Source organism: Alligator mississippiensis, chromosome 4, assembly GCF_030867095.1.
Source record: "Alligator mississippiensis isolate rAllMis1 chromosome 4, rAllMis1, whole genome shotgun sequence".
NCBI lineage: Eukaryota > Metazoa > Chordata > Crocodylia > Alligatoridae > Alligator > Alligator mississippiensis.
Genome location: NC_081827.1, coordinates 100,129,329 through 100,182,035, shown reverse-complemented (window position 1 = coordinate 100,182,035; position 52,707 = coordinate 100,129,329). Strand labels below are relative to the sequence as shown.

Below are 52,707 nucleotides of genomic sequence, written 5' to 3'. Positions count from 1 at the left end.
GGCCACCACCATTGGCGGCTTCTGCAGGTGCCCCCCCCCAGATTCAGGAGGCACCAGTTGCACGTGCGCGTGCGTGCATGCGTGTGTGTGTGTGTGTGTGTGTGTGACCATCCTGCACCTGGGTGGGGTTGCAGACTTGGAAGGAATCATCCACCATTAGCAGGGGATGTTATGATTCCAACACCCATTTCCTCAGGTGCCTGAAGGCTGACTTGCATGTTTTACTGAGACAGTGTTGGAGGTTTTCAGGACCTGGCTAGACACAGCTTTGGCTGGAATGATCTGTTTGGGGATGGTCCTGCTTTGAGCAGCGGTTGGACTAGATGACCTCCTGAGGTCCCTGCCAACCCTAACTTTCTATGATTCTATGCACACACAGCATTCATGCTTTGTAGCTGTAGGTCTTATGATGGCCAGAAGGGGCTAGCTGTCAAGGGTGTATGCCCACTGGGGACAAAACAGGCCTTAAACAGGATTTGAGTGCACCTAAACGAGGACTCTCTTTGGAGGGGTGGGGGCTGATACGGAGGAGATTCTGGGAGTTAATAGACTACTAATAATGCCAGCTTACATTTATAGCTCCTTTTATCCCAACGAGCTCACAAAGCATGTAAGGGAATCGTGTCACTGAAATGCAGCCACCTGCAGGGTGGAAAAGGGCAGCAGATTCACAGCGCCTGGCAGCACCAAACAATAACTCAGGAGAGTAAAGGAAGACAAATGTAATTTCTGAATAGGAATGCATGGACTGTGCTTACCATATTAGACCTGGGTCACGACACTGAGGTTCGCAGCCCTACCCACCAATCCTGCTGTACCTCCAGGGTCAGGGAGGTCTCTGAGGCACTCAGCAGGGCATGCAAAATCTCATGCTTCTTGGTACGGTCACAACTGTCAGGGTCATTTGGGCTGTCGACATCACAACCACAACCATGTGTGTGGCATCCAGTAGTTTTAGAAAACGGGCAGAGAGCTGGGTCCTGCCAAGTCAAGGCACTCTCTCTGATCCTTGAGCCCTCAGTGATGCCAGAGCCCATTTAAAATAGGGGAGAGATGATTGACCTATGAGTTCAATAAGAGATGGACAATGCCAAAGGTATTTTGTTTTCTTACTGAGAGAAACAGGTGCATGTGTGTGTGTGTGTGTGTGTGTGTGTGTGTGTGCATGTGCACACATGCCACCCCTAGCACTCTGCTAAGGACTAGGTCTGAGGGACAGGCTCACCAACACTGCTGCTTCCCTAAGGTCTGGTCCATCCTACAATGTTTTCTGAACTTAACTATGTCAACAAGGTGGAAGGAAAAACCATTCCCCCTAGCTGATGTTCCTAGACTGGCAAAACTCCCAATAGTCTGGATGCAGCTAAGCTGGCAGGAAAGGGCTTCTGGTAGCGTAGCTAGTGTTGTCTGAAGAGATGGTACAGCTACGGCAGCAGAAAATCCCTTTCTGCTACCAAACATGGTGTCTCCACTAGGGGCCTCTGCCAATAACAATACAGGTACAGCTATGGTGGCATCAACCCCATGATGTGTAGACCATCAGTCCTAAGACAGCTGGTCTACTAACTAGCTTGTAGCAAAGAAGTAGCAGCCAAGAAAAAATATAATGGGAGTATTGTGTGTCAAGCAGACGCAACTCTCCATGCAAGACAAAGAGCAGGAGAGGAAAGTCACTCCTGCTTGGAATAACAGCCATTCAGCACAGTAGTATTTCCTAGCATATAAAACCATGGCAGCTCTGTACCAAACAGGCATTGCTTTCCAGTAGCTTTTTATTGCCCTAGATCAAGGTTGTCCAACTTCTAAGTGGCCAGAGGCCAAACACCCCATGGGCCACACAAGCAGGGGGCCACATGCCCACAAGCCACACCAGGGTGAGCCACAGCCCCTGCCAGGCCATATACCATGTGGGTGCCCCGCCCCACCCCACCCCACCCACAGTGTACCATGCATCCATGCCCCACCTCCCCACCACTCTACCCCACACCCACATGGGCTTTACCTCCCCAGCTGCTGTACCACGTGGCCCCAGTTTCCCCCTCCTCTCCTCCAGCTGCCCTGTGCCATGCTGCACTGTTCTGGTCCCTGGGATAGAGGCAAGCAGTGAAAGTCATAGGAGGGAGGGGAAGTCTGGAGGCTCCAGCTGCTGTTGCAGCCAGAGCAACAGGAGAAGTGGCAGCTGGGCAGGAGCCCAGGAGCAGCAACTTAACCCCACACAGGCTACATATGGCCCATGGGCTGCCAGCTGAACAAGCCTGCCCTAGACAGTCTCTGAAGGAGGACTTTAGCAGGCAATTATACCATACAAACAAAGAGGCCACATGGTTTAAGCAAAGCCTGAAAACCAGGAAAATCTCAGCTCTCCTGCCACTGACAGTGATTCCCCTCTGCAAGGGTGGGAAAATAGCTTCTACGCCTGATTCCCCAACCATAAAAATGGGGCAGGAATGTCCTGCCTATCTCACAGGGCTGTAGTGGGGGGCCTGGACCTGACCAATTGTAGTGGAAGCTGTGTTGAGCCCTTGGAAAATCAAACTCTAGTTGTCCTTGTATGGCCCTCATCATCCCCTGGGAACTTAAAGCTTTGAAGATAAAAGGGTACCATAGAAAGGCTACAGGCAATGCTCTTGTCTCCTGGGTGTCACCTTCCTCTGAAATTATTTGAAATTCCCTTTCATCCCTCCCTGTCACAAAAATACCCTGCCAGGCTAGCCAGGCACTGCTATACTTTTGCAGAGGTGTTGGTTCTGCCCTAAAACCAGCTTGTATTCCTAACTAAGCTCTCAAACCCAGGCAGCTGACTAATGAGGGAGGGAGCAAGAGCTTGCCAGGGGAGCATTACAAGAGCAAAGCGTGCTTAGCAGAGCCAGATAATGATGTAAGAAGGAGAGTGGAGAGCCGGTACATGGGTCTGGTGGTTGGAAGCTGCCAGGGAAAAGGGAGAATTGGTCAGGAAGGGTGATGTGAGATTCACAGGGCTGTGGAGCTGTCCCTGACGAGAAGAGGTGGAGTTGGCATCACGTGGATCATTTAGCAAACTGGGCACAGTCCCAGAGAACATGGTATTACTAGCTGCCTACCCCCACTTGTCTCTCCAGATGCCATGGGTACATGCCCTGTGAGTTTAGAAGGAAGTACTGAAGGGACTTACAGCCACTAAGCTGGCAGGCCATCATTCAGTGACCTCTTAAGTGTCCAATAGATCCAACTCCTCTGTCCTTTCCTTGGACCAGAACTTGCAGCAGAGAAGAGAGGAGGGAACCTGGGGCCAATGCAGAAGCTAAGACCTTGTTGGAAAACCAACTAGTTCCAGGGCTTGGAGCAGAGTAAAGGTTAGAAGAGCAGGGAGGAGCATGAACCAAGGACCTAGGGCAGGGCTGGAGTTTGAAGGCCATCATTAACCCAAGAACTCCCAAAAAGCACTGCATCAAACTGTCACCCACGGCTACAGGGAACAGTGTCAGAAACTCTAAGAACACCCAATAACAGAAGGCAGCAACCTTTCACCAGCAGAGAGTTGGATTAACACAGCTTGGGCCTAAGGTGGGCCAGAGGGGGCAGTTAGATATTCCACCACTAGACAGCTCATTTTTCTGCAAAACTTAGGCAGGATATATACATTTTCATGCTAACATCAGTTTCTGGTGTGTTTGGTGGGCAGAATAAAATCTCCTCGCAGGTCAGATCTAGCCTGCAGGTTGTAGGTTGCCAATCCTTACTGTATAACATGGCACAGGGAAAAGGCAGGGAGACAAGGGCACTGCCAATGCCCTGCCACCACAACAACAGGAAAGTAGCTAGTTAATATATACATAGAACATCCCAAGGAAATTACAACGCCCCATGCTACAGAGAGAAGCACATGCCCCGCAGCCCACGCCAACCTGACCTAGAGGAGAAATTCCTTCTTGACCCGATATGTGGTGATCAGTGTGATCCTGAGCAGAGAAGCAAAATTCTCCAGGCTCTGGGTTTCCAGTATAGGCAGAAATACAAGTACACCTCAGTCAAACTTCCCCAGACTTAGCCAAGGCCAATAGCCAAGTACTTAAGAGGAAGAGGCACTAGGGGGATAACGCTGAGAGCACCGACTACTTATCATACCAGGACGGCAATAATATCAGGCAGGCCAAATGAATAGGAAGCCTTGGTGCAATCTCTAAGACAAGCAGAAACTGGATGTCTGAGGCACATGACAGAGATGCCAAGGATGGCTCATCAGCTGGGAGAGAGGGAGGGGGGAAAAAAAGGAGAAGTTTATGAAGTAGAAATAACCAGTTTAAAAAAGCCACAAGAAGCTACAGCTCATGAGCTGGAAAGAGGGAGAGCAAAAAATGTCTGTTCCCAAGTCATCAAATCACTGAAGTCCAAAGGGCTGGATCCTGCAAGGTGCTGACAGCTTTCTGCAAAGGACCCAGCATCCTCAGCATCCACTGGCTCCCACAGAATCTGAAGGCACTCAGCGCCCATCCAGATCTGGGCCTAAATGATGGCTTAGGACTGCAGGAGGGGACATCAAGTGGAAACCATATGCCACTACAAAATTAATGAGAGCAAAGTCCCTGCCATTGCCTATGGAACGGAGCAGCACAACTCAAACCAGATGGAAACTGAACATAAAGGCTGCTAAAAACAGGGAGCTGAAATCCCCAAATGACTGGCTTAGTGCTGGGGAACGGACTTCTTAAGAGGGAACTGTAAACATAAAAGAGAACTAATAAAAACTCAGGCCAATGCAGCACATGCACATGTGAAACAGCAGCACTAAAAGACTACATGGATTCTTACAGCAAGCCATGGGGGAAAGAACAGAGCCTGTGCTGCACACACCAGGGGAGCCCTCCAGAAACAACCACCTCATTAGAGCACCTCAGAGGGAGACCTTGACGGCATGCAGCAACCTCTGCATTCACTGAAAGTGGTGCAGGGAGGTGTGAATTACATCCCCACTGCTCTCCTGGGAACAGCCTTGGCCTCTCTCTGGGCTTCTGCCAGGGCAGGACAGCTTTCAAATCCATCAGCTGGAGCACTGCCCAAGAGCCTATTGCCATTTGCTTCTTGGGTGTTGCTGTTCCGTGGCAGCCCTCTGGTAGAAAGGGAAGCGAAGATGCTTTGGGGCATGGACAGATGCCACATTTATCCCAGTGTAAGTTACACTGGGATCCAGAGAAAACAGCCCATGGAGTCTTCTGAAATGCCTGCTTACACTAGGTTACTATTCCAGTGCCTCACTGACAGGTGATGGGGCAGTAGGTAATGGCCTGTTTGCACTGAAATCAGACAGACAACACCTATTTCAGTGCATTTGGACTAGGGATATTTCCCAGGGTAACCTTTCCCCCAGATTCAGGGAACTTACCTGGTCCACCCTTGTTTACACCAGTGCAAATGCTGATTACACTGATTTAAATATGTCACCTGTCCATGCCCTTGTATTCCTCCCCCCAGTACACTTTCTGCCACGTCACTCTTGCACTGGTAGAAACTATCCTATGCCCTTGGCAGGATCTGGCCTTGCAGCTACAAGTGCTTCTTATGAGAAAGAAGCCACTACAAGCCGTCTGAACGCTGAGGCGGATGCTTTGCTTCTACTGCATTCAAGCTCTTAAAAGGAAAACACTCATTCCCAAGAAGGGGAGGGGAGGGAAGAGTACAAAGAGTATTACAAGTTAAATGCCTGAGCACAGACTGAGCCAGACAAATTTTATCAAATCCCAAGTGGAGCAGCCTAAAACATATTGCTGTTCACCTGGGAACAAACTCGCAAGCCTGGAGATCTGATAAAAGCAGTGAAGGGAAGGGTGACACTAAACACAAGACAGTTCCCATCACTGCAGAGATAGCTTATCTCTACTGTCAAGATAGGACATGCATCACTGTCTCATGTACAACAGCGAGCAAGAGTGAGTGGAGACCTGTTCTCTAGCGTAGCACATTATTACAACATAATCCCTGAGGGACAGCTCTATTACCTACTACATCTCATTAGTACCAGGGTGAGAATATTCCTTAAACAGCTCTGAGACACCATATGGAGACACACCTCCCTGCGGTTCCAGCCACATAATAACTAAAACTCTCAGCCATTTCAGCTGGACACAGAGCCAAATAGCAGCCTACGACCTTGCTGCAGTAACAGAATATGGTGTTTAAAAAGAATCAACACTGCACAAAACAAAGAGCAGGGTATTGGAGGGCAATGTTTTTTACCCAAATCAGGGGGAGGAAAGGGCTGTTCCCACTACTGTTGGCAGAAGAAGGGGAGCTGTGTTGCTCTTCACCGCACACCCCAGTCACTTTAACCCCAGTTTGGGCTCTCTGAATGAGAGATCTGGGTAGAGGAAGCAGCAAAGCAGAAGCTGAAGGGAGTGAAGGTGTTGGGAAAGGTACCATTTGCTCAGGGGCTACTCACTGTCTGCTGCTTGGGGCACAGATCAACACCTTGTTGCTGGCCTATAACTAGGGTTCCTGGGTCATAGCATACTGATGATGGTGGCAGTGGGAAATATGTGGTCTGAGATCCAGAAGACAATAGTTTCACGTATAAGTGCAGTACACTATAATTAAGACAACTGTGGGTTAAACCTCCCACAGGTGTGAAATAGCGCTGTGCTACAGCCTACCACAGTCAGTGGAGCTACAGTGATGAACACTGGCTGAAGATTCAGCCTAATGTTTGCACCTGATGATCATTTCTTTAATTGGTCAGACTATCCCTCTGGCAGACAGCATCAACTGAAATGGGGTCAGCCCTGGAGTCACTCAAGATAGTCCCCCATACCACCTCCCCACTACTAAATGGCCCGCTCCCCCACCCATATGCATAGTGAGCCCGCAACATAAGGCAGGTGGAATCAAGACCCTTGTGTCATAGGCTGCATGACAGCAACTGAAGGGATGGCTCAATTCTCCAAAGGCAGTGGGCAGAGGGAAGCAATGGCTTGGTGGCCCTGCCTCCTGTCAGGTTTCTTTGCTTTCTTTGTCTCCCCAACTCCCACATCTCTTGCTTCTCCAACTGCTGAGCTGTCTCCCCTTCAGTGCATGGTCAGATCCCCACTGTCTCATGCAAGGGCAATGCAGGTGGTAACTAGAAGGACAAGGGACCACAAAGCAGCCAAGACTGATACAGCTGGCAGCCATGGCATAGCCTCTTCCTGCTGTTTAATACCCCTGACTTAACCCAACACTAAGGGAACCTTGGGCAGTGCAGGCCAAACCAGGCTTGTGAGCAGGGTAGGCTTCCCAGATGGAGCAAAGGACTGCCAATCAAGATGTCCAGCAGCTAAACCTATAATGGAGACACAGCTAAGACAGTGTGTGACTCTGTATTCAACCACCAAGAGCATCTGGAGGGAACTCCTAACATATTCCTAAACTCCCTTTTTACAGGGAGGCTGCAGACAGCTGACTTTCTGAGCACCCTGGACAGGTGCTGGAGTGAATATCCCTCCCTGAAGCTCTGTTTTCCCACATGTTAAACCCATCGATATATGTACATGCCACCCAGGCCTGAGGACTGGCTGGTCTCAGGCTTCCCACGCTGTTCCACAGTCCATGCCTTGGAGACTGTCTTCTCTGCAGTAGACATCTCTGATTTTCTGGAAACATGCCCTCCCAATAGGAACTCCCCCTTCTCCCCATCATTCCTCAAAGCAAAAATAACCATCAATCAATACAATCAATGGATGCAACTGCTCTGATGCTGCCCCACTCTCTTTGATAACTTCTTCCCCCTTCTGACAGTGGCAGAGCTGAAAGCCATAAGGATCATAGGCCCAAGTGGGGCCTCCTGGGCTATGGAGCCCAGAACGCTGTGGTTACAGGCAACCATTTGTCCAAGGGATGTCTACTCCTGTCCTTCACTCAAAGATCCCATGAAAAACCACCTACACTGTGCCACAGCTAAAGAGCATGGGAAACAAAGCTACTGCCAATGCCTTGGGCCACTCCACTGACAGGGTGTTTGTGGGGTAATCTATGCTCAGATCAGCAGCAAAACTGAAGGCAGGGCAACCAGGGAAGCCACCCCAGGTGCTGTCTTTGGGGGGAGTGGGTTGCAAAAATAGCCACTGCTGCAGTGGTGGCTGACCACGCTGTCACCATCGGCCCCATCACAACTGGCACTACCCCATGCATCAAGGCTGCATCAGGCACAGAGCTGCCCTGCTAGCCCTCTGGCTCAGATGATCCAAAGAAAAGGAACGCAAAAAAATTCCCAATGGTCCCAGCTGATCTGATATAGGGGAAAACTCCTTCCTGACCATTGGTTTGACCCTGAATGCATGAGCATGAAACCTCACAGGGACCTGGCTGGTGGGGCTAAAGGCCCTTAAGAAGCACCAGCCCCTGCCCTGTCAGGAGCCTCCTGATTTTCAACCCTGACCCCATTTACCTTTGCAAAAGCCTCCCATTGCATTTTCTATCTGCAGTGGGCGCTTTGCTGCCAAGGCATTTGTTCCACTCCAGGGCTCCTGCTTTGCCACTTGCTGCATGCTTTGGTGACTTGAGTCCAACTTCACCTTGCAGAATCAGGGCTTGCCTTTATACAGGGTTTCTGCCCTTCAGAGGACACTCCTTTAGCTCTAATAAATTTGGGCCCTGATTCCCTCGACCAGCCAGATTGTTACTCTCCTCATTTCATTTCTGCATTACCAACATAACCATTCCTGCCTCTCAGGCAGTCTTAAACTGTCCCCAGGCTGAATCTGTGAACTGGATTTTCACCAGGTTTGCATGCTGCCCCCTGACCCTGCTACTGGGTCTGTTTCTCACAGGATGAGGTCTCCCCTGTTAAAGCACCTGCCCAGTGCACTACCCTCTATAGGGCTCACTCCGTATACTGACAAATCTAAGCAGCCCCTATGCCCAAACTTTCCCTCACACACGGGGCTGAGAGGCAGGCTTAAGGGGGAGCACTGCAAAGGTGCCTTTAAAGCCACTAGGCCATGCCTTGAGTGCATACATGTCTTGATGGAAAGGTTAGTACACAGGAGCAAGGAAACTGCTGATGCTCACTTTCAAATGCCCATGGCATTTGCTTTCGTGCTTCCCTGTCTCTCTGGCCCACTTGTTACTCAACAATGACAAAAATCATTTGAGAGAGTTCTAATCCATCATGATTTCAAAGCAACTTGAGCCAGGAAGTGCAATCATCCCCATTTAACAGAGGGTGAAACTGAGGCACTGAGAGGCACAGCTGACTCACTCAAAGTTGCTGGAAGGGCAGGGCTCAAACCCAGGTGTCCTGACCCCCAGTCCAGTGCCCTAGTCACACACTAACTGCAAGCTAGCATGGCTGTAGTATGGTTTCAGATGTAGTATGCAGAGGCTATGGTACGCAAAGGAAATTAAGAATGAAAGATGTGAAAGAAAACAAGTTTGGGCAGATAGTGGACATGCTCTGCTCTATACATTGGTCACCAGTGAAGCACTGCACACTAACAGAAAACCGAAACTCCCATTAGACAAGAGCAGAAAGCACCTGAAACTTCCCAAGAATCCATCACTGGCTCTGTAACATCACTCCCCAACACACATGTGGGCACACACACACAGGCACACACATCCAGCCAAAGCACACATAACTTTTCCAAAAGCGAGGGGACAGCCAAGGTCAGGGAGCAGTGTGGTCTCCAGTCCAAATGATGCATGGACAGAGGTGATTTCAGGAGAAGAGATGCTGGCCCAGTGTCAAGGGAAAGTAGCAGAAGCAACTCAGCCAAAAATCCAGGAACTGCCTGCTGCAGTCAGCAAAAGTCAGCAAATGAGCAGAAAGAACAAAGACGCCGCAATACGGACTCTGGGGAGGGGAAACACCGACAGCATCCTGCTTTGCCAAGCAAAGCCAACCTGAGTGGAGAAGAGTCTACCCCAAGGACTAACTTCAGAAACCCTGCGCACAGCACAGAGGGAAGCCTGAGAGGGCACAACCAAGATGGTGACCAGTGATGCTGCACAGGGTGCACATACACACCCACACACGCGCTATTCCACACTAAAAGAGCACAGGAGGAGGGGGCACTGGCTGATTCAAGAGGAATTAGACAGGCAGATCATTGCTTTTAGCTAAGAGGCCCCTTTTTCATCTGGTCTCTGCAGTCAGCTGAGAGAATTCCACATATTGAATTCAGCGTGTTGCAATTCAGCTGTATAAGAAGGGTGATAAATGCTGGCATCTCCCGCCTTCCACCACTGCTCTCTGGTGGACAGAACATGGAAGATCTGCCCAAGCATATGCCAGGCCCTGCAGTAGCCTTAGCTCTGAAGTATGAACTTTCTACTGCTCTAATTACATGGTGACCAAGCCACAGAGGCCTCTAAAGTGTGTGTGTTGGGACACACCTCTCTCTAACAACTGCAACCAAAAAGAATAAGTCATCATACTATTCCATTAGAGCCAATGTTTTACAGGTTAATGCTAATGCAAGATTTTTTTTTGCAAAAATCTTGTTGGTCTAATAAAAGCTATCATCTCTACTACGAGTCCTGAATGCTGATATGGAGCTTTTCACCTCAGCAGCAGAGCAGCTCTAGCCCAGAACAGCATTGGCTGAAAGTTACAGCTGTCCTGATTGCTTAGGAAAAATGGGCTGAGAGGAGGGAGTCAGGATTTTGTCTTTCTTCCCTAACATCACATAAACGACCACTGTAAATCTGAAGAGATTAGCTCCATTTCTTGACAGGTCACTGAGTTATCTTCATTTTTAAGTATGGCTGGGGTCCCACAGAATGAACTTTACAAGCTGCAGCCAAAGACCTAATGAGGCTAGGTACTGTACTGCATTGAGTTTGGAGGAAAGAAGAGAAAGCATGCGCTGGGATGCCTCAAATGTCAGTGTACTGTCTGGATTCATTTGGTCTTCCCTAGTTGTTTGCACGTGCTACTATACTGGGCAGAGCTGTAAGCACTAGTGAGGACAGGAAAATAATATAAAGGCAGAAAGAGACAAGAAATGTGAGCAGAGGTGTTGCAAGCAGGACAATACAAACCTGCGTCTTGGAGGAATAAACCAGCGTGAGCTTTAATGGGAAAGGAGACACTTGAGAAAAGCAGTAATGCTCAAAGACAGCCAGAGGCATTAAACAGCAAGTCAGACAGATGCCTGAAATGCTGCGATGCACACATTGAAATGGTATCAGCAAACTTGAGCTGCCTGCACAGGGTACATCTGCAGCGCACACTGCAGCGGAGTGCAGATGCCCACACTAGCTGTGAGATAGCTCAGGCACCAGGAGAAGTTTAGCCACCGCTGCACAGAGCTGAGAAACCAGGTGAATTAGCCTCACACTAAGCTCCCAGACACTGATGCTAGGCTGCTATTAGTATCTGAGCTAACTTGGGTAGCTCAGCTCTATACTGCAGCATAGAAGCTCACCATCCCAACATGGAGCAGGGAGAGGGTACAGGTGCTCTATAGCTCTCTGAGGTGACTAAGTGATGAGTTTTGTGTTGGAAGGACTCAGTACCATAAAGGTGTCATGGACTTTCAGAAAAAGAAGAGGTGTAAGGAAAAAACTTGGAGAAAACCAGCTCATAAATATTTTAATAAATTATAGTGTACCTGAACACACCTGGAGGGAGGACAAAGCCTATGTCTACAGGCTTTATGAGGGGCGCATAACAAGGGAGAAGATCCCACAAGATATAATGGAGCCAGGGGTAAAATTAAAAGGAAAATTAAGGTGCAAAATCAAGAAATATTTCTTAGTAGCAAGACAGAGAAGTCTTTTTTCACTGCTAGAGGCACTGAGATCAGTTTGACCAAGCATGGGAACAACCTATGATGGGCAGTAGGTGAGACAGACTGAGATCTGGCCATGCCATTCCCATCTCTGACAATTCTGCACCCAGTTCCACAAGCACTTGGCAAGCTACTTTGCCCATGCTTGCCACTAAAAGGGCTCCCATGAATATTTCTGTGGTTAGACTCTGAATGACTGATAGACCCTACAGAAGGAAGTCTTTGCACTGCGTGTGCAGGGGCCAGGAGAGGGGGCTTCCAGCCAGGGCATATGGGACAGCAGGGCCCCTGTCCATGCAGTGCAGTATCAGCTCCACCCCAAGTAGAGGACTTCAGTCTCCAAGGTTGTCAAATTGGCACCTTTCACTAGCACTAAATTAAAAAAAAAAAACTGTGTGGAGAACATATAATGTTCCCTCCAAGACCACTAGAGCACAGAAAAGACAACCAATGCTTATTAAGTGTCATAATTAGAGCCAGGCTGGATTACTGAAGCAGTAAGGAGAAAGAGGACAAATTGAATTTAAATACCTAAAGATCTTAGTTTTTTTAGGATCCCCCCCCCCCCCCCAGCAGCTGTTTAAACAAGAAGAAAGAATGTTCCAAACTAAAAGAAAAAAAATAAAGGATTTTGGCTTAACAGTGTTTCCAGCCACTGTAAAAGAGGAGACGGGATGGAAAAGTAGCTCACATTCTGGTATTTAAATTTTTTAATTGTCACGTCCCACACAGAGCTCTCATTCTGTACAACAGAGTAAACGCATGAGGAACACAGGATTCAAAGATAAAAGGTAGAAAACAATCATCTAAAGAGTTTATAAGTAACACCCCAAAGTACTAAAATGAAAGCCAAGGAAATCTCCTTGCTGAAGGAGTGGAAAATAAAACCATCCCCTTTTCATTCTGCTTTCTTTACGTAGTTGACAGCCCCTCGTGGACAGCTGGCTTTACAACCAATTGTCAGTTTAACTTGCTATCTGTGTGGGTTCATTATTGCAACGGGGAGAGAACTGTTTAGAAAAAGAGGGAAATGCAATCAGAGAGGCAGTTTGCTGGGGGCTGCAGGCAAGGCTGGGCTTTGGAATTAATGCTAACTTGTTTTATACTGATTAGATTTCAATTGGATGTTCCTTTAAGGTTCCAGCAGCATCTGGGACTCAGTCCCATGCACGTATATTACAGGAGATGTCATTTTATAGCCCTGCAGATGGTGTGAACTTTTAATGCTGTAACAGACTGGCTCGGCATAGCCAAGCCGGCATTACTCAGAGGCCTTCCCTTCCTCTTGGTTAGTTCAGCTCACACCTGCAGCACTGCGGATATCCAGCACTAAACCAACCCAGCTGGCATTATGGTGCCCAAGGGAGAAGGTGAGAGGGCATCAGCTCCAGCAGTGGCTCTCAGCATTTTTAGACTTAGGGCACCCCTCAAGATACAGCAGCTCTGAGCTTTCACTGACTTTTTGAGTGCTGCAGAGAACTCCGAAAGCCCATAGCACAGCTTTGACACGACGGATTCCTATATGGAAATCTCTGGGCTTGTCTAGCGACACTTTCTGCTGGTCTTTTCACAGCATCTGATCAAGTGAGCTGCAGCATGTTTGTGATCGATCTTTGATTAGTCTTTAAGGTTAGTCTGCTTTGGTTAGTCTCCAAAAGATACAACTCTACCCTGCCCTCTACTTATGCTGTGAATCACTGCAGTGCACACCCAGCAGTGCTGGTGTTGGACAGATCCCTTTAAAAGACCTCAGGACACCCCTGGGTGAGGATCCGTGGGCTACAGGGTCCTACTGGCCAGCTGCCTTCCTGAGGACGCTGTAACATGGGCGCTGCCACCCAGTAGACACGCAGCGCAGGGGAGGGAGGGAAGAACTAGTGCCTGTGCCTGCAGCGCTAGAGAGAGGGACAGTGACGTCAGCGATTCCCATTGGAACTCTCGCAAGACTCGCACGAAACAGCCACAATCCACGACATCCCCTCCCAAACGCCCCGCCCGACCTGCACATGCGCCGGCGGCCTTTAACCGCCCCCGAGGTCATGTGACAGGGAAGGCTGGGCTAGTCCCGCCCCACCTGCTTCTGTTAGGGCGCGTAGGGACAGTGGCACCCGAGAGCCTGGCAGAGCCCTAAACGCCCTCTTAAAGGACGTCTGGAGACGGAAGTACCCTTTCCTCTTGAGACGTTCGTCACCGGAAGTGGCTCAATTGAAAAGCCAGCCCCTTGCCACCCCCCCCAAACCTGGATCAAAAGTCGTCCCCGGAAGTCGGCCTCCCTTGGCGCTATTTCCGGCGCTCTAGGGCGAGCGCTTGGGTTCTATGGTTCTTCCGTTGCGCCTCTAGTTTCGAGCCGCGAAACTTTCGGCTGAACTCGCTGGTTTTCCGGCGACACTCTAGGGCGCAGGAGAGCGATCGACGCTCTAGCCGTTCCCTGCGGCCCAATTTCCGGCGCTCTATGGTGCTCGGGGCGGCGCTCTAGGCGGTGGTGGGCGCGCTCTATGGCCCCGCGCCGCCGGGCCAGCCGGACGGGGGGGACGTTGCCTTGCTGAGCCGAGCGGGGCCGCCATGGAGCCCGAGGCGCTGGAGGCGCGGATCAGTGAGTGCGGCCGGGGCCCCTCCCCTACCCCCCGAATCCGGATTGAGATTGGGGTTGCGGACCCCGTGCACACGGCGCGGGGGGGAGGGGCGGCCCGGCCCGGCCCGGCCCTCGGGCTCACGAGACTTTCTCCCCCCTCCCCACCCCCCCCGCAGACCAGGCCACCAACCCGCTGAACAAGAGCCTGGACTGGGACGGCATCAACGCCTTCTGCCAGCAGCTCAACAAGGAGCCGGACGGGTGAGCACCTGCCTGGGCACTGCCACCTGCATACGCGTGCACTTGCACGCCCATGTCTGTGTACATGCCCATGGGTGTGCACGCACCTGCGTGTGTGTGGGTGCAGACACATATATACACACATCTACACCTGCATGCCTGTGCAGACCTGGGCCTTGAAGGATCCCTGCGTCTGTGCCAGGCCGAGGCCTCCAAGCCATCGGGGAGATGCCGGCACTGCAGGGCCGGGAGCAGTGCGGTGGAGGTGCAGGGGTGTCCTGTGGCCCCGCAGCTGCAGGAGCTCCCCAGGCCTAGACATGTACCTGCGGTGATGGGAAGGCCGTGCCCTGCTGCATTGACTGGCCCCTCAGTCCCAGAATCCCCCCTTCTTCAGCCTGTGGAGCAGTGTTTCTCAGGGCTGTAAAGCCAGGGTCGGGGGTGTGGCAGGGGAGGTGCTGCGGCAAGGGCCGGACAGCAGAGAGAAGCAGCAGCTGGTAGGAAGTGCTGGCCCATCCCTGAGCAAGTAGCGGCACTTATTTCAGCGCTCTTTCCCCCACCCTCCTGCTGCTGAAGGCCACTGCCCTCTGCTCCAGTCCGGCACAGAGATCACCCTTCTTTCTGCTCCTTGCGGCTCTGTAGCATCTTGCTCATGCACATGTGCAGTCACATAGGCTCCATCTCAGAGGCAGACGCGTTCACGCTGCAGCAAAGGACTCTTGGAGAGTTTGGAAGAAGCATCAATTTTCCTGTGGGGCTGGCAAAGCTCCAGTGATGTGTTAATGAAGTTGCCATGAGCTGTAGAAACTAGGGGGGTGGGGGTGGGGGTGGGACAGGGCAAAAGGCACACGGATTCATGGGCAAAAAGTGTTCCCTTTCTGGAAAGCCCTTCTCCCATAACCACTTTGCTTTGCTCCCTCCCAGCCCCCCACTTGCTACCCGGCTTCTAGCTCACAAGATCCAATCCCCGCAGGAGTGGGAAGCCATCCAGGCCCTGACGGTAAGAGGGAAGATCTCCAGACTGGAAGGGCTGGGCGGTGGGGGAGCGCCCCAGGGCTGCCTGGGGAGAAAGGGCTTAGGACTCCAGTGCATTCCTCTGTGGGTTGGACAAAGCCCAGACTTGCTCTGGGCTCCCTCACCCGACTCAGAGGCTGGTCCAAAGTCTTTTGAAGTCTGTGGGAGTCTTTCTGTTGACATCTCTGGGCATTGGGTCATTGCCCTACTAGGTGAAGGCTCTTGTGTCTCTAATGGATTCCCCCACGACACAGACTCAGACACACACCCCCCGGGATGTGCTGGGGATTCGTGAGCGCTGGAAGCGGTAGAGGCAGAGGGGCGGCCAATGGATTAGTCTGGACAGGCCCTGCATACAGTTTCTCGTAATATTCGCTCTTCATTACTGTGAGAGGACACTGGGCCATGTGGACCTGTGGTCTGATGACACTGTGACATCTCTTATGTTTGTATTCACTGTATGCCCTTGTAGGGCTGGGTGGTGACAGTTCCACCAGCTCTTTCTCCCCTATCACAGTCTGTTGCGTTTCAGGCATGTACCCAAGTCGTGTTGCTTCTTCTGCTCCCTCTGTGATGGCAAGCTTGGGGAGGGGATTCCCTCCTGTCTTATCAGAAGTGGGGGTGGCCGCAGCAGGCAAACTAGGGGTTCCTGGACCGGGTTCAGAGCCTGATTTTCCTCTACCTCATGCAGGCATTTCCTGCTAGGGTGGGGGGTGGATTTGTTTCCTCAGCGTGCTGACCCCCAACTTGGGCTCGGCTTCTGCCTTCCCTCTCAGGTGCTGGAGACCTGCATGAAGAACTGTGGCAAGCGCTTCCATGATGAGGTGGGCAAGTTCCGCTTTCTCAACGAGCTCATCAAGGTGGTGTCCCCCAAGGTGGGTCCAGCACTGATGGGCCTGAGGGGAGGAAGTGAGCTAACCCTCAGGCAAGGAGGCCAAGCTTCATGGGCTAAAGCAAAGGTAGCACCAGAAGGCATGTGGCCTTGTGGGTGGGAAATCCTCCATGAGCTGCTACAGTATGGGGTGAGGACTCGCCTTCCATTCCTCCTTGAGGGCTGTTTCCAGCTTGTGAGAGTGGCCCAGAGGCAGACTGGCTGAGGAGGAGTCATATCTGGGAGCACGTGGCTTGAGTTGGTTCCTAGTGTTGCTGCCTGCTCACTGACTGCCACTGTTGTCCTCTGGTTTGGGGGCTGGGTAACATCCCTGTATCCATGGTGAGGCGGAGAGCATCTCCAGTATTTCATGTTAGGGTGACATCTGCCTCCACTGCCCTGAACTAAAATGAGAAGGAGCACAGCCAAGCACCAGGAAGCAGGAGTGTACCTGCGGGTGGTGCCCTGCTCACCCCCTCAGCTAAAGACTATGAGGTGGAGCCAGCATGGTCCCCTCCCACAGGTCTTTATCACAGCAAGCACAGCCCGGCCAAAGGAAGTCCCATAGTGTGTCTGCGGGGGAGGGGGGCGAGCAAAGCAAGTGGACGGTGCTTCCCGGGCCCCCGCAAGGCTGTGCCATAGTGTCTCTGGGAGGGGGGAAGGGAGCAAATGGGCCTCAGTTGCAGCCCCTGAAAAGCCCATGTCACTGGGCTGCTGAATCGGAGTACAGGCAGTCTTCGCACTTACAGCGGGTTTTGTTCCTGGAAAAGGCCCTGTAAGTCGAAATGAATTAAATCGAATCTGATTTTTCCCATAGAAACAATATTATAATAGGGTGTTATGTTCCTGACCAAGGGCCTGATGCCCAACTTTTTATAGAAATGCCCATAAACACCATATTTAATCAACTATTTAATCAACTTTAAATGATATACAGTGTACAGCTTTCTAAAGTGTACTATATATAAATCGATTTAAATAGGGCAATACAGTAACTAATCACATAAAATTTTGTTTAATTAGAAGGTGAAGGAATGCCTTCACCAGGGTCATGGAATTCAGAAGGGCTTCTTTGGAGAGATTTTGGGGAGACTTAGGGCCACTTGATGGCCTTTTGAGAAACTGATCCAGGGATGTTTGTTTTGCTGCCCTTTTTTTCTCATTGTAAATTTCCCTGTAGTGCCTAAGTGCAAGGATCCAGTGCCGTAAGTAATAACATGGGTATAAATGGCAGAGTGCCACAAGTGCAAATCGCCATAAGTCGAAACGCCATAAGTCGAGGACTGCCTGTACAGCAAGTCTGCCCCTTATCTGCAGTAGCTGTAGCAGCTGCTGCCCAAGTGCAGGGGGCAGGGATGATTCTGTTCCCCCTCCTGTGCACTGTTTCTGCCCTCCAGTGGTCAGCATAATTCCCCCCACCTCTGCCCCTGGTGCTGACAGATCTCCCCCCACCGCTGTCAGGAAGTGCTCCCCCTTGGGTTGGTACAGTAAGAGTGCCCCTCCTGGCCACTGCTCCTTGAATTGTTGCCCTGCTGCACCTGAAGGAAATGGATTCCCAAGGGGTGCTCGGATTCCTGCTGTGTTCAGCCGGGCCAGTTGGTGACCAGGCCCATGCCCCTGCCAATATGCACCCTTCCTTTCCAAGGATGCAGAGACTGGACTGGCCTTCCCTGTGTCACTGACATGCCCCTCACTGCCTGGTGCTGCCTGGCTACCATCTGAGCATAAGATCTCTGCTCTGGTACACCACCCACCCTCTGGTGTGCTGGAAGTCAAATGTAGTTGGGCCATGTTGCAAGGAGCCATGTGGGTTCTTGTACTTCCTTTACCCTTCTCCCATGCTGTTGGAAGCCAGTTCATTTCTCTGTGCAAGGTGATGAACCTGCCTCCTTCCAAATCAGCTCGCCACCTCTTCCTTTTTCCCCCCCTCTCCTCAGTACCTTGGCAGCCGAACTTCAGAGAAGGTGAAGTCAAAGATCCTGGAGCTGATGTATAGCTGGACGCTGGGGTTGCCTCTCGAGGTGAAGATTACAGAGGCCTACCAGATGCTGAAAAAGCAAGGTGAGAGCCTCACACTTTCAGGGGCAAGAGCCTTCTTCCCTCCAGCCATTTGTGGTGAAGGAAACAGGCCAAATGGATTCTAGGTTTGTCTGCTTCTGGTCCTCTCAGGGAGGCTGCCCAGCTCAGAATCTGGAGAAACTGAATAGGGTTACCTTGGAAATCCAAGCAAGAATGGCTGGTGTCCTTGGCATATTGAACTGGTGGAATAGTGTGGCAGGAGGTGACACCTGTTTTACCCTTGGTAGCTTGGCCTCCAAAAGGCCAGGTGGAGGACAGAGGTTGCCATTGGGCATACAGTGACTTGCTATTAGGTGGTGGAGATGCTGCACAGGACCTGGCTGAGAGTCACTGGGGGGGACAAGGAGGCAAGAGGAAGATCTGCCCCTTGCAAGCCTTAATTGGCCCGTGGTTAGATATGACTGGTTGTAGGGGATGGGTCGGTCTCGACCTGGAAGGGTGTTCGTGGTGGATGGGTTGGTCTCGACCTGGAAGGGTGTGGGCAGTGGGGTCCCACAGGGCTTGGTCCTTGGACCGATACTCTTTAATGTCTTCATCAGTGACTTGGACGAGGGAGTCAAATGTACTCTGTCCAAGTTTGCAGATGACACAAAGCTATGGGGAGAAGTGGACACGCCGGAGGGCAGGGAACAGCTGCAGGCAGACCTGGATAGGTTGGACAAGTGGGCAGAAAACAACAGGATGCAGTTCAACAAGGAGAAATGCAAAGTGCTGCACCTAGGGAGGAAAAATGTCCAGCACACCTACAGCCTAGGGAATGACCTGCTAGGTGGCACAGAGGTGGAAAGGGATCTTGGAGTCCTAGTGGACTCCAAGATGAACATGAGCCGGCAGTGTGACGAAGCCATCAGAAAAGCCAATGGCACTTTATCGTGCATCAGCAGATGCATGACCAATAGGTCCAGGAAGGTGATACTTCCCCTCTGTAGGGCGCTGGTCAGACCGCAGTTTGAGTACTGCGTGCAATTCTGGGCGCCACACTTCAAGAAGGATGCGGATAACCTGGAGAGGGTCCAGAGAAGGGCAACTCGTATGGTCAAGGGCCTGCAGACCAAGCCCTACAAGGAGAGACTAGAGAAACTGGACCTTTTCAGCCTCCGCAAGAGAAGGTTGAGAGGCAACCTTGTGGCTGCCTATAAGTTCATCACGGGGGCACAGAAGGGAACTGGTGAGTATTTATTCACCAAGGCGCCCCCGGGGGTTACAAGAAACAATGGCCACAAGCTAGCAGAGAGCAGATTTAGATTGGACATTAGGAAGAACTTCTTCACAGTTCAAGTGGCCAAGGTCTGGAACGGGCTCCCAAGGGAGGTGGTGCTCTCCCCTACCCTGGGGGTCTTCAAGAGGAGGTTAAATGAGTATCTAGCTGGGGTCATCTAGACCCAACACTCTTTCCTGCTTATGCAGGGGGTCGGACTCGATGATCTATTGAGGTCCCTTCCGACCCTAACATCTATGAATCTATGGATGCCATCACATGGAACAAAGCAGGGCTGCAGTGGGGAGCAGAAAGCAGCCATCTGTTTGCTCCAGTGAAGTGAGGCCTTGAACATGGTGACCTCTGTGCTCATCTCCCCTGCAGGCATTGTGAAATGCGACCCAAAGCTGCCAGACGATGCTCCCTTCCCACCACCTCCACCCCGGCCCAAAAACATCATCTTTGATGATGAGGAGAAGTCCAAGGTAAGAGCTCAGTAGCAGGATGAAGCCTTCCTAGCCTGTACCTTCTCTGGGACCTCCAGGCAGGGATGACACAGCAGAGTCATCTCTTCCCTGCACTTATCCTCACCAAGAAGAAAAATGGATACGCGGAGGGCCTGAGCCAAAGAAAGTCAGCAGAAAGGTTCTATCTAGCAGGCTTCCCTTGGAGGCTGAGAGCATACTTACCATTTGAACCATGGAATTTTATGTCACAGGACACTGCTTATGACCATAGCTCAGCAAAGCCTTGTCACGAGCCCAGCAGCTGCTGCAACTCTGACATACAATCACTGTGTGTCACAGGAGCCTCTTGCCACATGGCATAAAGTGGTTCCAGCTCAGTTCACACCCTCTTCCTTCTCACCATGACCCTCTTATTGCCCAGCTGGTTTGCATCTCTCGAGCCATTTGCCATTAGCCATCATTGTAGCTGGGTTACCACACAGAAACCTCTGCTTGCTGCCCACGTGACTTCTTCTCTCTCTCTCTGCAGTAGGGGAAAGCTAAACTGTGATGAGTGCACAGAGTTACCACAGAGTAGCTGTGTGGTACAGCCACGCATTTTAACTTGCTGTACTTTCTTTGTATGAATAGGGTCCAGTCAAACCCACATACTAGAGGTTGCACTATTTTAACTTCAAAAACTATGAGTAGGCCAGACCTCAAAGTCTCTCCCCAGTCCAGCATTTGCACGTCTTTGTCAGCCTGGGTACTAGGGTTGGTCAGCTCTGGAATGTGCCTGGCATGAAGCTGAATTCTAATGGGAGACCCCCTTTGCTAGGGTGGGGATTTAAAAAAAATAAATAAATTTGAAATATTGTTCATCAGAAAGAAGCAAAAAATGGGCACAGGCTTTGCCAGGCAGTCTGAAGTCACTTCTGTGGCTGAGTCACTTTGTGCTCAGGGAGGGAGGGTTGTGATTTTTATTGGAAATCTTTCCAATCTTCATTCCACATGAATGGAGTAGTTTGAGAACTGTTCTGGGACTGACCCATGGTTCCACCTGGCTGTGTTTTAGGATTAGTCCCATTTGACCAGTCCCCATGTCTCCCCATCTCTCTTGCAGATGCTGGCTCGCCTGCTGAAAAGCTCCCACCCTGAGGACCTCCGAGCTGCCAACAAGCTCATCAAGGAGATGGTCCAAGAGGTGGGCCCACTGCCTCATGTAGTATTGCTGGGAGGGGGTACTGTCTGTGGTGTGCTCAGTGGCCAGGCCTCCCTGTTGTAGCAGGGTGGGGAAACCTGGAACACCATGCTGAGAGGTAGTGGGATAGGATGGAGCCAGTGACCAATCAACCTGACACCTCACACTTGTGGCAGGAAATAAAGGCACTTCCAGCTGCATCAGTGGAAGGGCAAAGAGGCTGATAGGGTGACTTGGAAATGACTTCTCTCCTTGATTGTCTGGGAGCTCAGTGCTGGTGAGCATGCAACAGTGGCCGCGGCACCAACTGCTGGAGCATTCTTAGCCTCTCGGCCAGGTGCTGGGTCTCATTGTGGCCCAGCTGGTTGCTTGACAGTCTCAGGAGAGAAGAGTCCATTCAGATGAGCTGTTTTGGGGACAGTGACATTTGCCTAGTCTCTCTAAATGCCATTTGAAGTGGGTGACTTAATTATGTTTTCCTAACCTTGCAGCAGGGACGGGGAAGAAAGGTCAGACCCCCTTCCTAGTTTACCCCACCTATGCCCACTTCTGCTTGTTGTGCCTCAGGACCAGAAGCGAATGGAGAAGATCTCCAAGAGGGTGAATGCCATTGAGGAAGTGAACAACAATGTGAAATTGCTGACTGAGATGGTGACCAGCTACACCAAGGGGGAGACAACAGAAAGCAATGAGGACCTCATGAAGGTGAGGAGGGGGTGGTGCCAGGAGTCCTTTCTCCTCTTTCCCTCACAACCAGGCCTTCAGTGCCCCCCAGCCTGTGGCAGGGTGGTGCTTGCTTTCAGGCTTCCCCATCACCTGCCAAGCACCTCTTATTGTTGTCTGCCTCAGCCCCCTTTCTTTCCCACAGGAGCTGTATCAGCGCTGTGAGCGAATGAGGCCCATGCTCTTCCGGCTCGCCAGCGATACAGAGGACAATGACGAGGCGCTGGGTGAGCAGTTGCCTACTATGCACGTGCTGTGCGGCCCCCCCCCCATTTCTTCCCTCTCCCCTTTGGCCAGCCTGGCATTCCTCTCCAGCCACTAGATGGCACCCCAGCCCCACTCAGACTGTGGGTTGCTGTTCACAAGGGTTGACCTGCTGGTGGTGGCTGGGAGGTGGCAGGCATTCTGCCATGTACCCTTTGTTTCATGATGGGGTTGGGGGGGAAAAACACGGCAAGTGCAGCAGGGAGGGGGCAGGCAGGGACACAGTAGATGCTGAAGGCAGTGTGTACATGCCTGGAACATCAGCTTGCAATGACAGATGTCTTTGCAACAGCTGGCTGCTAGTTTTGGTGTGTCTGATATGCTTCCCTCTCTGAGCCTTGTGCAGCCCTACCCCAGAGTAATCTGCCTGAATTCAGTGTAGAAATTCTCAGGGGAGGGGAATTAATTGGGGTAAAACTACACCCACATGTCATCTGCCCACAGCTAGCCTGGGTTAACTGTTGCTTGAAGCATGCAGGCTGCTACCTCCTCCTCTGCTACTGTAATAGCAGCCTACTGCATGCAGGTGCCCTGAGATTATCTGCTCGTTTGTCTACTCCTGTATTCTGGTGTAATTTACATTGATTACTCCAGTGTAAACATGTAGTGTCCAGACTCTACAAGGAACAAGAAGGGGATCCAGGGCCTGTGGCTGAACAGTCAGTAGGCACCCACCTCTCTGCTGTCTACAATGTCCCCCCATACCTCCTCTTTCAGCGGAAATCCTGCAAGCCAATGACAACTTGACGCAGGTGATCAACCTGTACAAGCAGCTTGTTAAAGGAGAGGAGATCAACGGAGAGACTGTGGCTGGCCCCCTCCGAGGTGAGGAGACCTCCAGAGGGAGGGAAGCTAAGGGGGATATACCACAGGGGAAGTGGCAGTCAGCCCCTTGCAAGGTGAGGAGACCCTGAACAGAGAAGCAGAAGTGTGCAATCTTAGTACTGAAGGAGGTTAGCAGATAGCCTGTGCATAGAGAGAAGGGCTGGGTATTGTCCTGCTGCTTTGGAATGGGAGAGTAAAGATGGGCACTGGGGTTATGTGACCCCCAGGTGGGGATAAGTCATGATCACCACATGACCCAGGTGGGGCTTAGAGATGGACACAGTTCCCAGCAGAGGAAGAAAGTTAGGGGGTGGATAGGGGTTTTGAAGCTTTTTGTTTACCACCACCACTTCTTCCTGCCTACAGGGAGCACCTCTGCACTCCTGGACCTGTCTGGGCTGGACATGGTGGTGACGGGCCCCTCCTACCCAGCCTTACCCACTCTCTCAGGTGGCACTGGAGTCCCTGTGCCTGACCAAGCCAGCTCCATCTCCCTGCTGGATGATGAGCTCATGTCTTTAGGTGAGGGCAGAGGTACAGAAAGTGTTTGGCCATCTACTCATTAACATGGTGGGATGCCTAATTGGGAAAGTACAGACCTTATGAAGAACCTACAGTGGGGTGGACTGGAGCTTGGAAAGCCAGACAGAGTGCATGAAGGCTGGAGTAGGGAATGCTCCTCACTGCCAGGTGGGTGGACCTCAGTTTACCTCTGAGTCTTAATCTTCAGGCGCCTGAGGAAAGCTGCAGTGTTCTACTGTTTTTTCCTAGAAGGGGGAATGACTGAAGAGTTAATTAGGGAAGACAGTCCCAGCCTTGCATCTTATTCACCACTACTGTGGTTGAACATGGTATTTGTTGCACCAGTGCTCTTGCTGCAGAAGGAGCTTTCCATAAAATGCTGTGGTCTGCTGGTGGATGCACAACATAAGGTCAGAGGTCCTTCTGAACATAACTGCTCACTGGGCTAGCATGGCTATAGCACAGCTGTCTGCAGCCAGCAAAACACAAGGGAGCAATGTGGCTAATGTCTGGCTACCTCCAGACTCTCCTGATACCTACTTCAAGCTGGGTCATGCGGGCGTGGCCTTCAGTGTGACTTCAAAACAAGGCTCAAATGCCCATCTCTGAATCTGCAGCAAGACGCCTTAAATGCCTTCCTTCCCACGGCCCAGCAGGCCCCTCATATGAAGAGAAACCCAAGAGGAGGTAGCTGCTTTTGGGGCACAAAGGAGAAATTACAGTGCTGTGAAAGCCCCTTGCCAGATCTTGGTCTCAGGTGAACAGTGAGACAAGTTGGAGCTGTTTCAGCCAGAGAAAGACTCAAGTTTGTGTTTCTGAAGCCAGAGCAAGAGGTGCTACCCTCTCTGTCAGCAAGGCCCTTTACTATGGAACAAATCATAGGCAGTGTCTTTACCATCTTCAACAGGAACTCAGGCTTCTATGCCATTGAAATGTGCTCAATCGGCTTTTTTCTTCTTATTCATCTTGGTACTATAGAAGTCTGGTGGCATCAGTGTGTTCCTTCTGAAGGACAGCCTTCCTGAATCTCCTGCCCCTTATCTCCCTGCCCTGGTCAAGCTGTTTGTGAATACACCCTTTCCCCCAGTTACCAGCAGGGCCCTTTTCTGACCTCTTCCCTTCTCCTCTCCAGGGCTGAATGACCCACCACTCTCCTCTGCACAGGGCATGGGCAGCAGTGGCTGGAACAGTTTTCAGGTAAGGGGTTTGGAGCAGTGAGCAGGTGGGGGAGGTCTCATCACTGTCTGGGCTTGGGGGAGGACATACCCAGAGTTCATGGTTGCATGGGGTGATGAGGTCAGTGCCCTGGAGACAGCAGGGCTCAGCCATTAGGTCCAGCCCCATGGTGATGCAGCCTGCCCTCTCGTCATCCTTGCAGTCATCAGACAGCAGTGAGCTTGGCATCCCCTCCAACACGGCTGCTTCAGCAACCCAAGCAGATGCGGGAGCTCCTGCACAAAAGTCTTCCTCTGCCACCAGTGGCCTGGATGACCTGGACCTGCTGGGGAAAACTCTGTTACAACAGTCACTGCCTCCAGAGTCTCAGCAAGTCCGGTGGTAAGATGCTGTAGGGACGAAAAGGGGTCTCGTGTGCCTACTCCACCTGGAAGAATTTCTGGGTGAGATTCCTCCCACCCTTCCTGAGCCCTGTCTGGCACACTTGTTCTTACAGCCTCTTCCCTTCTGTCCTCAGGGAGAAGCAGCCACCCCCACGGCTCACCTTGCGGGATCTCCAGAACAAGAGCAGCTCTTGTGCCTCAGTGAAGATCACGGGTACCCCAGCCCTGCTTGGCAAAATCTCCCTGAACCCTACCACTACCCAGCGCTCTCCCTCGGAGCAGCCTCCCTCCACCTCACTCCCAACAACTGCTCCCATGCCAACTGGAGCTGTCCCTGCTGCTGCCCTGGTGGAGCCCCCTGCTGCTATGTCACCCCAGGAGATCTCACTAGCTAATATCACAGTGCCTCTGGAGTCAATCAAGCCAAGTGAGTGCCTGGAGAAGGGTCCAGAAGATTTCTCCTCATCACTGGCATCAGGGAGTGGGTTCTTCCACCCCCTCATCTGGGTGGAAGCTCCAGTTGAGGGTTTCTTTCTCTGATCCTACTGACTCTGCTTCCCCCGCCACTGTGCAGGCAGCATCCTCCCCGTCACTGTCTATGACCAGCATGGCTTCCGTGTCCTCTTCCACTTCGCCCAAGACTCCCTGCCCGAGCGGCCTGACGTGCTGGTGGTGGTGATCTCCATGCTCAGCACAGCCCCGCTCCCTATCTGCAACATTGTCTTTCAGTCAGCTGTCCCCAAGGTAAGGGCCCTCCCCAGTACCAAGGGATCTTGTTGGCCAGCAATTCTGGGGCAGATGGGCCTGATACCCGCACCCCCACATGCTCCCCTCCAGTTGCCTTTGGCAGATAGGATTGGGAAGAGGCAAAGCTCCAAGTGGAGCCTGGGAGGGTTGTTCCTCTTACCACATGCCCACAACTAACAGCTACACTCTATGACAGTGGTACTCAACCTTTTGGACTTGGCACCCCTCCATAACTTTTGTGAGTTGAGTGGCATGTAATTTCAGAAGTAATGCATCTATTACAGTGTGTGTGCCTTTGAAAAGAGGAAGAACAGTGGGGATGGGGGGCCAGGCAGGGGCAAGACTGAGCTTGTACTTTATCTCCTCATGCCTCACAACCCCCTGGTTGAAAATAACTGCTCGGGGCTATAGAAGAATGCTACAGGCTTGGGGAGAGGGAGGGCAGGAGGCCTGGGTCCTGTTCCCAGCTCTGCCACTGACCTCTTCTGAGTGTCTGTGGGCAAGTCATTTCACCTCAGTTCTGTAGAATGTGGGGGTGGGATGTGTTGTTCCTCTCCTCTGGGGAGTCCAAGATCAGTGGGACAACAAGAACCACCTCTTGGCTCTTCCATAGCCAAGTGGCTGAGTGCCCTCTGGGGAGCCAGGGCATCTTCCTGAGGGGAGGAGAGAGCAGGATCCCATGCAAGAGCTAGAAGGAGGAGAGTACCTGCCTCTCATAGGGGCACAAAACTACTTGCTGCTACTTGAGAGATCTCATGATCCCACAGGTGATGAAAGTCAAGCTGCAGCCTCCCTCAGGGACAGAGCTCCCAGCATTTAACCCCATCGTTCACCCAACTGCCATCACCCAAGTCCTGCTGCTTGCGAACCCACAGAAGGTAATAGTGCCTCCCTGCTGCACACAGGCCTTCCCTGTGGCTGACCCTGCCAATGATACTCAGGCTGTTCTCTTTCCTTTCCTCATGCTTGCTCCCACTCTCCCTACCACCCTGTGCCTCAGGGATGGGGAGTCCTCTGCTCTCGTAAACTATGGTCTCCAGCACACCTCTTGACCACATTTCCTGTTTCTTTCCTTCCCAGGAGAAAGTGAGGCTACGATACAAGTTGACCTTCACCATGGGGGAGCAGACTTACAACGAGATAGGGGATGTGGACCAGTTCCCCCCTCCAGAGTCCTGGGGGAACCTCTAGGTCCTACAGCCTGTGGCCTGCTTCTGAATCCTGGTGGCTCTTTGGTGCCCTGCTCCAGTTTCCCTCAGGATGGCAGGGGCCTCATCTGGGGCTGGTATTCAGCTGATGCTGCTGCTCTCCTGCTCTGGTACTGGATAGTGAAGGGCTGGGGCCGGAGAGCGCATGAAGGATGGTGGGAGGTCTCGGAGCCTAAAGAAGGCGACGCAAAGCTGCTCTGCCTCTCCAACCTGTTCCTGTCCTAACCCTGCTTCCCTTTCTGCAGGAGTGGAGCTGGAATCAGCACAGGGTAGTGCAGCAAGCCCCAGCCTGACCACACAGCCAAGGACCTATTCTCTTTTCTTGGTGTGGGTGCATGGGGTCTTTGCATCGCTCCCCCCCCCCCCCCCCCCCCCCCCCCCGAGCTGCTTCCTGCTCCCTGGTTGCCAGTAAACTAACTCACCTGGTCCACAGCTTAAGGAGCTCCCTCCTGCAGCTGTGCCCTAATCTTCTACTCTGGTTCCTGTCATGATTCTATGCCTGTGACATGCTAAGAAGCGGGCACAGACCAAGGCTGAACAGGGCCTGGGTGAAGCTGGGGATACTGACCTGCTTTGCTGAAAAGTAGGCATCCATTCTTGGGGCAGCAGAGGTCTGCTGGGTTTCTTTGCTCTGATTCATGGCCAGAGCTGTTTGGGGTTGGGTAGTGAAGAGCCAGAGGACCAGTGTGGTGGTTTAGTGTTCAGCTTAGTGACCTGTAGGCTGGGACCTGGATCCTAGCACCGAATTGAGGAAAGGCCTGTCCTGCGGCCACAAGCAGTGGGGATCCATAGCAAGCCCTGTGTCCATGGGCCAAGATGCCTTCTGTGAGAAGGCCTGGCTGGGGCCTGCCAGGCACAGATGTAGGTAAGGGACATGTGGCCTTTTGTAACCCTTGGAGGAGGATTGTGCTGCTCCAGCCTTCCCTCCCCACCCCTTGCAGGACCCTGATGTGCAAAGGAGTTCACGCACTCAGCCCACTACCTGAACTTCTGTTTTGGGGTTTTCTTGGTTCTTTCACTTCATTGTCCCCATCCAGGTGAACCAAAGGGCCAGTAGATGAGGCCGTCTCTTACTGAGGTCACCACCAGGAGGAGCACCTGAGCAATGAGAAGGGGGATCCTGCTTCCCTACGATCCCTATTTTTATTGTACTGGGAGTAGGGGGTGGGCATTTCTCTATGCTGGTCTCTACAGAACTGGCTTGGGGTTGCTTACTGATAAGGGGCCCCAGCTCCTCCAGGGCTTTCTTGGAGGCAGACGGCACTGTTCCTGGTACAGATTCCAGGCTTTTCTCCCAGCTTTGGTGACTCCAGCAGCTCAATCACTGTGACACAAAACTGGTATCTGCTGGAACATAATGCTGGTACAATAAGGGCAGTGACAGCCCAACTGCAAAGCTGTACCTTTCACTATCACTACATTGCTGACCAGCTTGCAGGCTATAGTGATGCCTCTTCCCCTGCCCAGGAACTTCCTGGGCTCTGAACTCTAGGACGGCTGCATCTGAGTACAGTGGTTTGAATCATGAGGAAACACTTTCTCCCTAGAAAGGCCTTGGAGAAGGAGAGCACGAATGGAGGCCTTGCCTGGATGGTACAGAGACCAGCTGGTGCCATTGTGCTCTGCCCTGGGGGAAGTCTCTGAACCCCATGTTTGGAGGGAAGGTCCCTGAGCTGGGCCTCTGCTGTGTCTTATTTTCTTTTTTGGTCTCTTTCAGGGTTTTGTATGGATTTTCTTTGCAGATCTTGCTTGGTTCTTGAACTGACTTGTATATATTTTCAGTGCAAATTCTATAAATGGAAAAGAATTTAAAGAAAACCGCCCGGCGCGAAATCTGCTGTATTTATGGGAAATAAAGAGTTCTTTCCTCATGCCTCTGCCTGCGTGAGAGCCTGTCTGGACAGAGTATGTCTGGGAACTCCTCTGTTTGGGAGTGTCCCTACTGCCTCTTCCCCCCCCCCCCCCCCCTTCCGTGGGTGCCCCTTGTTGGTGCTGAGGAGACATTTCCATCTCCTTCTGGGTGGAGGTGGGGGGGTTGTCTTAGCACATTTAAGTCCAAAGAGGAAGTGGTGCTAGTATGAGGGAGACGGTCCCATGACCTGTAAACTGATCCAGAGGCACAGATCCCTTATTGGAGGCAAAGGGCTGGATCCTGCCTTCCAGCTGCTTTGTGTGTGTGTGACAGTCTTGCCCACAGACCCAAACTTGCCCTGTCTCAATCAAGTAGGTGTTACCTCAGCCTGTGAAGCTTGAGCCCCTTCCTGCACTCTATTCACAGCCAAGATGGAGCAGAGTACCAGCACATCAGAAGCCAAAGTCTCAAGGCTCTCTGTACTGCTGTGACTTGCATTCCACTGGCTCTCACAAGCGGGAAGAATAGCTATTCCTGCTGGGCCTGGAAGTCCCCCAGTGTCTGCTCAATTCCTGTTTCGGTGTGTTAGTCACTCCCAGGCTGTTAGCAGGGTGTTAACTACCTCCTGCAATGGAGGGGGACTGCAGCAGGAGCCAGGGCCAGGCATTGCTGCAGGGGAAGGATGGCTTTGTGCTTCTGCTGCAGAGGTCAGACATGAAGGCTGAGGCCTCTCTTCCCTGCTCCCATCCATATGGTGCACACACTGTTTGCAACCAGGTAGCTCTGCTACATGCATGCTTCTGTGCCAACTTCTTCCTTTGGGGCTTTCTATGGAACCACTGCACTCACTGCCAGAATTCATTCCTCTGACTTGCTGTGCTGCAAGGCCCTATGTGCTGGCTGGGGCTGGGCTTGGTCCTGGGGAGGAAGAACTATTTTGGATAGAGCAAGCTGTGGGATGCAGGGGTTGAATGGGTCAGTTTCAGCAGTGAGAACAGCCCTGGTTTTCCTTGCAAGACGAGTTGGAGTTGGTGTAAGGTCTGTCTGCTGCTAGAAACTCCTATTAAAAAAAAATATCCAAATCCCCCCTCCCAAGCCGATGCTGTAAATTATTTGGAGTCCTGCTCCTAGGCTGGGAGTGACAGTAAGATATGGTTGTGTTAAACGGGTTCTGGGACCAGCTTGCATTTACTGCGTACTTCCTTTCTACTGCCCTCTGCTCTTCTCCCCTTGCTCTGTATGGTTCCTGGGAGGCACTGAATCTGGAGGTGTCTGATTGCGCTCTGGGTTTCCTTCATGTGGATTCTGGCTGAGAGCTCATGAGAGGGCAGTCAGGATGGTACCGTGCAGCTCTGCACTGAGCCCGTTTGAGAGAAAAGGAAACCTCAGCTCAGCAGGTGGGGAAGGCTAGCTGAGGATCCAATCCTCATCTTGGAAATACCCAGCCTGGAGCTCTGGGTTTGGATGGACCCAGCCAAGCTGGCTCAGCTCTTTCTTTTACAGAGGTAGGTAAACTCAGGGCAGGCGTTGCAAGGAGTCCTCCAACACTAAGGTCCTGGCTACAGCATGTGACCCTGGAGTCTGCAGAGCTCGGCATCCTTGGCCATTATCATTGGCTGTAGGCTTTAAGTAAGCCCAGTTCTAGGCCTGGGGGCCACACATGGTCCCAGGGGCAGGATGCTGGCTTGCATGTGGGGAGACCTGAGTTATGATCCCAACCCCCTACAGTCATCCCAGGTAGCCTCTGTGTCCCTGCCTGGAAAATGGGGTTGATGCCCTTTCTCCTGCCTTGAGAGCTCAAGAGACCACATGGGGCTGAGAAGCAGTGGTATGGAATAGTTTGGGGTTTTTTTAGTGTGCTGGTGTGTATTGGGGGGAGCTGAGGCATATAGGCCAGTTTTCCCTGCCCTCTTGCTTACCATTGCAGCGAGCATGCTGCTTAGCACACACAAGTGCTGACCACTTCCCGTCTTGGCTTTTGTGCTAGTTCCCCCGCTCACCCTGCAACCTAGCCACAGCACCTCCCTTCGCTACTAGAATGCCAGAAAAGGCTAAATTTGGGTGCGTTTGGCAGGGGTTGGGGGGAGGCAATATTTGGTTCTTTGCAGCTAAGAAAGAACGCCAGTCTGACAGATCTGACACCCTATAGCTGGTAAGATCTGGTTTGTAGAGCAGAGCAGGGCTTCAGCTGCCCTGTGTCCTGCAAGCTTGGGCTCTGCAGGCAGGAAGGCACTGAGAGCAGTCGCAGAGCTCGGCACTAGGCAGCCTGCTATGCCTGGAAACGTAGTGCAGGCAGCTCTGTGGTCCCTTGCTACAGCTGAGCTTCAGGCAGCTGCATGTAGGTGTTGCTCTGCACTTTACCCCAATGTAAGCAACCAAAGCTGCCAGCTCCCTACCTACAGGGTCACACATAGCCCCACAGGAAGCGGGCTTCCCTTGCTCCACTGCTCTCACCATCCTGCAGGTGCACACCAGGGGCTGTGTGCTGACAAAGCAAAGCAGCTGCAATTAGAAGGGAACAATCTCAGGTCTGGGCTAGCTGGCAAGGTTCCAGATGAAGAGTGAGGAGCACTGCTAGAGCTGTTCCAAGAGGGCCTCGAGGCTGGCCAAGCTGGGGCCTGGGAGCCTGCTGTGCTAGGTGCTGTACAAACACAGGAAAGGACAACTTTTGGCTTAGCAGAGGGGCTGCAGAGCGGGGAGTGAAGAGCAAAGAGCTGGGGAATTCTGCTGATCGCTGTTGAGAGGTATTGGCAGGCCTGAGGGACTGAGCAGGCAAGACTGGAATAGCAGAAGGGAGCACTGGCAGAACTGTGGGGCCAAGCTGGGACTAGCAAGAGACACTGGCAGCAGGGCATAGCCAAGGGGCTGGGGTAGAGCAGTTGCAAAACCGCTCTACCAGCACTGTGGCTTGGCCTCTCGCTGCCCCGAGTCCCCAGGTGGCTGTGTGAGACAGGCTGGGGACACCCCAGCTGCAAGCGAAGGGGAGCGTGGGCTCTTTCTTCTGGTGCAGCAGCGGCATGTGCTTGTTCTGCCTTGTTAGGTGCTTGTAATAATATTTCCCCTTTAAGGCTTGGCTGAAGTTATTTATATTGTGGGGTGGTGACAACCAGAGAGCAGCAGCAAGAGCCCTGACTGCTCTTACCTGATCAGTACGAGGGCGTGGGGGGGAGCCAGATAAGGAAGGAAATAGAGAGAGACGAACAGAGAGGAGGCAACAGAGGAGGAGAAGGAGCAGGATGCCTCTGAGAAGAGGAGGGTGCGGGAAACGGAAGAGGGGAGAGGGCGGGAGCCTGAAGCCCTGAGCGAGGAGGCAAGAGAAGGAAGGAGAGAAAACAGGGTGGGGAGAGACCAGAGGGAAGGAGAGAGAAAAGTTGCGCGTGAGGGGAAGTGGAGTCTAGCAGAGGAAGAGGCAGGGGAGCCCCCATCTCTGACGACGCCGAGCGCAGCTGGTGGGTGCTAAGCGGGAGGTGCTGAGCGTGGCCGCAGTCGCAGCGGTGGCTGTGGTGGCACAGCCCCGTTCCCGTCTCCCAAGATGATGAAGAGGCAGTTTCATCGGATGCGGCAGCAGCTCACCTATCCTGGCCTCGCGGGACGGTAAGGACCCAGTTTCGCGCTCTCTCCCAAAAGTGGCGACGTCCTGCCAGCTCAGGGCAGAGGGAAGGCCAAGATGCCGTGCAGGAGAGCACTGTGCAAAGTCCCAGCCTCCCGGAGGTTGTGGGCCAGAGGCGTGCCAGGCTGAGGGGATAGTGGAGGGCTGGGGACAGGGATCCTGCTAAAGCTGCCCTAGAACCAATGCTGCCCCAGGGGAGACGGGGTGACCAGGGAAGGCAGGAAATGCACCAAATCACCCATGAGCAGCTGCCATGGTCCTTCAGGAAGCTGGGCGGATGGAGCAGTGCAGCCCAGCTGCCCTTGTCCTGCTGGACCCCGATCAGCAGAGATGCTGCGGCACATGTGGTGCTGCCCTCTGATGCACCCAGGCCCTCATCTTCCATTGCAGCATACCAGGGTAGCTTGCAGCGCTGGGCTGGATGGGCTGCGAAGGGAAAGCCCTGCTGAAGCTTAATCCTTCCTGTGGGGAGATAAGAGCAGACAGCAGCTGTGATGCAAGGATGGGGTGCTGCAGAGAGAAGTTCCCCAACTACCAGCAAGAGAGAGGGAGGGACCCCAGGAAGAGGAGTAAGAATGAAGGAGCATCCACTCCCACTGCTACTCTCCCTTCCGGGCTGGAGAAGGCCCTGTGCAGAAGTTGAATCCCCTGTGAGAGGCAGAGAAAGCTTCCCCTTGTTTCCTTTAGCTTTTGGGAAGTGCCTGTGACAAAGGAGGGGCTGTCTGAGGGAGGCTCCTTTCCCTTTCCCCCTCAGAGGGTTTTTCTGGTCCTGTCTCTGCTGTGTTGGTTTGTTGGGTTTTTTCCCCCTCTTCACCAAATTGTTCCAGTTTCCAAAGCTCTCCCCTTGCAAAAACCAGAAATTAAATTTTGGGCCCCCCTTCTCGGTTCTCTTTTGCTCTCTGCACACACGTACCCACACGTGCACACACATTTGCATGTGCACACATGCACACTTTCATGCCAGGAGGCTGAGAACAGCCCAAACGTATCTCCTTGTTCACCCAAGGGCAGGCAACCACCACTTTCACACTGCCATAGCCTCGCCTTCCTTTCCCTCAAAGCAACAGCCCCCCTGGATTTCTCCTCATACAGGAGGCTTGCTGGTGCAAGGCAGGAGAGCACTTAGGGTCTCTTGCTACAGCTCCAGAGAGGTGTCTATCTGTCACCATGGCCAAGGCTACCCCCAGTGTGCCTCAGCTTTGCTCAGGTACACTTTTGACTGACAACAGGTATGAATCAGCTTCAATGCCTCTCTTCTGCCTGTGCCAAGCTGGCTATGGCACTGCTTGACTTCAGAGCCTCTTTTCTGTGGCCTCCTTTGTAATCCCATCTGACTCGGCCTTCCTCAAGCCTTGCCACCCCCAGCTGCCTGTGGCTGCGCCTCTTCAATGGCATTCAGTCTGGGTGCAGTCTCTGAAATGGGCTGGCTCAAGCTGCAGCCCTGGTGGGAAGAGAAGGTGCAGAATACAAAGGCCAAGATTTTTTCCAAGTGACCAGTGACAAGAGACAGCCAAACAGGAGACTATCCCAATCCTAGGGAACTTTCTCTGCCTGAAATTTGCTTCTGGTTTAAATTGAGTTGGACTGAAACAAAAATATCTCAAAATTTCCAGCAAACTGGAAACTCCTGGCACTCCGTGGCTGCTCCATGAAATGGATATTCTTGAGCTCTGCCACACCGAGCTATTGCAGGCAGCTCCCCAGGGGCTCCAGCTAACGCCAATGGTTCAGGAGAGTTGCCAAACCCCAGATGCTTTGAATGAAATGTTTTGGAGCCGGAAGAACTGGCATTTTCTGATTTAAGATGCCCCTGCTTGTCAGAGGGTGGGTGCTTGGCACTTTCTGATAATCGGGATTATTAAGGTATCTTAAGGTGGGTCCCAGACTCACTGGTCATTTCTGAAGATCTTGGGCTAAATCAGGGGTGGGCAGTTATTTTGGGCAGAGGGCCACTTACTGAGTTTTGGCAAGCCATCAAAGGCCGCATGACAGGCAGCCCAGGGCAGATAAATATTAATTTTCTAAATTTTTTAGGGGCCCTGTGGGCCAGATAGAATGGCCTGGCGGGCCACATCCGGCCCCCGGGCCGCATTATGCCCACCCCGGCCTACATCCTATGCTCATCTGTGAAGGTGCTGGAGCAGGCCTTCACTGCCCGAGCTATTGCTGTGCTATCTGCTCTCCCTGAACGTGATAAGGAGAACAACTTGAAAGGCAGGGCACCTTCCATGTTCCTCACATCCTCTTCACCTGTAAGCTTCTCTTGAAAGCCTTCTGAGAGCTTTAGATGTGATGATCCAGGACCCACCCTCTGCCCTCTATCCCTGTGACCAGACAGGAGAGGGGGCAGTCAAGTGCCTGCTTTCCCGAGACAGCGGAATAGAGGTTGCAGTATGTGCTGATACTTCCACCTGTGCTGATATGTCTGTCTCTCCCACTCCTTCCTCAGAAGCCAAGAAGCAACTGAGCTTCTGACAGATGACTTGCTGCAGGTAAGGTGTGGATTTGGCCCGCAGGCTTGTACACACAGGCACAGGCATGTATGTGGGATGGGCCATGTGCTCATGTAGCATTAATGCCTAGGTCAGCCTTGGCCTGGGTTTTTGTGCATCCTGGAATGATGCCTGGGTATAATGGCAATAGCCCTGGGACAAGCACCTTAAGTTTCCCCACAGCTAGGGCACAGGGATGAGGGTTTCTGGCTGACTATACCATGGTCCCATTCAGTGGAGAGAGCTGGTCTCAGGCACTCATTCTTTTGTGGGCTGTGCTATACCAGCAAGGCTTTGAGATCTGTGGCGCAGCAACAGTCGTGTTGGAGGACTCAGTTACAGCATGTTCTAATCACATTAGCACATGGCCTGCTTTTGTCCGTAAGTGTAATGTTTAGGAACCTACATCCAGGCTATGCAGGCCAAACCAGTCAGGACGAGAATGAGGCCATGACACAAGTGTGCTACAACTATAATGTAGGTGACAGAGGTGGTCTAGCAAGGTATTTCAGAACTTGTGGGGGCAGGATATACTGACCACTGGGGAGTAGGAGGGCAGGGGGAACAGAATCTTATCTGCCCTAGCAGCTACTACAGCTACAGCACATACTGGAGCAGTGTGAGTTTGGCTGCTATAGCTGAGGAATGGGCTTGTTGCATGCTGGTGCAGCAGCCCATCCAGCATGAACTCCACAGGTTCATTCTTGGTGCCCCAGTCCCCCCCACATATACTTCTGGGCACAGGGCTGTGCCTCCCACAGCAAATCGGGGGTGGGAGGTGGCACTTTCCATTTGCTTTGCTCAACCTCCTCCCCTACAGATACACTATGGCATGTGGTTTGCGTGAGGAACCAACTACATACACAAAAAAGACAATAGATGACCACAAGGGGTTGACCACAGAGGGATGTGATGGGATGTTAGCAGATACAGGGCATTACACCAGGTCCCTGCATGCTGGGGAAAGGGGAGGTTCTGTTCCCCTAAAGCAGAGCCACTGTCTCAGCTAGACAACCCCAGCAAGTCAAGGAGGAGTCCCTGTGATTAGGCCAGAATGAGGTGAGAGGAGGGGTTTCCAGCTGGCAGGGGAAGGGATTCCCCCAGTCTTGCCCACATCCTGTCCTTCCCCTTTCCCTCTAGATTGAGCAGAGAATTGAGCCGGCAAAGAAGGCAGCACACAATGTGTCCAAGAGGCTCCAGGCATGTCTGCAGGGGCAGAGTGGCTCAGAGGTGGACAAGCGGGTGGTAAGTGCCTCCCTGCCCATCCTATGGCTTTTCCTGCCCATGCCGGAAATGGAATTCAAATCCAGGTCTTCAAGCCCGGACAAGTCTACTCATTGTCTCCCTCTCTTCTCTTTTTCCTTGGCTCTGTGCAGAAGAAGCTGCCTCTGATGGCTCTGTCCATCACAATGGCTGAGAGCTTCAAAGAACTAGACACTGATTCCAGCATGGGGTAAGTGCTTGGAGGAGAGGAGCTAAGGAGCCCTGAAACAGGGCTCTCCATAGAACCCAAATCACGTACCCTCCACGGCCCCAATCCTGGGGTGCCTGCTGCTAGGATCTACCTGCCAACATGCTGGTGATAGGGGTCATCCACCCAGCTCCCCCAGCACCAGTGTTAGGATTTGTGTTCAGGACCTCCAAGTGCAGCAGGAGCTGAGAACTACTTTAGAGATCATCGCTGTCTGCCTCCCCAGTGAAGTACCCCTGGAAGTGGGGACATGGGTGTAGGGGAGAGGTCGCTTAGGCCTGCAGTGATTCTCTCTCCCCTCCATCCCTGCAGGAAAGCTCTAGAGATGAGTTGTTTCATACAGAGCAATCTGGCCAAAGTCCTGGCTGAGTTTGAAATCGCCTTGGAGAGAGAGGTCCTACAGCCCCTGAACAAACTGAGTGAGGTAGCCCTGGCCTCTCTCCTTCACTCCCTATCTTATCTTTGTGTTTCCACCCTTTCTCACTCATTCCATCTCCCCTGCCTGCTCATCCTCTCTGGAACTGCTCTCCCACTCCCACCTTGCTTCATGTAGCATAAACAGCTGTTCTAGGCCCACAGGCAGGATCTGTGATTAAATCTCACCCCAATCTCTCCCAGGAGGAACTGCCTGTTATCCTGAAACGCAAGAAGACCCTTCAGAAGCTGATCTCAGACTGGAACTCCATCAAGAGCAGGTACCAAGGAAGGGCAGGGGAACAGTGGGAGTGGAGAGGGAGGAACTGCTACAGTCAGATAGTAGGATGATATACTTTGAGATCCAGATGATTGCCCCCTAAGAATGGGCACTGACAGGTGCAGGGCAGAGGAGGGAGCTTCTCCCTGAAAGCTGAGATTGGTTAAGTCACTGGCAGGCAAGAATGCTCCAGGCATTCATGCAGGCTCTTTGTGGTAAAGGCACCCTCAAATCAACCATACAGTCAAAACAGGCAGAGGCTGAGGGCAACACAGTAAGCAATAACTGTTAACATGAAGACTGAGTGTTGGTCAACTTGCCTGTTAGCCCACATCCCCCCAGTGCAGGGCCTGGTCCCAGGGTAGTGCTGACACTGTCTGTGCTCACACTCTTCCTAGCTCTGAATGACCAATTCCTTTTATGGAGCAGGAGTGCAAAGTAGAGCCCACAAGCAACTGCTCTGCTAAAAGCATCCCAAGCTTTGTGGCTCCTGGGATCACATGTTTCCCAGTATTCTTTGCACTCTGTTCCTGACTTGGACAAGGGACAGGGAGGGATGTTTCATGCTTTCATTTAAGGGGCTGGTGCCCTTCATTTTAAATAGGAACCATGGGCTTGAGTGCACTCCCTGCGTCATTGAGTCCAGGCCCCTGATATTGTGGATGCCACGTCATTGTGTTATCCCTTCATAAGCGAATGCAGCTCCACCTTAGAAGCAGCGGGCCTGTTGGACTCCCCTGCTCCTATTGGGAGGCTGTTCCAGCACATCTCTTCTCTGGTGGTTAGAAATCTCTTTCTAATTTCCAGCTTAAATGCATTCATGGCCAGTTCATACCCCTTGGCTCTTGTGCCAGCTTTGACCTTAGGCTGAAGGACAGTGCTCCCTGATGCAGTTATAGGCAGCAATCATAACCCTGCTCAGCCCTTGTTCCCAAACAAACCAAGCCATGTTCTTCCAGTCTCCTGTCATAAGACAGGCTCTCCATGCCCCTGAACACCCTGGCAGCCCTCCTCTGCTCATGTTAACCCAGGTAGTTAATCAGACTCTTCTTTTGTAACCCAAAGGTTGAATCAAGCTGTCAAGAACTCCAGTAACAGTGCTGGGGTTGCTACTGGCCCTGGAGCATCATCTGCAGCCATCAAACTGGAGAACCTGAGGGAGGAAGAAGAGGAGGTGAAGAGGAGGGTGGAGCAATGCAAAGTGAGTGGGCAGCCTCTCTCCTCAGTTTGGGGAAAGACAAGATGAGCCAAAAATGGAGAAAGGTCTCCAGGGCCAGGGTCACATTTATCCTCAGCTATTGTGTGCCAGGAGTTCTCAGAAGCCAACCACTCCATGAAGAGCTCTATCTGGAGTGAAAACATTGGTCTTTAAGCAGCCCAACCAGTGAAAGCCTTGCTCACTAGTAAGATCTCTGGAGTGACTGCCACAGAGAGATGTATAGAACCAAGGAAAAATAGAAGGGACCTCAAGAGGTTATATAATCCAGCCCCCTATTCAAAGTAGAAACATGCCCACCTAAACCATCCCAGGCAGATGTTTGTCTAACCTGCACTTAAAAACTTCTAGTGATGGAGATTCTGCAACCACTTTAGGCTGTTCTGGTGTTTAAATTACACCCTCATCGTTAGAAATTTTTCCTTAGTATCCAGCCTAAGTTGTCTCCTGCGAACACAGAGAGCAATTGATTGCCATCATCTAAATAATCCCCATTTTTGTATTTAAAGACTTATCCATAGTTCCTTTCAGTTTTTTTTCCATAAACTAAATATTCCCAGTTCTTCCAACCTGTCCTCTCGCATCATGTTTTCTAAATCTCTAATAATTTTTGTTCCTTTCTGGGTCCTTTTCACTTTTTCTATGTCTTTTTTGAAGTACAGTGTCCAAAAGCAGGACATAGTATTCAAGTGAGGTCTCACCGGTGTTGAATAGAGTGGTATAATCACTTCCCTTGCCTTGTAAGCAACGCTTCTGCTAATGCATCCCAATGTATTATTCAGTTTTTTCAATGGTATTGCACTGTTGACTCATTCAATTTTTGGTCCACTGTAACTCCCAGTCAACATCTGTAGTACTGTAGCCTAGCCAAGCCATTCAATTTGTATCTGTTCTTTGGTCATTCTGTCCTAAATATAGTATTTTTGCATTTGTCTTTATTGAAGTTCAGCTGATTTATTTCAAATCATTTTTCCAGTTTATCAAGGTTGTTTTGAATTTTAATGCTGTTCTCCAAAGTGACTGCCACCCCACCAAACTTAGCATCATCTGCAGATTTATGAAGTATACTCTTGGTTCCACCCTTCAAATCATTAATGAAGATATTGAACAATACTGAAACTAGAACCAACCCCTGGGAGGGACCCCACTTGATACATCCTCCCAGTTAGACACTGAGACATAGTTATTGAACCCACCTTGTAGTAGTTTCATCTAGACCAGACTTCCTTCCCTTACTTAGGAGAGTATAAGAGACAGGGTCAAAAGCCTGGATAAAATCAAATCATGTCACATTCACAACTTCCCCTCCATACGCAAAGGCCATTCACTTATAAAAGAAGCAACTTATCCTTTGCTCTTGGCAAACCCATTATACTGGCTGCTCCTTATCGCTTTTTCTTATCCTTATCTATTTCTGCTTAGAAATAGATTCTTTGATATGTTCCAGTAACTTTTCTGGTATTTAATATTACATTGGCTGGTCTCATCTGTAATTCCCTGGGTTCTCTTCCCCTCTCCCCACCATCACCTTTTTCACTATATTTCCCCTTTTTCAGTTTAGAGGGATCTTACCTGATGTCTGTAAGCTCTCACAGACTATAGCCAGTGTCTGTGCAATTACCCCAGTCAATTCCTTGAGCACTCTAGGGTGAATCTCATCTGGCTTTGCTTATTTAAAACATCCAGCTTGTCTAAGTAAGCTCAAACTAACCTCTAATCTGTTCTTTTCCTACTGAAGGATGATTAACCCTTGCTGCTAACTCTGCTTGACATCTTTTTATGAAGATTGAAGTAAAAAGACATTAAACACTTCAGCCTTCAGCCACATCGGTTTCCCTTCCCCCTTCAGCAAGGGACCTCCATTTTCCATGGTCTTCCTCTTTCTTCAAACTTACTGATATAGTGCTTTTTGTTGGCTTTTATATCCTTTTCTTGCTGACCCTCAATTTGGGCCACTTTGGCCTTCCTGATTTTTTCCACACGTGCCTGTACTATACTCGTATCATCTTTAGTACTGTGGCCAAGTTTCCACTTTTTCAGAGTTTTTTTTTTTTAAGTTTTAGGCAACTGAAGAGCTCATAATTTGACCAAGCCAGTCTCTTGCTGCACTTTTATCTTATGTTCATAGCAGGATAGCCTGCTCTTGTGCCTTTAATGTTGTCTCTTTAAGGTATAACCAGCTCAGCTGGACTCCTTTTCCCCTCACACTTGCCTCTCATGGGATTCTGCCTACTATTTCCCTGGGCTTATCAAAGTCTGCTTTTCTCAAGTCCAATGTTTTTATTATACTTCTTCCTTCCTCTCCTTAGGATCATGCAGTATGTTAATTCATGATTCCTGTCGCACGCAGTTGCCTTCTACCTTCAGCTTCTTAACCAGTTCTTGCCTATAAGTAAGCAGCATATTGAGAAGAGCTTCTCCCCTAGTTGGTTTCTCCTCCACCTGTACCAAAAAATTGTTTGCAACACAGTACAAACACTTGTTGGGGCTGTCTGTGCACTGGTGTATTGCCATCACAGCAGATATCAGGGTAATTAAATCTCCCATGAGCACTAGGGCAGTGATTTTGAACCAGGGGCCAGCAGCACAACCTACAGTGCCATGAGACACTTTCAAATCTTCCCTGGGGTGCCATGTAATGTTGGCCCTGTTTAGGTGTGCAAACATATTCACAAGATGAACACACAGATTTAGAATAGGAATTCATAGTGTCTAAAATATTCTGACCTGTTGTGGGCTTTCTAAATTCTTTGCAACAGAAAAACTGCTCTATTATTTTTCTGCACTCAAAAAAAATGAGTGAAAAACGATGAATTAGCATTTTCCAAGGGGTACTTCAAGTCTAACAAGGGGTGCCTCAAGTTAAAAACGTTGAGAACCACTGCACTAGGGCCTGATTTGGATACTTCCGTTATTTATTTGGAGGTTACCTCATCCTCTTGATTTGGTCCTAGTAGACACCCAACGTGATATCACCCTTGCTGCTCTTTCCTCTTTTAATTTACACAGAAACTTTTAACAGGTCTGTCTCCCAGTTTGCTTCATTTGCTGTCTTTCTCTTGATACAGTCCTGTCTTCTAGGCACAGATTATGGAACATATTCTATTCAAGGAGAGGCTGGAGAAGCTGGGGCTCTTCAGCTTGAATGAGAGGAGGGATATGACAGAGGTCTGGGATTGTAAGCAGCCTATAAAAAATAGAGAGGGAGGTATTATTTGTCACATCTCATAACACAAAAACTAAGGGCTCTCCAATGAAATGATCAAACAGCAGGCTTAAAACGAACAAAATGTACTTTTTTTTTCTTACATAACACTTAGTTAACTTGTGGAACTTGGTGTCACAGGAGGTAGTGGAGGTCTGTAGAATAGGGACTAGATAAATATAACCTACTGCTGGTGACGAAGAGGGTCTGACAAGGGATGGATCACTCTAAAGATGCCTTGTTTATTATGCTCTTTAAAGCATCTGCTAGTGGTCACTGTTAGGACAAGATACTGGGCTGGATGGACCTTTAGTCTGACTCCATATGGCAGTTCTTATGACCTGGCTGTAGGAGCACCCTTTATGTGTGAGTCCTGGCATTAATGAGGGCTGCTGTAGGTGCCCCCACAGAAGTATTGTCTTCCTTTTTGGGAGTGATGAGGATGAAGGTTGACATCTACTGCCTTTCTTTCCCCAGGATGAGTACATGGCTGACCTATATCACTTCTCCACCAAGGAGGACAACTACGCTAACTACTTCATCAAAGTAAGCCTCTCTGTTCCATGCAGGTCCCTTCCTCAGTTCCTTCCTAATGCATAAAAATCTCTTGGGTTTGCTATGTGGTACTGGCCTCATCTTTATATCCTTGTCCATCCCCACCCTCCGTCATCCCACCTCTTTAGGAAAGGTCCTCTGTATCTCTCTGTCACCTCCCACTCTGCTTTCCTTTCACATCTTTTCTGAAAGCATCATTCTCAGTGACATCTCTTGGAGCCAGGGTTTCTGTGGGAGATGCTCTGCAGAGTAAAGCTGTGTTTGCATGTCATCTGCTCTGACAGCTGCTAGAAATCCAAGCTCAGTACCACCAGACGTCTCTTGCATCACTGGACGCTGCCTTGACAGAGCTGAGGGAAACCCACGGTCAGACAGGTAAAAGCAGAGCTGTCCACGTTGATTTGGGTGGAATGGAGGGTGGAAGTCCAGCTGACTGCCCAGGGGGTGTAACCAAAAAGGGATGGGTTTTTTCACTGCTTCTTATGGGTCTCTCCATCACCTTGAAGCTGGGCTTTGGTGAACAACATAGATACAGTGCAAGGAGCAGGCAGGTGAGATTTGCATGTGGACTGCCCCCTGCCAATGTAGCCCAAGCCTCACCTAGAAAGGCCAAAGCTAGGAGTGAGATGGGGGCTCAGCCCCTTTGCTGTAACTGCTGGCAAGACAGAGCGGGTTGTGGTGACAGGGGCATTATGATGTGGTCCCCTGTCCTGTGAGGAAAGAGGCTGACAGCTCTCAGCTCATTCAGTCACTACCTGGCTGTCTAAACATGCAGCCCACTGACCCTAAACACTTGGGCTTGGACTCATAGAGGAAAGATGTTGCCTCACCCACTTCCCTGTGAGAGTTTAGCCTGTATTCTTTCCTGATCTTCCACCTCTTTTTCCAGAGCCCCCAATCCCTTTGAATACCGCTGTATCAAAGTATTATGGGGAGCCCTTAGAGGAGCACTTGAGGAGTTTGGGTCGGGAGATCGCACTCCCCATTGAAGCCTGTGTCATGATGCTGCTGGCATCTGGCATGAGGGAGGAGGTAGGTGCCACTTGCTGCCCCACCTCTGCCCAACCATGCAAATCCCAGCCATCCTCCTGTAACTTCTCTCTCCTCTCTCTTCCTTCTAGGGACTCTTCAGGTTGGCAGCAGGAGCCTCCATGCTAAGGAAGCTGAAGTGCAGCCTGGCCAATGACTCCAGTACCCTAGAGGAATTCTACTCAGACCCACATGCTGTTGCTGGTCTGTACTGGAGGTTCTGGAGAGAGCAGGGGTGCTGGGGACCAGCTGTGGCACCAGCTGGATGCAGTGGGTGGAGCAGAGTACCTTGTTTCTAAAGCACATCAATTTGCTTCCTCTCAGGTGCACTGAAATCCTACTTGCGAGAGTTGCCCCAGCCCCTGATGACCTTTGACCTCTATGACAACTGGCTGAGTGTAGCTTTGTAAGTGGAAGCCAGTGATGCAGATGTCCTAAGTCAAGCTATAGCAATAAATGTTTCTAGCTCCAGAGATAGCATCCAACTGTGAACTGAGCATGAACCATGCAGTGGCCTCTGAGCATTCCAGCAACCTGAGATGGTTTCAGAGAGATGAACTTCATGTCCCCCTATTATCCTGATTGGCAGATCAGCCCAGCAGTGACTCCAGTATCAGCATACAACTGTTCAATTGCTGTTATTTCAGGGGGTGGAATGAGAGTGGGACTGGAGCATGCTGGGTTGAGCCTGAGAGGTGCTATCCAAATTAAAAACACAGGAAAGACCAGAGGAGACTCACAAGAACAGGGAAAGGAGAGTGCAAAGCTGATAGTCTCCCCTTTGATCCCTGCACTGTTTCTCTGCTGGCATCTGTGAGCAGTCCATTTGGGTGAGGGGGAGGGTACTGTCCTGGATTTGTATCCAACCTACAGGCCCTCCTTTGTCATAACATTTGGCCCTCTCCTCCCAGCAAGTCCAACAGCTATGCTTCAGGCTGCCTCAACATGGGGAAGGGTTGGGAGCTTTCACCTCTCTTCCTCTGTTGCCTCCCTCCTCCTTCCATCCTTCCATGCAAAATACAAGACAAACTGTCTCCTTTCCCCTCTCCTCTGTTTCAGCTTCAAGGAGCCTGAGGAGCGTGTGCAGAGCCTCCGAGACACCTGCAGCCAGCTCCCCCAGGACAGCTACAACAACTTGAGGTCTGGCACAAGGATCAGTGCATCTTGGCCTTGTACTATGCCCACCACCCAGGCTGTGGGAGTGCTACAGGCGGAGAATGGTCCCCTCCCAAAACACACAGACCATGACTCCTGCATAACTCTCAAGTAGCAAGAGACCAGGACAGGAAATCTTATGCAGTGGTGTTCACAAAACAAATCCCTTAGACAAGGGGGACCAGCCTTCACTGTGCCCTTTACTCATCACTGCAGGAGAGGGACCGAGGAGGGAATTCTTACCTCCTCATTGCAGTGCAAAGTGTACATCTGGGACTCGGGGCCTGCCCTCCATACTCCTATCAGCTCTGCGTTGTCTGATGCGGAGAGGCCCAGATGGTAGTCTCAGCTCCCCCATCTCCATGTGGCCATGCAGAGTGCTAACTCTCTAGGTGCCATGGGGCTGTGTTCTCCTACTGTTCACTGCCTCCTTTTTCCAACAGGTATTTGATCAAGTTTTTAGCTAAGCTGGCTGAACATCAGGAAGTGAATAAAATGAGCCCTAGCAACATAGCCATCGTTCTGGGGCCCAACCTGCTGTGGTCACAACAGAACACAGGGTAATACATGGGCTTCCCAGGGTATCTGTTCTGGGATGGGACCCTCCTCTCCACCATTGTACTTGAGTGTTTGCCTCCTTTCATCACAAGCCCTGGCTAGTGTTTGCTGACCAAGCAGATACAGTTGGAGCACTTCCTTTAAGAGGGTCTTGTTAGTACTGACTGTCCAGGCCCCTATGGCATTGCTCTTAAACACCACTCCCTTAATGCACTGTTCCCCAAACCTATAGCATGTACTGCCAGTCCACTCCTAGGCATCCTGCCTGGCTCTACCAGTGCACCTCAGTATTCAATTAATTCACCTACCTCCTAGCTTGTGCCACCATTCACACCACCAATACCCCTCAACTCTGGTGTGGCTCCACCCAAATTATTCTACCTCCTTCCAGTATCCCTGTCACACAGGTCAGCCAGTTCATCTCAGTCCTGACCTACTCCAGTGATACACTCTTCCTGACCCCATAATTCTGCTGCTATATGGCAGCATTTTGCAAAAGGGAGGAAATGTTTCCTGAGGACAGGCTGAGACCCAGCACACTCATGGCATGCATGACACAAGGCAGAGTTTGAATCCAGGCTACTAGAGATAAAAGGGCAGTGTGCTCCCTCCCTGGCACTGGTCCATACAGCTGTGCCTTCTGCTTTGAACCTCTCTCCTCACTAACAGCAAGCATAGAAGGAGTTAATCCTTGTGTCCCCCAGGATTTCTCTCCAAAGAGGTACCATATTTAGAAGGCAGGCAGACAGTCATATAATCTGGTTTCAAGGACCAGTAAACCGCCGGGACAGCAACTGCACTAATTGTATATCTCCGTTTCCTATTTTACAACACTCCTAATGGCTTTTTTTTTTATTTCTCTCTCCCATCCTGTCTCAGAGACCCACTGCAACTAGACCTGGCCTCCGTGTCCTCCATCCAGGTGGTGGGAGTTGTGGAAGCCCTGATACAGAATGCTGACAGCCTCTTCCCTGGGGGTAAGGGGTAGCCCATCTGTACTGCAGGCCAGGCTCCAGTTTTCTTTGGATCAAGGCCAGTGAGGTCAGAGACATGGCCAGGCGTTGTGACTGAGCAACCTGCAGACTCAGATATGGCACACCTGTGTATGAGATGAGAAGGGGTGAGACTCTGACCCAGAGAGGCCAGGAGGGAAGTCCTGTCCAGGTCTTTTTCCTCCTCAGCTACTAGCAGCTGCAAGGCAAGAGCATGAGGAAGCATGTAAAGCAAGGCAATAGATCACTAGTCCTCAAATTTCTGACGGCATACAGTGGGAATCCCACTCCACACCTTGGGGGCTAGGAGATCCCTAGGTACCCTGTGGAATCTGAGGCACTGTTCAGAATCTGGCAGCCAAGGGCAGAGAGAAACCCCTTGGGAGCCCCATCTGCAGTGACTGTGGCAGGTGCTCCAGCTCTGCAGGTTGGTTTGTTCTCCACCAGTGCTCGCTCCAAAGCCTACTGGAGTCAAGGGGCCTACTGGAGGGCCTTACAGGGGGCCTCCAAAGCCTACTGGAGCCAGACACCTGTGGGTCAATCCCTCATGCTCTGAGAGGTGCCTTTGCTCCCAGCCTGAGGACAACTGGTGCAGAGGAAGCTTCTTCAGCATGTTAATTTGTGTTTTGCTTTATTCAGCGATAGATTTCAATGTCTCAGGCATGTTCACTCCCCCTGAGGAGATTAAGCTCCCTGAAGCCCCTTCAGCGGAGAAGCCTTCATCCGAGTCCCTTCCTGCCAGCTCTACCTCTCTTCCAGCTGGAGAAGTGTAAGTGACTACCAGTGAGCGAGGCATGGCCATCGTGCTTATCCCCTGTCCAGTCACTTGACTTCAGTAACTTCATCTAAAATCCCCCCTGCCCCAAAGCCTTCCTTCCCCTTAGAACCATTTACCTTGTAGCTGTGTACATCCAGACCAGTGCAGCTAATGGCATGGTCGAGCACTAGGCTTGTGGTCCCAGGTGCCAGCTGCCCTTGGGAGCCCCATCTGCCATATAGAAGACAAGTCTCGGGCAGACACATTTATCTGTGGCACTTGGTTCTAATAGCCAACAGACGTGAGGAAAGGGACCTTGACTTGACCTTTTCCAAAGCAGGAACGACCCTGGGACAACCCCAAAGGAGACCAGAACATTGCCTGAGGCTGCAAATCCCCCCCTGGCTGCACCTCGAAGTGATGACCCTGCCCCCAAAGGTAAGCCCCTGCTTGATGCACCTGGTCTGCTCTGTACCTTCTCCTTTGGGGTATGTGACAGTCACCATCATACTGCTGATGGAACATCAGCCTGATGGTGTCACCGTTCTGCTGGGGAAGATATCTCAGCCGTGGTGAGGGGCTCAGCAGGATATGCTGGTATGAGGGTACTGCCTGGGTGGTGCCAACACCCCTTCTTAAGTTGCAGAACTGCCTTTGCCTTACTGATTGTGCTTGCCCTGTGGGTAAAAGGGAGACTAGCAGCTGATAGCAATGAGAACAGTCCCTCAGGCTGTGACCCAGGTATGCGGGGAAGGAACACGAGCTGGAGGACTTTGGGATATCTTATCCCATCCAGAGGTAGAACCAGGGTTGGTTACTGAGCTAAGGCAGGTGAGTGCCAGCCTCTCTGGCTGGGTAGTGAAAGGGTTGTGCCCCAGCCTTTGGGAGCAACCACTCTGAGGCCACAGAAATCCCTAATTAGCTCCTGAAACAAAGGCATTGGTTGTGTGAGGATTTAATTACTTTAAGCTTCTCTGTTCTGCCCTCTCTCAATCTTGTGGGAGCAGAAGGTTCAGCCCACGGGTGTGAGGAAGAACCTGCCAATCTGCCTTGATGCCTCTGGCCAGGGCTGCCACAGAGGAGCCCCATCATTATATGTATTGCAGCAGCTCTGGGGTCTGTAACGAGGCCACAAAAGTGGGGCACTGGACAAATACTTCCCAGAGCTGGACCCTACCTTGTTCCCCTTGGAGGGATGGCCAGGGGCTATGATTTTTCAGGCTGGGATGATCCAAGATGGGAAAACCAAGAGGGCATATCTGCTGCATGGGGATGGGAGACAAAGATGTCTCAAGGAATTCTGACTTTTGCCTCCTAGTTCTCTGTACAGGGAAGCGAGCTGCACCCACCCGACCCACAGGACTGCCGCCGCAAGTACAGCCTCGCACCTCAGCACCAATGCCTGCAAACCCACCTCAGGGGGCTGAGAACCCCAGTGGACCCAAAGCCATGCCTCGCCGCACGGCAAGTACACCCACACGTGCTCCCTCCATGCCACCTCCCCTTCCGCCCCAGCCAGCCAGACGCCAGAGCCGCAACATGCAGCTGTCCTCCAAGGTCCCATTGGATGCCAAGGGGGAAGAGGCCTGTGCAGCTGAATTACCTCCCTCACCTGGCCACAGCACAGAAATGGCTGCAGATTGCATCCCAGGAGAGGAGGAACCATCCTCTCTGCGAGGGACTTGCTCCCCAGCTGTATCCCCATCAGCAACCCAGCCTCCAGTGAATGACTGAGATTCACAGAGAGCTGTGGAGCTATCAGGTCTCCTGTCTGCTTGCCACGGGTCCAGGGAGAAAGGGAACAGGGACTGGTGGCTTTCCAGGATCTGGCACACCATGGAGCTAGCAGCTCAGGTGGGATCTCATGAAGACATGCCAGGTTGGGACATGGGACTCTGCTTCCTGGGAAGGTAGTTCACAGTCTCTGTCCTTTAATGTGTTCCCCACCTCATGCAAGTGCTTTCCTTGTTTGCATTGCAATAGCACCCGTGGAGACCTAACTGGAGGTAGCCTTTGTGTGCATCTTCATGTTTGTCAATCCCTGTCCCTCATGGGCTACCCAACCATTCCAGTGGCTCCACTCTTCCCTCGTGACTGAAACCTCATTTCCTATCAGTCTTCCCAGAATCATTAGTCCGCTCCTTACCTCTCACCCTCCAACCCCCAGAAACTTTTCATGAGCACATGAACCTCCAGCTCCTGGAAATGCTTCCTGGGTTCTGGGTTCCTGCTACAACTGAAAGGGATGGGGGGATACTAGATGCCTAGCAAACAACTTCCCCCCTCAGCTCCCTGAATATTTCTGCCTCATTCAATCAAGCTGAGGTTTCAATTGCCCTTTTTTCAGGGGGCCCCTCAAATCCATGGACTGAGGCTCCCAAGACTCTCCCTCCTTTTTAAAAATGGGGTTTAATTTATCCCAAATGTTTTGGGGTCATCCCTAACATAAGCAGATATGTGGAACATATCTATGCCAACAGCATAAGAGCCCATTATTGAACTGTCTCACATGAGTGGCATTTTGGTACATAGGTTTGTACCATCTACAGATGCAAAGCAGCCGTTTTTTGTTTTAGGCCAATAGTGCTTTAAAATGAGTCATGAAAAAATCCTCCCGCTGTACAAATCTCTGACGTTGGTCCGGTTAGGTTTGTGGTACGACTGTTTCTTTTTTAAATGTATTGTGAATAAGTTATTTTTAAAATGGGGGCCAAAGTGAGCACAGCGGGTTATGTCTGCTTCCATTGTAGCTGAATTTGGCTCTTGAATTGTACTTGAGAGAACGCTGTAAAATGCTGTTTTTGATTTTTAGTGTTTTGCAGGATTTTGTTTTCTTTACCAAGATACTTGTATGAATACACGTTATTTTAAGGAAAATGTCTCTGCTTTGTTGTACTGAAGGTTCACAGGGTGGCTTGTTTACTTCCCTTTGCCACCTTCGCTTCTCTCTGCGGAGAATCCTGGCAGGTAAGGAATCTCCTAGATTTGAGGTTAAGCACGAGTTCCTCCACTTCTAGCCAGCTGTTTTCCCCTCACCTTTGGGGACACTAACCTTCGTGTAGGGAACTCACATATGATCTGGGTATCCTGTCCTCCTAGGTAGCCCCTAACAGTGGTGGATCCAGAGGAGTTGTAGTGGTGTGGCTGCACCCCACCCTTTTGGACTGGACTGTGCTGTGGGAGCTTCTGGGGACTGTTTTGAAGTCCCCAAAGCACATAAGAATCCCCCTCTTTCCCTCCATGCTCAAAGGCACATCCCCACCCTCCCTTTCTTTCCCTTGCCCCCTTCCACCACCTGCTGCTGCTGCTGCTGCTTTTTTCAGGCTGCCGAGAGGCTGGGGTCAGCTAGGAACAGCCACAGGAGCCACAACAGGAGCCTCAGCTCTCCCCAGACAGTGGGGAAAGCAGCAGCTAGCTACAGGCTGGGGAGGGGAGGAGACATGCCTTTGAGCATGGAAGGGAAGGGGGGATTCTTGCCTGCTAAAATCCCCAGAGACTCTTGTCATGCAGTCTCTCCACACCAGTGACTAGGGGAGGGGTGTTTAGATTCAAGTAGTGTGGGTGGCTGCTCCTGCACCCCCCTTTGCTAAATCCTGGATCCACCCCAGCCCCTAAACCTGTTGGGAACTGGGCTGGAAAAGCCTGTTTGCTATATGTAATAGATCCAGAGGAACCAGAATGGGTAGTGCACCCCAAAACATAGACATAAAAACTGGATTGTATCAAGGGGCAGGGTGGATGCTATTGCATTTACTGATGTTAATGATTATTGGGAGGAGCTCCTACCTTCCTTTGGCTACTCCTGTGCTTTTGTGCCTAACAAGTTTCTCCCTGCATGCGGTGGTGGGAGGCTGGAATATCACCCATGGTGCATGTGAGGGGGCGGGTAGCTAGCAAAGTGGGGGAGTGGGGGGAAAGACCTGAAGCAGCTGCTCACCCGCGCCTGTCACCAGGACCGGTTTCTCCCTGTGCCCTTGTTGGGGACTGCCCTTTCTTGGCTGTGTGAGCACTCCAATGGCAGCCTTTCAGCCTCCCTGGCACCCACAAGAAGTGAATGGGTCACTCTAGTCCAGGAGTGGGCAAAGTCTGGCCTGTGGGCTGGAGCGGGCCTGTAGTGGACTCCATTACGCAGCAGCTCCTTTGCTATGCTGCAGCCAGTTTCCAGAGAGACCCCAGACCGGCCCCAGCTGCACTGGTAGGGTGGGCAGCTGGGCAGGGAACTGCTCCATGGCTGGGCCTGGGATCTTGCTGTGTGACAGAGCGGTCTGGAGCCGGAGCAGAGCCACCATCCACTGCCTGCACCCCCTTGCCCAGGGCGGATTACGGCTCTGCCCCAGGTCCAAACCACAGTCACTGCCACACAATCCCTGCCCCGGCCATGGAGCAGCTCCCTGCCCAGCCAGGTGCCCCGCCGGTGCTGCTGGGGCTGGTATCCATGGAAACCTTGACCCCATACTGTCACTGCAGGGCCCCTGCTGGGGTCTCCATGGAAACCGGCTGCAGCAAGGGGCAGGGGCTGCTAGGAAATGGAGCTCAGCTACTGGCCAGACCTGCCATGTTGCCCACTCCTGCTCCAGTCTTTGGACCTTAGCACTTCCAACTGCCCCTTTGTAGCTGATCGGCTGCCCCAGGGGTGGGGGGTGGGCCTGTCTGCTTGCAGATTGAGCGGGTGGGATCCTGCCATACCTGCAGCCTTGGGCCCCTGCCACACATTACATATATCACACAACTGACAGGTGTATCATGCAATAAATGGAGGCAGGGGCACCTGTGCAAAGTAATTCTCCAGCCACAAAAATGGGTGTCCAGCTGCGAAAAGAGCCAATGTGCTACCACACGCGCTCCTGAAGCTGTGGTGCACTCCTGCACCATACCAGCTCTACCACCAGCTTCCATCCCGCTCCTGTGTGACTTGTGGCAGGGCCTTGTAGGCCAGGTAGGAGCGGCTGGCGACTACCCCCCGTCCCTGCAGACCTTCGAGGGGGCTCTGCAGCTCGCACCTGAGGCCAATTCGGGCCTGCTGCCAGCTGTGGCTCCGCTCCCCACGCCCACTTCCCCGGAGCCCCTCCCATTGGCTGCAGCCCCGCCTCCGCCTTCTGTGACAGCCCATCAATGTTTCTTTGTCCCGCCTCTTTTCTTTTCCTAGGCATTTTACAGGGCAGCCGTCCTGCTGTTCTCTTAGCCCTGCCTCCCGCTCTCATTGGCCATTTCCACGCTCTCATTGGTCCGTCACTTCGCGGCTTGGCAGCACGTGATAGGCTACAGACCCCTCCGCGCCCCTCCTCTCATAGGCCGCGCTCCCTGGCCCTCAAACAGTTCCTCAGCCTTTCTCCCTAGGAAGCGGGCACTAAACCCCAAAGCTGCTCCCGCCTCCCTTCCTTTGCACAGGCTGCTTCAGGTTTCCATCAAACAGTTCCTTAGGCTCCCTCCACGGAAAGCGGGCACAAGAACCCAGAGCCGCTCCCCTCATCTCCCTTCCCTGCCATAGGCTGCTCAACGTGCCCATCAAACAGGTTCTCAGGATTGATTGGGTCCCGATGCTTCACCACCTCCCCCTCCCGCTCGCTGCGCGCCCATTGGCCCGCGGCTCTCCGCTTGTGGGCGGGGCGGCCCGAGGCGCCGTGGTCCCGTCCCGCCCCGCGCCGGGCGTTCTAACCCGCCGGTCTGCCTGCCCCGCCCCCCGCCGGCCGGCCGTTGGCGGCGCGAGCATGGCGGGCTGCCGGCGCCTGAGCGGCGCGGGGCTGCGCGAGGTGCTGGGCCCCGCGCAGGGGGTGCTGTTCGACTGCGACGGCGTGCTGTGGGCCGGCGAGCGGGCTGTGCCGGGAGCGCCCGAGCTGCTGGAGCGCCTGCGGCGGAGCGGCAAGGCCGCGTTCTTCGTCAGCAACAACAGCCGGCGCTCGGTGGCGGAGCTGGA

At 51.8% G+C, this 52,707-nt stretch overlaps 3 protein-coding genes across 5 annotated transcripts in view; all 3 read left to right on the top strand.

The window, feature by feature from the left end:
* The first annotated feature begins 13,995 nt into the window (after positions 1-13,995).
* On the top strand, positions 13,996-29,080 carry GGA1 (golgi associated, gamma adaptin ear containing, ARF binding protein 1). 2 transcript variants are annotated; one of them, XM_006270237.4, is made up of 17 exons: positions 14,002-14,334; positions 14,490-14,574; positions 15,475-15,550; positions 16,341-16,439; positions 18,373-18,496; positions 20,097-20,197; positions 21,282-21,362; positions 21,927-22,064; positions 22,228-22,309; positions 23,064-23,171; positions 23,538-23,693; positions 24,826-24,890; positions 25,072-25,250; positions 25,387-25,679; positions 25,827-25,996; positions 26,767-26,877; positions 27,080-27,274. In XM_006270237.4, exons 1-17 carry the CDS (start codon positions 14,304-14,306, stop codon positions 27,188-27,190), a joined length of 2,010 nt encoding a protein of 669 aa, XP_006270299.1. In that variant the 5' UTR covers positions 14,002-14,303; the 3' UTR covers positions 27,191-27,274. The 2 variants fall into 2 exon arrangements, with proteins under 2 accessions (XP_059582398.1, XP_006270299.1); XM_059726415.1 differs by lacking the exons at positions 25,827-25,996; positions 26,767-26,877 and having other exon boundaries at positions 13,996-14,334; positions 27,080-29,080.
* Positions 29,081-30,790: 1,710 nt separating this feature from the next.
* On the top strand, positions 30,791-49,670 carry SH3BP1 (SH3 domain binding protein 1). Of its 2 annotated transcripts, none has more exons than XM_019489696.2 (18): positions 30,791-32,653; positions 35,119-35,161; positions 36,302-36,406; positions 36,538-36,614; positions 36,945-37,056; positions 37,251-37,327; positions 38,392-38,527; positions 42,225-42,293; positions 42,587-42,677; positions 43,192-43,334; positions 43,424-43,535; positions 43,656-43,737; positions 44,391-44,471; positions 44,930-45,046; positions 45,924-46,021; positions 46,676-46,805; positions 47,131-47,231; positions 48,112-49,670. In XM_019489696.2, the coding sequence occupies exons 1-18, from the start codon at positions 32,592-32,594 to the stop codon at positions 48,525-48,527; spliced, it is 2,052 nt and encodes a 683-aa protein (XP_019345241.1). In that variant the 5' UTR covers positions 30,791-32,591; the 3' UTR covers positions 48,528-49,670. The 2 variants fall into 2 exon arrangements, with proteins under 2 accessions (XP_019345241.1, XP_019345242.1); XM_019489697.2 differs by having other exon boundaries at positions 31,172-32,653; positions 47,134-47,231.
* A 2,760-nt stretch (positions 49,671-52,430) lies between these two features.
* The window catches only part of PDXP (pyridoxal phosphatase), a 3,140-nt gene continuing 2,863 nt past the window's right edge, over positions 52,431-52,707 (top strand). The window contains exon 1 of the mRNA XM_006270236.3: positions 52,431-52,707. This exon is cut by the window's right edge and continues 374 nt beyond it. Coding sequence (XP_006270298.3) covers positions 52,502-52,707 — 206 coding nt within the window. The 5' untranslated portion in view covers positions 52,431-52,501.

What these genes read in the sequence shown, in the direction of transcription:
- GGA1 (XM_006270237.4), top strand. Translation starts at nt 14,304, where the DNA reads ATGGAGCCCGAGGCGCTGGAGGCGCGGATCA. An exon ending in TCAAGGTGGTGTCCCCCAAG is followed by an intron (nt 16,440 to 18,372) that starts GTGGGTCCAGCA and finishes CCCTCTCCTCAG; the next exon opens with TACCTTGGCAGCCGAACTTC. An exon ending in TGATGAGCTCATGTCTTTAG is followed by an intron (nt 23,694 to 24,825) that starts GTGAGGGCAGAG and finishes TCTCCTCTCCAG; the next exon opens with GGCTGAATGACCCACCACTC.
- SH3BP1 (XM_019489696.2), top strand. Translation starts at nt 32,592, where the DNA reads ATGATGAAGAGGCAGTTTCATCGGATGCGGCAGCAGCTCACCTATCCT. An exon ending in TATCCTGGCCTCGCGGGACG is followed by an intron (nt 32,654 to 35,118) that starts GTAAGGACCCAG and finishes CTCCTTCCTCAG; the next exon opens with AAGCCAAGAAGCAACTGAGC. An exon ending in AACTGGCTGAGTGTAGCTTT is followed by an intron (nt 43,738 to 44,390) that starts GTAAGTGGAAGC and finishes CCTCTGTTTCAG; the next exon opens with CTTCAAGGAGCCTGAGGAGC.